This window comes from Panicum hallii, chromosome 2, assembly GCF_002211085.1.
Source record: "Panicum hallii strain FIL2 chromosome 2, PHallii_v3.1, whole genome shotgun sequence".
NCBI lineage: Eukaryota > Viridiplantae > Streptophyta > Magnoliopsida > Poales > Poaceae > Panicum > Panicum hallii.
The window spans coordinates 42,299,423-42,355,905 of record NC_038043.1 but is presented as its reverse complement, the minus strand read 5'-3'; the positions used below and the strand labels follow the sequence as shown (position 1 = coordinate 42,355,905).

The 56,483-nt window shown below is 47.0% G+C and overlaps 6 protein-coding genes and 2 pseudogenes across 6 annotated transcripts; 5 read left to right on the top strand and 3 right to left on the bottom strand.

Moving 5' to 3' along the window:
* Window positions 1-375: 375 nt before the first annotated feature.
* LOC112879384 lies at window positions 376-1,133 on the bottom strand. Its single transcript, XM_025943626.1, has one exon. It carries the CDS (start codon window positions 1,021-1,023, stop codon window positions 727-729), a length of 297 nt encoding a protein of 98 aa, XP_025799411.1. The 5' UTR covers window positions 1,024-1,133; the 3' UTR covers window positions 376-726.
* Window positions 1,134-5,210: 4,077 nt separating this feature from the next.
* LOC112879696 (probable inactive receptor kinase RLK902) lies at window positions 5,211-7,788 on the top strand. The gene has a single exon (XM_025944064.1). It carries the CDS (start codon window positions 5,551-5,553, stop codon window positions 7,522-7,524), a length of 1,974 nt encoding a protein of 657 aa, XP_025799849.1. The 5' UTR covers window positions 5,211-5,550; the 3' UTR covers window positions 7,525-7,788.
* A 2,485-nt stretch (window positions 7,789-10,273) lies between these two features.
* LOC112882943 (probable cinnamyl alcohol dehydrogenase 8A) lies at window positions 10,274-12,579 on the top strand. Its single transcript, XM_025948143.1, has 4 exons — window positions 10,274-10,652; window positions 11,132-11,245; window positions 11,376-11,895; window positions 11,995-12,579. Exons 1-4 carry the CDS (start codon window positions 10,405-10,407, stop codon window positions 12,352-12,354), a joined length of 1,242 nt encoding a protein of 413 aa, XP_025803928.1. The 5' UTR covers window positions 10,274-10,404; the 3' UTR covers window positions 12,355-12,579.
* A 2,124-nt stretch (window positions 12,580-14,703) lies between these two features.
* On the bottom strand, window positions 14,704-17,629 carry LOC112882012 (thiosulfate sulfurtransferase 16, chloroplastic-like). The gene is made up of 5 exons (XM_025946961.1): window positions 17,250-17,629; window positions 16,569-16,642; window positions 16,378-16,448; window positions 16,123-16,176; window positions 14,704-15,048 (listed from the first exon to the last, which is right to left on the bottom strand). Exons 1-5 carry the CDS (start codon window positions 17,405-17,407, stop codon window positions 14,953-14,955), a joined length of 453 nt encoding a protein of 150 aa, XP_025802746.1. The 5' UTR covers window positions 17,408-17,629; the 3' UTR covers window positions 14,704-14,952.
* A 1,425-nt stretch (window positions 17,630-19,054) lies between these two features.
* On the bottom strand, window positions 19,055-20,558 carry LOC112882179 (probable cinnamyl alcohol dehydrogenase 8D). Its single transcript, XM_025947165.1, has 4 exons — window positions 20,414-20,558; window positions 20,140-20,253; window positions 19,550-20,063; window positions 19,055-19,451 (listed from the first exon to the last, which is right to left on the bottom strand). Exons 1-4 carry the CDS (start codon window positions 20,494-20,496, stop codon window positions 19,092-19,094), a joined length of 1,071 nt encoding a protein of 356 aa, XP_025802950.1. The 5' UTR covers window positions 20,497-20,558; the 3' UTR covers window positions 19,055-19,091.
* Window positions 20,559-21,887: 1,329 nt separating this feature from the next.
* On the top strand, window positions 21,888-23,432 carry LOC112881075 (annotated as a pseudogene).
* A 4,230-nt stretch (window positions 23,433-27,662) lies between these two features.
* LOC112881555 (probable cinnamyl alcohol dehydrogenase 8D) lies at window positions 27,663-29,273 on the top strand. The gene is made up of 4 exons (XM_025946298.1): window positions 27,663-27,816; window positions 27,912-28,025; window positions 28,115-28,631; window positions 28,742-29,273. Exons 1-4 carry the CDS (start codon window positions 27,737-27,739, stop codon window positions 29,102-29,104), a joined length of 1,074 nt encoding a protein of 357 aa, XP_025802083.1. The 5' UTR covers window positions 27,663-27,736; the 3' UTR covers window positions 29,105-29,273.
* A 4,590-nt stretch (window positions 29,274-33,863) lies between these two features.
* LOC112881556 lies at window positions 33,864-35,162 on the top strand (annotated as a pseudogene).
* Window positions 35,163-56,483: the final 21,321 nt, after the last annotated feature.

The following is a 56,483-nucleotide window of genomic DNA, read 5'->3' as shown; positions in this document are numbered from 1 at the left end:
CGCGACGTGGAGGCTCGAGCGGACGGACCCGTCTCCCCGCCGCCGCGTCAGCGGGACTCCAGGTGGAAAAACCGGTTGAATTATTGCATTGCGTTGCAGCCGGCTCCGCCACGCCGGCGACCAAGGTAACGGCCAGGCCCGGCCACGTGCACCGGTAACCCAATCCAATTGGCTTGCGAACATGACCAGCGCGCACCAGTTGCTTGTCAGCTCTGCAACCTCATTCCGTGGCGGCTCCCTCTCTCTGCAACTGTTGGACACGGCCTGGTTGAGTGGCACAACCGGCGTTCCGCGCGGTGAATTGCGATTTGAGCTCTGAGGATTGAAGATTATTTCATGTGCAAAGAACTACTCTGTGACGATGGGCGGAGAACATGGCGGAACATGGTGAGCAGGTAGAACGAAATCGAAGAACACAACACCAGGACATGGTAGAACTCTCTCATATATACAAGAACAGAGGAGGAGACAGAACAGAGCATGCTAGTACTAACACATGGTCACGCGGCGACGCTGCCATCACCCTACCGTCGTCTCTACTAAGCTCCGATCCCATGAACTCGCGCAAGAAGAACATGGACAGGCACGATGACCGACCGACTGAATGACCGGTAACGACTCTCCCCTACGTATCTACAACAGGCTGCTGCTGTAACTGCGAGCGCTCGTGAACACGGGGAGGCAGCAAAGAACTCCTGCTCCTGCTACGGCCAATCGGCCAATCCATCAGTCCCCCACGGGGATGCCGCCGTTCCCGGCGCGGCGGAGCGGCGAGAGCGAGCGGGAGGCCCGCCACGCCACCGGGTCGCAGAAGGCGCCGGCGGGCCTGGTCTCCAGCAGCCGCAGCTTGAGGAGGCGCTCCCGGACCTCCTCGTCCTCCCGCTTGATCCGCCGCACCTGGCTGTGCACCAGCAGCACCGCCGCCTCCGCCGCCTGCTGCTCCTGGCCCTTCGTCGCCGCTCCACCTCCGCCGGCGCCTTGCTCCCTCCCCGCCTCCATCGGAACGAACGGCGACCTCGCCATGAATGAGCACACACGCAACGCAAGCGAGCAAGCGACGCCGAGGTCTCTGCTTGCTTGCTTGATGGATTGAACTGGTCGCAGGCTGCAGATCGATGACCCGACCTCCCGGTGACCCGGCATATATATAGCGGCGGAACGGCGGAGCAGAGGGGCTGCGAGGCTTGGGTTTGGCTTCTGAATCACTCGATTTTTTTCGGCACGAAAGCGACGCCCCGCGGGGAGGAAACGTGGGGTGGCTTCCCGGCAGTCGTCGAAGCCGTTGCGAAAGGCACGCCACGCCACGCCGCCTCCGGGGCACGGGATTGGTTGCGCCAGATTTTTCCGGTCCTCTTCTTCTCCAGAACCCCATGGCTGCTCGGTACGGCCGGTCGTTTCCGTTGATCTTTGACGAACGCGTCCTATTGCAAGCCCTGGAAATTCGCTTCAGAAACCAGATAACGAGGAGGAGCAATTGAAGACCCTGCGCTAGATGGATTTTTTTTACAGAAACAAATAAAAGCTGAACTCATGCACAGTCAGTGGAGATTTACGTTCTAGATAACGATCAGCCACGATCATGATCAACAAAGGTGAAGAGGTGCCTGCAAGATAAGTCTCCCGTTTCCCTGTCACAAGCATCTCCGGTTGCTGCTGCCTCCACCTAATTTTTTTCTCTATCCAATGGAGCTCCAGTTCCCAGCGCGTACCGTCCGAAACAGCCAAGGTAACCGATCGGAGCAGGCAACGACCTGAACCGGCGCCTCCCAAAACCCTCTCCTCCGGACGCCGGCCGAAATGTTCGTTTAAACGCCGCGTTTTTCTGGGGGCGGTGGCCGTCAGCTGACGGCGGTTAGGCGCCAGACGGTTGGGCTAGCTAGCTAACCGCGTTTTCTACTTTTACATCGCAGGTAGTTTTCACCGTTGATCCGACGTCTTTCCTACTCGAGGGATAAGCTCCGCACGTACGTGTCGACACTCGAGAGGGTTCTGGTTCGGCTTCTACGTAGGTCGAAAGGTGAAATTAAACAAGCAACTTGGGTTAAAATAAGACCTGTGATCTTTGTTGACTTGCCTGCCCGTGATGTTGAGATGAAATGAAACTACCTGTCCAAGCAAGCGTTAAGTAGGTGTGACTTGTTCCGGCGGTAACTTTTTTGTGCGAGGTCGGCATCCAGCCAAGTAGCCAACCAACCACAACCAACCGGTGGTAACAACAGATCGGAGCTAAGCTTTCATAGTGCAAAACGAACTAGGATTGTGTTCAAAGAGCTAGGAAAAAGAAAAGGAAATGCAGTAAAATGTTTTGACGACGCAACAAGGGTGTGGAAAAGAAAAGGGATCCAAAGTTGCGAAAAGGTCAAAAGAAATTTATTTGGATAAGGACGCTGGGCGGTTCCATGTCACTGGTGCAAGTTGGGAGCTGCATAGTAATTGCTGCAATAAGCAACCACTGTGCTTTGATTGTACGACGCTCTCTTTTCAGAAGCTACTTTTTTTCAATGCAAGCCGCGTCGTCTCCATTTTTTGGTTGACTTGTAGCTCTCACGGTCTCATGTCAAAAACAGACGACGTACAGGGCCGCTCTACGGGACAGGTTCCGGTGCTTCTTCCACATACATGAATCGCGCTACTCGGTTTGCGTACCAATCCGGTAAATCCCCTTTCACACACAAATACAGGTGCTTTTACATTTGTTTTAACTTTGTGATTTGGACCGGGACACACATTTTGAAACATAAATTGCTTAATGTTTTATAACTTGCTCCCTCCATCCTATAATATAAGGCAGCCAAACATTCAAAAAATGTCTTGAAATATAAATCATTTTAGACACATTTGTACAATTTTTCATCTAATTCCACTAGGAGTCGGTAGCATTAGTTTGGCTATCAAGGGGATAAGTTGAGCTGGGCAACGTAAGTCCCATCTTATAACTCAAGAGTGCATATATTTTTTTTGTCAATCCCCTTGATCTGTCCAAGAATCTCTAATATCTTATATTCCAAGATAGAGGGAGTAAGCTACTCTTTTCTTCCAGTGGTATGTGATGTGTCCGTTCATAGTGAAACACCTACATGACGACTTCATCAATCTCAAGACTTATCGGTCCAGTCTTTCAAAGATGCTCATAAAAGTAGGTTGTACACACGTCCGTTCATAAAATTGAGTCTGTGTATGTGTATATAAGCAACAATGGCAGTGTTATGTTTCGCTAAAAATAAAGTAAGAGAGAATATGTGTCATTTAATCAAGGTTTTGGCATTCATTTATAAAAACACATAGGTGCATAGTGATCTAAGGATGATTTTACTAATTCGGAGAAGAGTAGAAAGTATAACATTTTTTTATAAAATAGAAAACTTAAACCCTAGCAGAGCATATTTCTCAGTTTCTCTATGCCTAATTGTTCTCTCACCCCTCACCCCTTGCAATTCCTTATCTCCTGTCAGATTCGATCTCCTCGTTTTCATCATGTCTATATTTTCAAAGTGTCTTTGTTTTTCATCCTGGTAACAATTTTGTTGAACTTTGGTGTGGCCATGGGTTCAGGGGTTTGGACTGCAGCCAGCCTCTTTGTGATCCCTAAGCACAGAGAAAACATTGAGGAGGAGAGCTGGAGGTGGTGGAGGCTCGTGAACAAGTAGGGGCGGAGCTAGAGTAAACACGAGGGAGGTCTGTGGGCTGGCGTTGTTGGACTGTGGGTGCATTTCATTGGGCTCAGGAGGTGCATATAGGATGAAAAATCGATAGCCATAACTGAAATTTGTTTTGGGCCTAGGTGCGGCTGCACCCACATGGGTCAACGTGGCTCCACTCCTGTGAACAAGGTGACGAGGTGATAGATAGGGTTGTGCATCTAGTTATTGGGTGGCGAATTGGCGAAGTATGGCGAGTTAAGAGTTGAAACTAGGTGAGATTGAACTCATTGGAATGCCAACAGTATTCGATTGGTCGAAGGTTGAGAGTTAATTACGGGAGCATAATATAGAGGTTTAAAACTGTTTGCTTAACCATCAGCAAAAAAAGTGTGAATGTCAGCAGATAGGCTTAGTCATCAGGATCAGCTGGTCTCGATAAAATTCCGTTAATCCTATAGAAACTACCACTATTTGTATGGGCTGATTTCACACGCCTGATTTGATTTGGGCCGCTTAACTTGCTCGGCCCAGTTGGTGTACCCACCTTTTGGGCTTTGACGTCTCTCCCTCTCGACTCGTTTCCAAGTCATTAATTGTCAGTTCGTTACTGACCCGTTGACCGTTTGCAGCACGACACAGCCAAGGCTGCTACGGCCTTTGGGTTCGGATACGCGGTACATGCTCTGAAGAAAGAAACAGGCCTCCTAGGCCGCGCTGTCGATGGGAGACCGGTTCAAAGGCCGGGGGAACGAACGAGTGGCCGGACGCGAGCCTTCCTCTCCTCTTCTCGCCAGGCGCCAGGCGGCCGGTCGTGGGGCCAGTCCGGCGGCGTAGCGGCGCTGCGCACGTAATAAGGGCCAAAGATCACAGAGCGACACGCGTACGCCTCCCTCACCGCCCAGCTATGCCTCGCCGCCGCCGCCGGGCGCCGGCCGTTCGACCCCCACCACGCCAGCAGCGATCAGCCACACAGGCCACTCCGACGCGTCTCTCTGTGGTAGCTCCAGCCCGCGCGCCGCCGCAGTCAACTCTCGTACGCGACGAGCCCGTGCGCGTGGCGCGGGACCCATGAACCCCGACCGAGGAGGCGTGCGTACGTACGGCACGACGGGCGACCGGCCGGCGCCGCTCGTCGCCGGGCAGGCACGTTCCCGTTCCCCCCTCCAGCGAGCCGCCGGCGATCCGGCCGCGGCCCGAACGAAACGCTCTGGTGGCTACGTAGCATTGCCCGTGTGCTCGTGTCGCACGCCACGACCCGAGCACGCCCCGTCCCGTCCCATGTGGATGACGCGATGCGAGCGCCGTGCCGCTGACTCTCCCCCGGCACGTCCGCACACGTCCGGCCGTGGAAACGTAGCCGCAGTATCATGCACGCACTTGGAAATTTTAATCCGCCAACGAGTGGGGAGACGCTGACCCATCGGTACTCCACGAGGAAAAAACCTCGCCGACCTCTTTGTGCCGCGGACGCCATCGGACGTCCAGGGATCCTTCAGAGGTGTCCAAATGGAAAGCGCCCCCGGCCGCGGCCGTGCTTCCTAAGCCAACCCCCGATGAGCTGCAATCATCTACAGAACAGGATCCATCCATCGGCGTCTCAATTGTAAATTCGCGATCAATTTTAAACGCGGATCGTCTCCTTCCTGCAACGGCCCCGGCCGCTACCTTCCACCGGCCACGTCCCTGTCACCACTCACCGCCGTCGCGGCCAGTTCCTGTGGAGCTATATCATCAGCTCCGTGCCCACTGCCTCCTCTCCGCGCAACTGATTCTCCCTGTCGAGGTGCGCTCCGCGCAGACGTAGCGGCCGCTGTACCGTAGCTCCGCCCTCTCGCGCCGCGATCGCCGTCCACCCGATCCTCGCCTAGCTGCACTCGCGTCGTCGGCTCGTCGGCCGCCGGTGCCGGCAATGCGGCGGCTGCCGGGCGCCCGCGCCGGGGGCGGGGTCTCCCTCGCCCGCCTCGCCGTCGCGCTGTGCTGCGCCGCGCTCACGCTCGCGCTCGCGCCCCGCGCGGCGCAGGCGGACCTCGCGGCGGACCGGGCGGCGCTGCTCGCGTTCCGGGCCGCGGTGGGGCCGCGGCTCCCGTGGGACGCATCCGCGGCGTCCCCGTGCGGGTGGCGCGGCGTCGGGTGCGACCGCGCGGGCGCGCGCGTCGTCGCGCTGCAGCTCCCCGGGGCCAGCCTCGCCGGCGCGGTGCCGCTCGGGACGCTCGGGAACCTGACGGCGCTGCGGACGCTGTCGCTCCGCCTCAACGCGCTGTCCGGCGGGATCCCCGCCGACATCGGGGGCTGCGCGGAGCTCAGGTACCTCTACCTCCATGGCAACCGGCTCGAGGGTGCGATACCGGAGGGGTTCTTCGGGCTAAGCTTGCTGCAGCGGCTCGACCTCTCCAACAACCAGATATCCGGCGGGGTCTCGCCGGAGTTCAACAAGCTAGCTCGGCTTGCTACTCTGTACTTGGGCAACAACAGACTGAACGGCACACTACCGGCGGACCTTGAACTCAAGAATCTTCAGCTGTTCAACGTGTCGGGCAACCTCAATCTCACCGGCCCCGTGCCCGCGTCGCTCGTAAGTAGGCCCGCGAGCGCCTTCAGCGATACGGGGCTCTGTGGCGGCCCTCTAAGCCCGTGCCCAACCCCGCCGCCGCCGTCTCCATCATCGCCCTCGCCGCCGCCTCCGGCCCCTTCTAACGGTAGCGAGAGCGGAAAGCTCTCCACTGGTGCGATCGCCGGCATTGCTACGGGTGCCGCCGTGGCGTTCTTGGTTTTGATCGGCGTGATCTTCTTCCTCTGCTTCCGGTGCCAGAGGACAAAGGCTGACAGGTCCGCAGGCATGGCGGCCGACGCCGACGTGGACGGCTCTCCGATATCGGTCACCGTGGTGAGCATGGACAAGAGCGCCACGAAGCGGTCCTCGCATGCCCCGGCCGGCAACGCCAAGAAGCTCGTGTTCCTGGGAGCCGCGCCGGACACGCCGTACGACCTGGAGTCGCTGCTGCACTCGTCGGCCGAGGTGATCGGGAAGGGCTGGCTGGGTACGACGTACCGAGCGACGCTCGAGGGCGGCGCCGCCACCGTGGCCGTGAAGCGGCTCAGGTCGGCGCCCATCCCCGAGCGCGAGTTCCGCGACAGGGTGACCGCGCTCGGCGCGCTCCGGCACGAGAACCTGGTGCCGCTCCGCGCCTACTTCTACAGCCGGGAGGAGAAGCTCCTCGTCTACGACTTCGTCGGCGCCGGCAGCCTCTGCTCCCTCCTCCACGGCAGCCGCGACGGCGCGAGCCCCGCGCGGCTCGACTTCACCTCCCGGGCTCGGATCGCGCTGGCGGCCGCGCGCGGCGTCGTGTTCGTCCACGGCGCCGGCGCCCGCTCGTGCCACGGCAACATCAAGTCGTCCAACGTCCTCGTGACCGACGCGCGCGACGGCGCCTACGTGACCGACCACGGCCTCGTCCAGCTCGTCGGCGCGCACGTGCCGCTCAAGCGCTCCACCGGGTACCGCGCCCCGGAGGTGAGCGACCCGCACAGGGCGTCGCAGGAGGCGGACGTGTACAGCTTCGGCGTGCTGCTCCTGGAGCTGCTGACGGGGAAGCCGCCGGTGAACTCGGTGCCCGGGAGCAGCGACGGCGTGGACCTGCCGCTGTGGGTGCGCACGGTGGTGCAGGAGGAGTGGACGGCCGAGGTGTTCGACGCCAGTATCGCCGTCGAGGAGCGCGTCGAGGAGGAGATGATGCGGCTGCTGCAGCTCGCCACGGAGTGCGCCGAGGACCGGGCCGACCGGCGGCCTCCGATGGTCGAGGTGGCGGCGAGGATCGAGCACATCGTCGATAGCGCGCTCCGGAAGGCGGACACGGACGACGATTTCCATAGCATTTCTCCCTGACCTGTTGGCGCGGTTGTTTTCGGATCTTGGATGCACATTGTGCAGCGATGATGTTAGTCGATCTTCAGCATGTTCATAGCATTTGTTTCATTGTATTCCTTGGGTTCAGTCAGCAGTGTTTCGCTGTGAAGGCATGCTACAATTGTTCTTCGTGGTAGCACTGGCACACTATGTTCGCACCGACTAGCCTTGTTTAAAACATGTGGAATTCTTGCATTCCATATAGATCAGAACCTGTATTCTTGGGTTCATTTGGATTTTTCAGCATGGGCGGACCTACGTTGGTGTGACTGTGTAAGGGCACATGCCCCCCTCAAGTTTTTGATACTATAGGGTAGTAATTAGCAAATTTTCACCAGGTGTTAGCTTCTAAAATTTCTTATCGTAGAAGTCCGTGTCCCAACATTAAGGAGTCGGCTGCAAAATCGTGAGGCTGGAAACAGTTTCTGTCGAGGACAATTTTGACACGGTCAGGCAGGGCAGTCAGCCATCTCAAGCTGTTGTTCATCAGTGCAGGCGCCCGAACATCTTGAAGGCTTCAAACCTGTTGACCTGGCTAAGAAGATGTCGCTGTCCCGGGAACCGGAAAGCTGGTCGAACAAGGACGGCCGGGCGAGGAGACAACGGTCACAGCTTGCCGCCGATCGTTTCGATTCTGTTGTTTGGCTGCATTGTGCATGTCGTTACGTCCATCAGATGAGGAGAATGGAATGTGGAGAACAGCTTCTGCATAGCGATCTCAAATCTGAACCTCGAACGTCTGAATAAGCAAAACACTCTGAACTCCGAAAAGTTTCTGATTGACGTGGTCAAGAGAGCGACGCGGTACAGCTATTTTTTCTTGTGAGAACTCATATACGGAATTTAAGATGGTGCTGTACTGCAGTAACGCTGGACCTTCAGTACAAAATGTGCCCCATGGTCTTGTTTTAAGAACGCGTTCGATGGGATTCCATTCATCAATCAGAAGGTGGAAAAATGTGAATTTTCCCGTTCATTTTAAGACCTTCTGTATTAGCGCATTTTTTTTCTGTCGAAAATGTACTAATATCTACAGCATAATATTCTATGAATACTAATGCATCTTCTTAAGAACGCTTTAAATGAAAAATGTGGAAATTATACAAGTATCCACAACACCAAATAATTTTTTGTTAATGAAAATATTTTGTTAGTGCATTCATTTGGTATTATAGATATTAATATATTTTTCTATGAATCTAGTTAAAGTTAAAGGAAGTTTGATTTAGTGTAAGACTAAAAGGACCTACATTTGGAACGAAGGAAATTTGTTTTTTTCTTTGCACGATTAGAATTGGTCAGTTATCCTCTCTTTTATTCTTTGCATCTGGTTATGCTTCTATTTTTTTTAAATTTTAGATCAAAAGATTATTTGAAACCACAACTTTTATTTCTTAAATAGATACATTGTGCAACAAACTTATGCGCTACTTAAAATAGGTTGTCTTGATTGCGAATGGTAATAAAGGTGGGTATTAGCGAAAAGCATAAGTTGTATTGGCTTTTTTGTAATAGCTATAAATATGTATAGTTGTATTTTGAGTTATTTTTTTAGTAATGATACTTGTAGTGGAGGGCACCTTGTAAAAAGATACACCAGTGTTTTATGTTTTTTTTCTATTATAGTTATAGGTAATTTATAAATAGGTATAAAGGAGTTTTCAGTTAGTTTTTACAACAGCAGCAGTGGGTGAATTTACTAGTTTTTACCATGGCAGTAGTCGGCAGTTTTATTTCTTTTCTCTAATTAATGTAGTACTAGTAATTTCTAAGCTTTTGAGATCGAACCAAAAGGCTCCCCCCACCAAAAAAAACTAGCACAATAGGTAGACAAATGAGCCGTGCATAAGAGTTTCGAGGTAAATGGCTCAAGATGCAAAACTAATGTGGACAAAAAAAAGTTCAATGACAGCTTAAAGAAAAGGAGAACGAAGTGGGCCTCCATATTTTGTATGTGCTTGCAAGGCCCAACTGAACTGGCCATGTCAATCAACCCATCAATACTTTGGGCCAAATGCAAAATCACAAAAGCGCAAAGCGGTGGGGAGATTTGCTTGGGAACTCATTCTTGGAACTTCATTCATTTGAGTGCAAAGGTTGGTGCTTTCGCCCCTATCGTTTGTATACACTAGTATTTCGATTACTTCAAGTTGAATCCACTCTCTTGAAATTTTATATGCTATTTTCCATTTGCCTTCCCAGATGCTGCTCTATCCGGGAGCAAAACCACCGCTCCACTTGACATGAAGCTTGGAGCTGATGTACTGGGCTGGGTCTGCCCTTAGATACCCAGCGCTGTCCTGTCAGAACCTGAAGAAGACATACCAATACCCATGCCGCCTCTGGATCAAGGCTTGGTTGTCCGGCACCCAGAACCATGGCGAGGCCTGACAGAGACCCTGAAGCTAGAGGGGACCCCGACCCTCCCTAGCTCGGACCCAATATCAGATGCAGCTTTCAGTGCAGGATAGCCACACAGCAGCAGAAATATCAAGGCGTAAATCACAGCACGAGCACAACAGGATCACTGTGCCCACAGTTGCTTTTGCTCTGTTGTCAAGGTCTGGACTGTGGACCCCTCGCTCCTCTTTGATACTACTTCCCTCTTAGCTTTTCACCCTCTTTTTTGTTTCTTTGCAAGCATTTACCCATTTTCTTACCAGCAAAGCCCTACGACGGAAGTTACTTCCTACTTAAAAGAAAGAAGTTATTACCTTGTTGTGCACCAACAATGAATCACCTTATAACAAGCTCTCTCCAGATTATACTCCTAATCCTCTTCTGCTCGATCTTCTCTCTCGGACGTTGGTTCTCCTCAAGCCCACGCGCGCGCGGAACAGGACCCCGGGTGGAGCGGTTATGTCCCATCCTTTTCACGCCATCATCCACAGTCCATTTCTTCCCGTGCCCTTCCGCCCCGGGGCAGCCGCTGCTCCCTCGCTCGGAGTTAATGTAGCGTGGCCCTCGAGAGCTCTGCGTCTGCCGAGGGCGAGGGCGTCCGCGGACAAGCGAGAGCAAGCGATGGAGGAGCAAGGCGGCGCGGCGGCGCTGGGCTGGGCGGCGAGGGACGCCACCGGTGTCCTCTCACCCTACAACTTCTCCAGAAGGTAGGCGCATACTCTCGTCACTGTCGTTACACTGTTGATCACTCTGCTTTGCTTGCTCATGTATGCTTCTGAAGTTCTGATCTGCCGAGTTCTTGAAACATCTATCAGTTGCAGAGATGGCTAAATCTAGCTTCTTTTGAGACAGATATGATCTGAACTTCTGAAGCTACTTTAGTTGTCATAGTGTCATGCACTAGTTTAGCACGCTGTTTCAGATTTCTAAATCATAGTCCTTGGTAAAAGGCTTACCTAAGATTGTACAATATTTTGTTGAAGCCTGAAAAAGAGAGTAACATTCAATACGCGCCTAGAGTTGGGTAGACTGTTGCTTTCAGCTAGCTGCCCCCTTGTCGATTTTACTGAACTTGGTATTGGGCCTATCGGCTCGAGAACTAATTGGATGAGGAAAATGTTCGGAGTGCTTCCTTGACAGAGTTAGTACCAGTTTATGGAATCCTTGTTGCTGATCCCAATTTCAGGGTTCCGAGAGACGACGATGTCACGATCAAGGTGCTCTACTGCGGGATCTGCCACACCGACCTGCACGTCATCAAGAACTACTGGGGCAACGCCATGTACCCCGTCGTCCCCGGGTAATCCAGTTCGCCGCCGGCCGGATGTCGCGAACGGCGCGCTGCAAATTTAATTTGAGCCAAGAACAGTAACTCGTAACTGATTCAAGCAGTGGCCTTTGATTTCCCCGTTGGTGGTCGGCGCGCGCAGGCACGAGATCGTCGGCGTGGTGGCCGGCGTCGGCGGCGGCGTCACGAGGTTCAAGCCCGGCGACACGGTGGGCGTGGGCTACTTCGTCGGGTCCTGCCGCTCCTGCGACAGCTGCGGGAAGGGGCACGAGAACTACTGCGCCGGGGTCGTGCTCACCTCCAACGGCGTCGACCGCGCGCACGGCGGCGCGGCCACGAAGGGGGGCTTCTCCGACGTCATCGTCGTGAGCGAGCACTACGTGCTCCGCGTCCCGGACGGCCTGTCGCTGGACCGCACCGCGCCGCTGCTCTGTGCCGGCGTGACCGTGTACAGCCCCATGATGCGCCACGGCCTGAACGAGCCCGGCAAGCACCTGGGCGTCGTGGGGCTCGGCGGCCTCGGCCACGTCGCCGTCAAGTTCGGCAAGGCGTTCGGGATGAAGGTCACCGTCATCAGCACGTCCCCGAGCAAGCGCCAGGAGGCCGTCGAGCACCTCGGCGCGGACGAGTTCGTGGTCAGCCGCGACCCCGAGCAGATGAAGGTGCGCCGCGCCGTCACCATCTGGTCCTTCTCGACACGGTCGCCGCCGATCGGAATCTCTCTGTAGCTCACGAGGGGACCTCCTGATATATACGAGCAGGCGGCGACGGGCACCATGGACGGCATCATCGACACGGTGTCGGCGTGGCACCCTATCGCGCCGCTGCTGGCGCTGCTGAAGCCGCTGGGGCAGATGGTGCTCGTGGGCGTGCCGAACAAGCCGCTGGAGCTGCCGGTGTACGCCATCGTGCCCGGCGGGAAGGGCGTGGCCGGGAACACCGTCGGCAGCGTCGGGGACTGCCAGGCGATGCTCGAGTTCGCGGGGAAGCACGGCATCGGCGCCGAGGTGGAGGTGATCAAGATGGACTATGTCAACACGGCGATGGAGCGGCTCGAGAAGAACGACGTCCGCTACCGCTTCGTCGTCGATGTCGCCGGCAGCCTCGGCTCTGCTGCCTAGGCAAAGCTGCAGAAGGTTGAATACTCGAATCAGAGGCCCCAACCAATGACTATATATTGCCGCTTGTTGATAAGTTCAGGCGCTAATGGTGGATTTGTGGCTCTGATTGTTTGGTGCGTACAAATAAGAGAGATATGGTGCGCTTAAGTACATGTAAACTGAGCACTATAAGTTACTCTGATTTGATGTTTTTCTTAACACAATACTAAAGTCTTTATCTAGCTATACCAGTTTTGCACGTGATACGAACACGTGGTTTTCAGAAAAATAATATCCAACATTTCCATTTGTTTTACAGATAATAAGACTTAGGCCTCCTCCTTCACTATGGTGAAGAGCGCAAATGGAATTTTCGAGGATTTAATTCTTAAAGAAAATATTCTCATGAGGCCTTTGAACGAGGGGATATTTAAGCTTTGTTATAGAAATGATAGCAAAAAACAGATTAAAACAAAGGTGATGTAAAGATGACCAGAACACATAATTTTTCTGAATGCCAGGAAGATTTGCAATGCCCACATGTCAAGAAGCACAGCTCATTCTGGTAAGCTCTCAAAAATGACCGAAGAACATTGATGCAACGAATGCTGCAATACGACAGCGAAAAATAGAATAAAAACCAATGGACAGATCGAATTCTACATCAGTCCAGGCTACATCCAGGACGACACGGTGACTTCCATCTCTATGAAAAAAATAGGGTTGTAAATAGTACAGATATTTCTCGACCGATCAACCAAAAGAATTTGGATAGTGATTCAGGTACTATTTTCGATACGAGTTCGGATAGTTCATTCGGATAACTGATTCGGATATGAGAAGGATAATATCAGTCGAATATCGGATATCTGGTTGGATAATCCGGATAGTCAAGTCGGATACTTAGATTACAATAATTATATTATGCCAAATATATATATTAATAAAAATATGATTTAATCTCTAAATATTTATAACTAATTTATTTAAAATCAGAAAAATATAAAATTAGCACCAGAAAATTTCTAAAAGTATAATCTATCTACTGAATACTCTTTTGGAGTTGGATCTTATTTATCCTAGTCTAGCTCGAGAACTAAACTCGAACTCTAGCAATAATTAGACTTGTTGCATTTTAATAAAAACTCAATATCGTATAATAATTCAAACTCTATCAATAATTTGATCGCTAAATATGTAATAATTTAGAATGTCAATTGTGTAATTGAGTGCCTAAAATAGTATGTCATCCATATTTAATTTGGTTAATCAAGCATGATTTAGTGTGAATATAGCCTCATGGAACAGACGAATCGAATCGATTTAAGTGCTTGTCAAGTATCATCAATGTAATAAGTTATAATGTTGTTAATTGAGTGTCTCCAATCTAAGTTATGTAGCAAGTTAGAATGTCATGTAATCGAAGCTCTCTCATCTATGTAATAAGTTAGAAATGTCATGTAACTATTTGTTAATTTGCTTCGTTAAGCATAATCTAGCTAAAATTTGGATTTGCAGGGTGTTCGAATGTTACAACACGTGTGATATGAATAAATGTTGCCTTTACTCGATATCCGAAAAAATATCCGTGTCCGACATTATGCGCATCCGGTTCGCTCCGTATTCGATACGCATCTATTCATATTCGTAACCGAAGCAATCCACATTCGCATTTGTATCCGAGTCTATCCGTGTTCGAATCCAAATCTGATAAAAATGTGAAAAAAATATAATATCGATGCTGCAGTTTCACCACAAGACAAACTATCAAGAATTTCCCCATCAACTCAATTCTCCATTGTTGTGATAATTGCCGTCGCTGCTGCCATGCGCCACGAGGACGAGGGGAGGGGCACCATGGAGCAGGGGAGGCAGAGACGAGAGGAGAGACAGGGGAGCCCATGTCGAGAGGATTGAGAAGTGGAGGATAAACAAGTACTCCGAACAGAGGCACGTGCCGGAGTTTGAGGTCCACCTTGGTGGTATAAGACCTAAAACTGCATTATTTGTGAGACAATTTTAAATGCAAGAATCGCACTCTTTTACAGTCAATTACCATAATTACATAGTGGTCATCCGCAAAAAATTGTTCAACCGCAGTTTTGCCTTATTTTTTCTTGCACATTTCATCATTGTAATATATGATCAAAAGTGTACTAATTAAATTTTATCTGTCAAGTGTGCTCCAAACTTTCATCCTTCTCATTACACGATGTATTCAACAATATGACTCTGTGGACATAATGACATATAGTTGTAATCTCCAAGAAGCAACGTTCTATCACCAATTTTTATAGGATTTTTTTGGGGTGAAAGTACAGATAATATTATGAGAGTAGAATAATTTGTACTGTACAGTAAATATGGACATGTAGCAAAGCTTCAGGTCTAGCTATCACGCTGTAACCACTTTCATTCATTCGCACCTTGTTTATAAAGGAGCATGTTCTTTTTACATCCTTTATGGCATCTGTTAAGAAGGTTTCTTCACGATTTAAATGTTCACAGAAGTTTATATATGTTTTGTTCAATTAAACCTACCGTTAACTTATCCACCATACAATAGTAACAATACACATCAAGCAAAAGAACAACTGGACTACTGGAGAATAGCAGCAGCTATAGTTCGTCTTGTGCTTGAGGTTTCTTCACAGCAAGGTCATTTTCCACCCATGCGTCGTAACCACCTTCCATGTTATTCACATTTTCAAATCCCTGTTTTCATAAGCATTCACATGTTTCAGACGAGTCATAACAAATGATTCAGATGTTTTCTTGAGATTTAAGACAGCATTAAGAAAATCCCCTAAGTAGCGTGAGGCAAGAATAAAGGTAACAGCGAGAACTAAATTTGTTTGCACTCTAACATTATGTGATGTTGGACATATGCTACAGAAGACGACTATACCATATAAATAAAATTTTCATAACATTTTCTGTTTTACAAAGTAAAATTACTTATTGTATTAGAACTATAGATGTGATAAAAATAGTGCGAACAGAGGGTTCAGGCTATGAATTTAGCAAATTATTTTCCCAAATAAGGAGCAACTGCTGATTTGAGTGAAGGGAGAAAACCATATTTCCATCACAAATGACAAAAGATAAGTGATAAGATTGCTACCCCAATCTTCGCTTCACTTCTCAATGAAATCCAATTGAGTAGTAGTAAATTCTTTTATGGGCCATCTCCTGGCATGGCCACAAGAAAACAACAAAGGGCGTATAGCACTCAGAGATGAAATCTCCCATGCAAGGTGGGGCCTGGAGAAGGTTTTTAAACATAATATCTTTTTTTTCAGTATCTTAATTACTCCGTAGAGTTTCAGGACTTGCAACAAACTGCAATAGATCGGGTTCAGCAGAGCTTTTCTCTACCTTTCCTTGTGTTTTATGGTTGTGTTAAGCCATTAGGACTGACCGACTGAGCCTGTGTTTTACAATCTTTCAATTTTGGTTGTAATATATCCCATTTCAGAACAAGGAAACCATCAAACGACATCCTGCTATGCATGGTAGAATTTCATTGTATTGAATATCCATGTAGCTGAAGGCGAAGACCTAAGAAAATTATTTTTACCACTACTGCATAATCAAAATTGTTCATGCAAGAAAATAGGATCATTTTATTCTTGCAACTTTATGTTTTTTTTGCTATTAAGGCCTTAGATTCCATACCATAAACCGGATTGGATGAACAATATGCAATCGTGCAGGCTTATGCTGCATATTTATGCAATGACAACTGAAGCCTCAAGGGAAAGTAAGGGGAAAGGGAAGAGATCTTACAGCTGCCATAAGATCAAAACACGCTAGTTCAGACCTTACTCCGCTTTTGCAGCCCTTCGAAGGAAAAAAAAGTGGATCAACACAATAACAATCAAGAGAAAGATCAATATGAGCATAAAACACACACAAGCCTTCTTCTTTATTAATATAATTGGCAGCTCTCTTGCTTGGTTCGTTTCAAAAAAAAAAAACACACAAGCCGTGGCCTATAAATACAATTGATCTGAAGAGAAAAGGATAGATCATCAGTAATACCACAACTATGTTGTCCTGCTTGTCGAAATGTGCCGCAACCTGCTCAATGAACTGGGGGTTCTTCTCCCTTCCTGGTGGAATCCATACAAGGTCACATTCAGTACAGTAGACAAACTGAACATCTCACAGCTTAGGCAAGAAATTCCTGACACGTAGTACTGCCGTTATAGGAAGCTGTTTAGGAGACTTGCCTTGTGAGGTGAAGAAAACGTAGGGTACGTTAAGGGAATCCTTCACATGCCCGTCCCTGAATTCCTCCTCTGTTCTGTTAATTTGTGTTTAGATTAATCAATACCGCAGGCTATATCCTAGAAACATCCATGTGCGGTGTAAGAATAAAATGACGAAACCAGTGCCGGAAAGGTTTTTGTTTATTGTTTTGAAAGAATTGAAATTTCTTTTCGTGACACGAGCACCACTGAAAGGGCTGGTAATAACCCGTCTTCATCTTCAGAAAAGAGTACAGTAGCTCACTGGCTAAAAAACGGCTACTAAAACTATCGATTGGAGAACTATTTCCAGCACAACTGAGTTGAGAAATTGATTCTAATGCAAGCTGAATTTGAGATAGTGGTCAACAGTAGGAAAGGGTAGCTGATCAGAGAGTGGCAGGACTGACATCGTAGCCAAGGTCTGAAGGTCATGTAACAACCAGACGAAGGTAGGATGACAGAGGTTGCATCCAAAGCAAACTCAATCTTTTGTTTTAATCGGGTGCCTGATGACCAATAAATAGTTTCTGCCAGGCACTAGATCCCGTGATTCGGAATCAGCACGACAAGAGGCAAGCTAGTAACTAACGCGTGAATGCACAGGGAAAGCACACACAAAAATTAAGCCTGAACAAGGGGAGAGGAAGAACAAACAGTCACCTGACGTCCAGGTAGCGGTGGCCGCCCGAGCGGAGGAGGTCGCCGGCCGCCGCCACGCCCACGGCCGCCACCGCCGCGGTCGCCGGCTTCTCCGATCCGCGCGCCGCGGCCAGCAGCGCGGACAGAGCGCAGATCGTGAGCGCGATGGCCGCCCTCATCCTGGAAGGCTGGAACGGGAAGAACAAACAGGCGAGAGGAAGAAACAGGGGCGCTTAGTTGCGACGAGCAGAGTGCAGAGGACTGATTGATTCAGTGGTCACTGGTAACAATCGGGTAGGATGTGCCGCGCGAACTTATCTCCAATGTATAAGTAGAGTGTAAACAGGGTGCGCGACCGTATGGCCGGTAGAATCAGCGCACACGGTCATGCTGGGTTCTGAGGGCGCCGGTCGCAGTCCAATACCGGCGGCCAGGAACCCAGCAGGCGTCGTCGTCGCTCCGTGGTTTTCGTTTCGACACCCCGAGGCCAGGCCCACTATCCTGTGGGTTGGTCGGGTCGGGCTCTGGCTCTGCACGCTGCGCCCGCGCCGTTCCGAAACCACCAGGGTGGTGGTGTCACTGCCGCAGGTGCGTTACTATATAAAACACTACTAGCATTCACGCACACGTAGCAGTATAACCCACGAACAAGCAACCCGGGATTGAGTACCTTTAAGACGGACGAGACTCCTTTATTGGAGTCCAGTGATGCGTCCGTCTGAATGCAACTAGTGATCAGAGCCCTTCCGTGAAGAAACTGGTTCCGTCGAGACATGTCATGTATCCCTACGCTACGTTAATTGTCGTGTCATGATTAAGCATGTGATACATGTACTCTTCCTCCATTTAAAATTATAGTTCGTTTCAGTATTTTCAGATGTATAAATTTTATTATGCATTTAGATATACACTATATCTAAATATATAGCAAAATCTATATCTAGAAGAGCTATAATCTGGAACTGAGAGAGTATCATAGATCCAGCCAGGTGGCTAACAAGCTATTTCGACTTGGTATGGCTCACTTGATAACGAGGTGGCTCAGCTTGGCTCATTGAGGCTAATGAGCTCGGCCAATTGAATTTGGCCTGGTTTGTTGGAAAAGCTCGAGCCATCCCATTTGACTCGTTGGCTAAATATTGTTTAATATTAATGTCCATAGAAAAGATGATATTAATAAATCCATAATAATTTAAGCAAGCTAATAAATTTAAAATAATAGCTCATGATGGTACAAAACTTTATTTTACATAGTCTTATTTTTTTTACAACAAAGAATGAGTACATGGTTTACCACTCGCTTAACCTTTAAGGGATAATGATAGTTGGGGCAGTAGTACCATAATATATAGTTCTCGGAGGAGAGTGATGGCTAAATGGTAATGGTGCATCTATCTAGTTATAAAATGATCCAAATTTTGCTTATCCGTAAGTTATATTTTGAAACTAATGGATCTACATTAAACCATGCACATCAGCTGTAAAAATTTCATTTAACCGTGAACATTGTTCTCATAAAGTTAGAGATTTCACCAATCTCAATGTCTACGAACCTAGTCTTTATTTGGATGGGCTCAGGGTGCGTGTTTTGTACACTGGAATGAGTGTGCGTGCATGTATACTGGATCGTCTGTATGAAAACTATATTTTGTAAAAAAAAAGAAAACGATGTGAAATGTGATTAACGCATAAACGTAGGTAGGATAAGCGGCTTTCATGCATAAAACTTTCTTTGGCAGTTTTGCAATACATCGTAGTACATCACTGCAATGCCCTGCACTAATTATTCAGGTGTCGATGGCCGACATCACATCCTAGTGGTATAGAAGAGCGTTGTGCGCGAGCAGGCAATTATACTGGCTTCTAAGCAGCGGCGCCCAGGCTGCCGGCGACGTCGACGACGAAGCGATACCTCACGTCGTTCCTCTCGAGCCGCTCGATCGCCGTGTTGACGTAGTCCATCCTGACGACCTCGACGTCCGCGGTGATCCCGTGCTCCCCGGCGAAGTCCAGCATCGCCTGGCAGTCGCCGATGCTGCCCACGCCGTTCCCGGCCACGCGCTTCCCGCTCGGGCAGACGGCGAAGGCCGGCAGCTCCAGCGGCTTGCTGGGCACTCCCACGAGCACCATCTGCCCCATCGGCTTCAGAAGCTCGAGCAGCGCTGCCAGCGGGTGCCACGCCGACACCGTGTCGATGATGCCGTCCATGGTGCCCGCCGCGGCCTGCGTACAAATAACATCGACACATCGTGTCACTGTGTCAGTCATCCGCCATGGCAGCAATTGATGGTCGCAGGATCGATCTGAGCTCGAGTTGTTACCTTCATCTGCTCGGTATCGCGGCTGACCAGGAACTCGTCGGCGCCAAGGCGCTCGGTCGCCTCCTCACGCTTGCCCGGGGACGAGCTGATCACCGTGACCGTCATGCCGAACGCCTTGCCGAACTTGACCGCCATGTGGCCGAGGCCCCCGAGGCCGACGACGCCCAGGCGCTTGCCCGGCGCGTTGAGGCCGTACTCCACCATGGGGCTGTACACCGTGACGCCGGCGCAGAGCAGCGGCGCGGCCGCGTCCAGGGGCAGACTCCGCGGCACCCTGACGACGTAGTCCTGGTCGACGACCACGACGTCGGAGAAGCCCCCCTGGGTGGTTGCGCCGTCGCTGTCGACGCCGTTGGAGGCGAGCACCACATCGGGGCAGTAGTTCTCGTGCCCCGCGCCGCAGCTCTCGCAGGAGCGGCAGGAGTCGACGAAGTAGCCCACGCCTACGGTGTCGCCGGCCTCGAACTTGGTGACGCCAGCGCCGACGTCCGTGACGACGCCGACGACCTCGTGCCTGCGTCGCGTACACCGTTAAACAGATGACGACCGAAACTGTGATTGGGTTGTGTGCCTGGTGAAGTTCTAATTACCCGGGGACGACGGGGTACATGGCGTTGCCCCACTCGTTCTTGATGATGTGGAGGTCAGTGTGGCAAATCCCACAGAAGAGCACCTTGATCGTCACGTCGCCGTCTCTCTGCACCCTGAAATAATTAACACCATCGCCGTCGTGTCACTATCAAACAGACCACGAGTTCATGAAGCAAACATGGAAGGTTTCCGGCCGTATCACCATTACAGTGGTCAGTACAGAACACAGAAGACAGAACAGAGCAAGTCCGTCATGGCAAGAGTGAGAGAGACCTTCTTGAGAAGCTGTACGGGGAGAGGTGGCCGGAGGCGTCCCTCGCAGCCCACCCGAGCGCCGCCTTACCGCCTTGCTCCATGGGAACTCCTCGATCGGTTGTGCCGCTTCTTCAACCTCACTTGCTGTCACAGTGTCACTACGGCTTCGTTCTTCAGGAATCAGGGTGATGATTCGCCAGTGGTAAGCAGTGATCGAATCTGAATAAATAGACAGTGCAGTGCCAATGCTCAGGCAGGCCCACGCCCACCTCAATGGTTTCTTTAACAATGCTACTCTTTTAACAATGCTTTCCCTCTCCTCTTGGCGCGCGGGCGGCAAAAATAAAAGGAGGCAGTTGGATCATCCACCCCGTGCCGCCATGTCGCGGCGTCCTTGCAGAACGGAGTTGGGAACGGGAGCAGAGAACCCGACCGGCCACGTGAGCAGGCACAGTGAGGAGATCACGATTCAATCGTTTGCTGATCACGGTCAGGATCATCCATACATCATATAGGTTAGTTGGAGTATTGGATTATACAATGCCAGATACCACGAACACCTTCTTTCGGCACCGACAGGGTTCCATTTTGGCCTGAATCAAGGACTCAGCTCTGAGTCCCCGAGACTCTTGACTGTTTAACGGGGCTATCTTTTACGGGCGACTGTACGGAGCCCTCCGTAGGTCGATTTCCGACGAGAACTACTGTCCGTGTCTAGTTTCAAGTACCCTTTTTTTCTATTTTGATAAAAAACTATATACACAAAAATTACATACAATATTTATATACATAAAGTTTGATCAAATCGTAAAGATAAAAATTGTAGAAAGAAAAAAATTATATAAAAGCTTAGAAACAAAAAAGTAAAAAAATTAGGAAAAATTTTGAAACAAACTTCCGATGAAACTTAAAAAAAAGTCTGGAACAATATTTCAGGAGAAAAAATTTGGAAAACAAAATTTAAGAATAAATTTGGGATAAAAAATTTCAGGTAATTTAGTAATTGTAAGTTATATCCCCATGCCATCAAATACATCCCAAACATGGGAAAAGGATAGCAAAATCATATCCTTGTGCCATACCCACTCCTGTATATTTCATCAGATATCCCTAACCCAAAATCATTTGATTGACACAGTAGCGATCCCCAACAAACATAAGGCATGACGCATGAGCTGTTAAATTATTTTGAGAATCTAGGATTACCTGGTTGATTAGCAGATTTAGTTGTATATGATTACACATTGCAAGTTCCAGTCAACTGAACCGAATGGAGTGCTACCGTTCCCTGTCCCTGTAGTCTTTTTTTCTTAGGCGCTCATTTTGTCTGTCCTAAATCCCTCTATATAAACCCCCTCCCTCACGCACGCTTGCTTGCATTGGACTTGCCCTAATCTCTCGTCACTCGATCGATCACATTCGACGTCTGATCGATCACCATTGTTTCTATCTTGTACGCCTCCTCCAGACCTGCACAAACTGAGACAAAAAGATGACTGTTCCCACTGCATCTCTCCCATTGCCCCCCGGCCCCGTCGGGCTCCCTCTCGTCGGGAGCGCCCTCCACTTCATCGGGCCGTTCGGCCGCAGCCCGCACGCGGTGCTCACCCGCCTCGCCGGGACCTACGGCTCCGTCATGTCCTTCCGCCCGGGCATGGCCGGAGACTTCGTCGCCGTGTCGTCCCCGGCCGCGGCGCGGGAGGCCCTCCTCGAGAACGACGCGGCGCTGGCGGCGCGGTTCGTGCCCGACGTCGCGCGCGCCCTGGCGCACAGCTCCGAGTCCCTCTTCTTTCTCCCGAGCTCCAGCGCCCTGTGGCGGCAGCACCGCGCCGCGGTCGGCGCCCACCTCTCCGCCGGCCGGGGCCTCGACGGGGCGGCCCGGCGCGTCAGGGACCGCCACGCCCGCGGCCTCGCCGCGAGCGTCAGGGCGCGCTCCGGCGCGCCGGTGGAGGTCGGGGAGGCGGTGCTCGGCACCGTGCTGAACGTCGTGTCCGGCATCCTCTTCTCCGAGGACGTGGTGGGCATGCGCGTGCGGGGCGGCCAGCCGTTCGAGGACCTCGTGGCGGCGGTGCTTGCGGACTGGACCAGGCCCAACGTCTCCGACGCGTTCCCTTTCCTCGCGCCACTGGACCTTCTCGGCGCGCGCCGCCGCGTCTCTGGAGGTCTGACCAGACTGTACGAGTTCCTAGACGACGAGTTCATTGAACGCCGGTTAGCCGGCGGCGAGAACCACAGCCGTGGCGACTTGTTGGACGTAGTCCTCGCGCGTCACGCCAACTCAGAGCTCACGCGTTCAGAGATGACCAAGTTCTTCACAGTACGCTATACCTACTTCTCTATATATACACATTGCTGCCTTTCTGTTTTTTAACAAGATCACAGTAATTTACGTTTGCATTTTATTATATATGTAAACAGGATATCTTTCTTGCGACGAGCAACACAAGCAGGATCACCGTGGAATGGGCTATGGCGCTTCTGCTCAAGCACCAGGGCAAGATGGAGAAGGTGCAAGCCGAGCTCGCGGCGAGCCTGGGGTCCAAGGACTTCATCGAGGAGCGCGACCTGGACAAGCTCCCCTACCTCCATGCCGTGGTGAAGGAGACCCTGCGGCTGCAGCCGCCGGCGCCGCTGCTACCTACCCCGGATGGTGATCGCGGACGGCGTGTCACTAGGCGGATTCTCCGTGCCGACGGGCACGTGCGTCCTCGTCAACCTCTGGGCCATCGGGAGGGACCCGGCGGTGTGGCCTCGGCCTGAAGAGTTCGTGCCTGAAAGGTTCCTCGGCAACGAAGCGGCGGACTTCCGGGGCATGGACTTCGCCTACAAGCCATTTGGGGCGGGGCGAAGGATGTGCCCCGGGTTGGACTTCGCCACAAGGTTGGTGCCACTGCTGTTGGCCTCGATCCTGCACAGGGTCGAGTGGAGGCTGCCCGGAGGGATGGCGCCCGAGGACTTGGAGCTCAAAGATCGTTACAGCATGGTGCTGGAGCTCGCCGAGCCCCTCCGTGCCGTACCGGTGATGTCCACGCCATGACGTGGTGCTTGGCCCCTCATACTCACTACTGGAAAATAGGCACATAGTAGGATTGAAAATTGGCATAGGTTCTGGTTCTTTAACCGGTACGAGAGAATCGATACTGAAAGTCTCGACTTTACGCACCGGGTAAAATACCCGGTGCCTAAGGCACTCTTAGGTACCGGTTGGAACCTCAGCGGCCGCCACGCTGATTGAATAACCGGTACGAGAGAATCGATACTGAAATTCAGGCATGGCATTAGTGATCTGATTGAATCGGTTGTATTATGAAGAGTAAAATGCGCAGCCGGTCTTCGAACTTGGCTAGATCCCCAAACTTTCAAAATGCATATTCAAATTCTCAAACTTGCTAATTATATTATGTGAAGTCCAAATCATAATTTTAAGTTATAAAGTGTAAGTATTCCTGTTGATGTGGAGCTTACATGTGGGTCCAAATTTTATTTCAAATTTTTGCACTCAACTCTTATATTTTCGAAATCTTCTCCAAAATTCTATTTTAAAACTTTATGGCCGAATATTTTTTCAATGTTTCCTCCAAAATTTATCTTTTATTTTCTTACTTTTTGTACAATTTTTGTCATATGAGTTTCAATTTCCTACAAATTTTTATGTAGATCTTTTGTAGTTGAACATATTTGTACAAGTAAATTTGTTATGATTTTTTTGCATGTATACATTTTGATATTTTTTATTTGAACAAATTATTTAACTTTTGATTAAGCTTAAGCAACTGTAATTTGGACCTCACCGAGATACGATTAGCAAGTTTAAAAATATGAATGTGCATTTTAATAGTTTAGGGATCTGAATAACACCTCGAGTTAAGTTTAAGGACCGGCTATATATTTTACTCTATTATAAAGGTTGAGATGGGATGGCAACCAACCTACACGTTTAGTCACATTCTACTTTTCTTGTATGAATTGCTGATATACGGATGCTGTATTCATGTCAAGCGATTTAATTTTCATGCTGTATGTCTAGAGTCTATCTATATATGACTACCATCTACTCTCTTATTTGTACTTTATTCGTATGAAGGGTTGCTCTCTGTTCTCTTACTTTCAATATCTATATATGGGTTAGTTGTCATAGTTAAGTACCCTTTTTCCCGCTGAATAGATGGTGCGAAGAAGAAAGCAACCAACTCTATTAGCTTTAATGTTCTTGAGGATAGCGCATGTGTGCATATACGGTTAATAGTCTCTTTTCAGTAATCTAATCCTACAAGATATTTTTTTGGAGCTTTAGATGATGAGCGCTATTCAGTTTGGTGACCTGCCTACATTTCTCATTTTCAATGCCCTAACGACGATGCTCAGCAATTGAGATGACAATGATGTGGCAAATGTGAAAGGAATCGGATTTCATATGGCAAATTTGGGTATTATAATTATTATAAAAAATAAGAAACTATTAAAATGACTAAGAAAAGTAGATTGTAATGAATACAATAGTTTGCATTTTACCTTTCAAATTGGCATATGATCATCATAAAATGTATGCACATGCACTCATATATAAATTTTCTTGTAATTTAAAGATCTTATTTACAACACATGTCATTCAGATTTGAACTAATTCCAATTAAAAGACCAAAACACGTTAAAAATATCAAAGTATATAATTACCTAAAATTTAATTATTTTTTACATAATAAAACAAATGGAATCAAGGCCATATTGAATTTATTGCTAAAAAGAGAAAAACACTATTATTTACCATGAATCTTGCTAGTGAGAAGAGCTGTGGCAATGAAAAGTGCCTTCAAAAGAACAACAAACAGGGAATCTTGATGAGAAACTTTTGGGTAACTTATAATAACATAGTTTCATCCCATAATTTTTTTACAATTTTCTAAGGAACTTTAAGTATTATTAAAAACTAGAAACTATTAAATGACTAAGAAATTTAGATTGCAAATGAAATTTATTCCTTTCAAATTTGCATGTGATATTGAAATGTATGCATGTACTTATATATAAATTTTCTTGTAATTGAAAAATCTTATTTACCACACATGTCATTCAAATTTGAAGTAATTCCAACAAAGGTTTGAAATACATTCAAATTTAAAAAACAATATAATTGCCTAAAAATGGTAAATAATTTTTTTACACAAGTAAACATATTATTCAAGATTATATTGAATTTACATGTTGAAAATATAAAGCTAACTATTAATCAACTGAATATTCCTAGTGAAAAGAGGATGGTGATGACGGGGGCTTTCAAATAAATACCAAATGGAGAAAATAGTTACCCCATTTTAGTTTTCTTGATGGAACCTTTTTTAGGTACCTCATAGCAATGTACCAAGTTTTATATTTTTCTAAGAAACTCAGGTATTATTAGTAACCAGAAACAGGCAAGGGACTATAAGAATGATCTATGAAAATAATTAAACAATGTTATTTCATCAATATTTCCTTGGAAATTATTCCAAAAGTTGTTTTATTAGCATAACAAAAGGAGAAATTACAAATGTTTGGACCAGCTCAACTTCGAACCTTCGAATTAGTCTTAGTAGCCATGTCTACCAATGGGCAATGGACATGTGTTCAGCGTAGTGCAGGATACAAATTATATATTAATCAAAGTAATGGACTGTGGCATGTTTTGACGGAGGAGGGAATGCGGCATGGGTACGAGTGGGCCAAACCAGGAAAATAAAGGAGAATCCCTATCTTCCTCTCAAAAAAAGGAATAAAGGAAGGGGCTCAGTTGGGCATGCTAGCTAGGCGGCCTGCAGGTTGGCCCAGAAGTGGAAGAAAAGAGTTGGGCCGATAGGTTTTCAGCCCATATTAAGGTAGGAGGCTAAGACAATGTTTCAGGATTTAAAACACTCTCTCTCAATGGAAGTTTCACACGGTTTCCAACGTGTTGTAAATGATGAGCACCAGTTATATCCAAATGAAAATGGTCCTATCTCTCTCATTATATATGGTTTGCCATGTCACCATATTTGCTGAGGTGTCACCTCATTTAATTGAAATAAAACTCACATTGCGAATGGTCTAAATAGTAATGAGCCCAGGGTTTTTTCCTGATTTGTTCATGTAATTACAGACAATAAAGATAATAATTAATTATGGTCACTTTTAATCATGTTGGTTTAACAATAATAACCATTGGAGTAGGCATGTGTTTAGTCAAAGCTGACAAACATTATTAGTAAGGCAGAATCTTTTTTGGGGTAGGTAACAGAGGTTGTATATTATATTGGAACATCTCCAGCAGTTTTCCAATAAACATGTTTCAATACCAATTTTATGGATTATTGGGAGAGATGCTTTTACAATTTTCTAATAAACTTATCCCAATACAACTAACATACTGGGAGAGTCAAAATTCTCCCTCTATTTGAGGGGAGTTGGGGTGAAATATTGGGACAACCCAATAATTATTGGGAAAATAAAGAGATTTTAGGGAACTGCTGGAATATATCTTCTTTCCAATATTGTCAGATTATTAGGGAAAGGGAGACTGCTGGAGATACTCTTATATTAGCAATAATGTAGAAGATGTGGCCTTGGCAACACAAAGTTCTAGCCCAACTGACGTGTAGCCATAGCTACCAAGTATCATGCTCGTTATTTTTTGGCGCAATGGCTAATTCAGCTCATCTCGGCAGGAACAACCTTTTATATATCCCTATGAGGTGTAACCATAAAGTATGATTTCATTTGCTTTTACACCGAAGAGCAACCAAGCACTGCACTCAAATGGATCACAACTTCACAAGTTCTTGTTTGATCTCTCTGCTATCGAGTACTTTCAAATTCCTAATTAAGTACTTAACTATTTCCTAGTTCGTCAGCCTTGAGATATTGGTTACTAGTTAAGGGAACATATATTGCCTTGAGTACTATATGTAGTATCAGTACTTGAGTAGGCAATAATCAGGTAAGTCAAACTTTGCTGCACAAACGTGGCAATTCAAATTGATTCCCATGACTTAGAAGCATTAGCCGCCGGCGGCTTTTGTTCAGGGGCCATGCGTGTGTGCGTGAACTTAAGAAACGAGCCAAGTGGGAGCGGTGAAAGTGAACGGTGAGCAATGGAGCTCCGAGACGGCTACCCACCATCTGACGTCGTCGCCATGTCCACGATTGCTATGTTTTGAAAAGTTTCCATGTCAACGTCCACGATTGCTGCGCGTGGCTTTCCTATTTAGGCCGAGCTCCGTGGTTACCAAAGGCGTACCACCCCCAGACTCCTGCAACCAGCTGCAACCCGAGAAGCCAACAAGTGCTCAGGTGAGGTTGAAGAAGCAGATCAAGGTCAAGGAGTTTTTAATGGCGGAAGGCAAGGCGGCGCACGGCTGGGCTGCCAGGGATGCCTCCGGCCACCTCTCCCCTTTCAACTTCTCAAGGAGGTATGTATTCCTCTTCACTGACTGCGACGACTGAACATACATGGAGGAGCCTGCCATTTTCGCATAATGAATGGGTGCGCCGACGATTGTTTCAGGGTTCCGAGAGACGGCGACGTCACGATCAAGGTGCTCTTCTGCGGGCTCTGCCACACGGACCTCCACGTCATCAAGAACGAATGGGGCAACGCCATGTACCCCCTCGTTCCCGGGTAATCGAGTTTCTCAGCAAGCATATGGCACGGACGACAGATTTCTTGTGCGTTTCTTCTGATATAATTATGGAATAAAACAATCGCAGGCATGAGATCGTCGGCGTCGTCACGGGCGTCGGCCCCGGCGTCACCAAGTTCAAGGCCGGCGACACGGTGGGCGTGGGCTACTTCGTCGACTCGTGCCGCTCCTGCGAGAGCTGCGGCAAGGGGTACGAGAGCTACTGCCCCCAGCTCGTGCAGACGTCCAACGGCGTGGACTTGCTCGACGGCGCCACCACCCAGGGCGGCTTCTCCGACGTCCTCGTCGTCAGCCAGCACTACGTGGTCCGGGTCCCGGAGAGCCTGCCCCCCGACGGGGCGGCGCCGCTGCTCTGCGCCGGCATCACGGTTTTCAGCCCCATGGTGCAGTACGGCCTCAACGCGCCGCGCAAGCACCTGGGCGTGGTCGGCCTCGGGGGCCTCGGCCACCTGGGCGTCAAGTTCGGCAAGGCGTTCGGGATGACAGTCACCGTCATCAGCACGTCGCCGAGCAAGCGCGAGGAGGCTCTCGACCGCCTTGGCGCCGACGCCTTCTTGGTCAGCAGCGACCCCGAGCAGATGAAGGTGTGGCGGCGACATGGCATCTCATTGTCACCCTCCACGGTCACCTACTGCGTGGTTGGTATATATATACGCCGCCGATTTGATAATAGCACTCGCTCGTTATCGCGCAGGCGGCAGCAAGCACGATGGACGGCATCATCGACACGGTGTCGGCGGAGCACCCTGTCGCGGCGCTGCTGGAGCTGCTGAAGCCGATGGGGCAGATGGTGGTCGTCGGCTTGCCAGCCAAGCCTCTTGAGGTGCCCGCCTTCAGCCTCGTCGGCGGAGGGAAGCGCGTGGCCGGGAGCGGCGGCGGCGGCATCGGGGAATGCCAGGCGATGCTGGACTTCGCGGCCGAGCATCGCATCGCCGCGGACGTCGAGGTCGTCGGGATGGACTACGTCAACACGGCGATCCAGCGCCTTGAGAGGAACGATGTGAGGTACCGCTTCGTCGTCGACGTCGCCGGCAGCAAGCTGGGCGGGGCTGCTTAATTAGGCGCCAGGATTCGTAGTTCTGCACTGCCAACATGTGAAGTTGCATTGTTTGCTCGATCGTGTCGCGTGTCTTTCGTGGGTGTACGCAGGTGAATAAACAAGGGCATAAATTTGGATTGTGTTTTCAATCAATGGATCGAACATCAGCTCGGAGGTTGAGCTATAAGACATTGCCATGGCCGACTGTGCATGGGATCCACTCCATGATGGTTAGGACTTAGGAGTCATTACTCATTAGTCAAGGCTCCAGGCTCCAAGGGCCCATTCCACCAACTCCTGCTGCCATGTAGAATTTCACGTGCTACCGGCAACTTAGGTGCTACTTTGTCACAACTTATAAAGTGCACCTCTAAAAGTGCTTCAAAAATTCAAACAAAAACATGAATGGATATAGAGAATGCAAAAATTGATGTTGAATAAAAACTGTGCACGGAGAAATAAAAAGAGAGAAATTGAGCAATAAATAGTAATAGGTTTCAGCTTTCATGTTTAACCGTAACCCGCTACTATTCATATATTAACCTTTTTGTTTTTTCTTCAAAAGTTTTTTTATTCCAAGTTCAAATTTTACATGCACAGAAATACTTGCGTACTTTCCGTTCGTACTTTTATTTCTTAGAATTTTTGTGCACCTACTAGGTGCTACAGTGATTGGTTGCGCAGTACTACATTCGTCCTAAAAGACTAGTCATTGTTAACCAATTTAGTATATGCATGTGCAGTCAATTAGCATCAAATATAGCTAATAAATAGGGTAAGCAAAGTCATTTAACCTCTTGTTAGTCTCTCCTAGAATTTGTAAAATAGTTTGTCTTTTTGGATGGAGGGAGTAACACTTAACCCGTGGTGTACAAAGGTTCCACGTGTTGAAAGGAACATTTCAATTTGTCGAGCTAAACCAAACACGGTAGCGGATCCAGGGATCCGGGGTCTCCAGCGGGCTCACTTCTCGTTGATCAGTCCAAAGCTGCGCTTGGAATAAGCGCTCGTCTGCATAAGGCGATAACTTCATTTGGGCCGCCTCAGCCCACAACCCTAACTGACATCTCGGTCGGGATGACCAAGGCCCATGTCCCCAACTGTGGGAACGATCAGAGGCCGGGTCCGTACCAAGGCTCCGACCGAGGACTCCGACCGGGCTCCACCTTGCACGTGCCCACCTCCCCGATCGGCAGGTTGGTCGGGAGGCCAGGCCTGGCGTACCAGCGGGCCCCAGGAGTAGGTGCGGAGGATAAGAATGAGTCTCGGGGTCAACTTATCGTACACGGCCAACCACTCCCTCCACGGAGGGTCACAGTTCCCTCTGCTGTGGCAACAGGCTACCACTATTCTACCTGCCCGTCCTCGCCAAGGGACGGGGCATAACATCATTATAATAGGGCCGGCACGGCCCCGTCACGATGGAGTGATCGGACATGGCGCCAGGGACGAGGTGTGATAGCCGTACCATACCCGTCGATATCCCCACGACTTCCGACCGACGGAGTATGACGCGCAAGGATAAGATAAGACGCTAGTCCCACGATGCAGGACTTGACGGTGGTCACCGAAAGACTCCGACTAACGGGATGGGCTGATTGACGAAGCTGACGACGTCTACTGGTGGGGTCGAGAGTTCTCTCTTTCTATCCTTATATCATTAATTCCCTTGTAAAGAAGGCCCCCTTGGACTATAAAAGGGAGGACCCTTCGTCTAGGACACAAGGGGCCATAGACTCTCAAATCTCACCACTTCCGCTCGAAAGACTGTAACTCCCAAACTCTCACGAGCACCAAGGCTCAACCAATACATCCAACCGACCCCCGACTAGACGTAGGGCATCATTGTCTGAATCAATATAAATCTTAAGTCATTATATGCTAGGCCACATCCGATCACGACGTGCGATACACATTTCGAGTTAGTTTAGCTGTCGGCCATTTCCAAAACCGACACACGGTGAACGTTGTATATATGAAACAAAGAACACAAATAAAAAAGAATAAATTGTATTCCAAGGAAAATTTGTAGCTCACAAAAACCAAAGGTTCAGCAATTTTACAAAACTCGGGGATCGACAATTTGTCTTCTTTTTTTTTGTTTATTGCAACAGTCAACCTAACAACTGTATACACGTCCGCAAAAATGTTATACTGATCCACTCACTAGCATCTAGTATCTTCAAGTATGAATTCACCATGGCTATCCATTCATCGATCGAAGAACAAGTATCATGCAGAAATAGACTCATGGCAACAGTCCCTCTTGTAATTGTAATCGTTTTCTTTTTCCTAATGTGAACCCTTTTTTTAATACATAATCAATAGGGGGCATACCCTTCCTGTTTCATAAAAAAACTAGTATCTAGTATAAAATTAGCACCAAAAATTTAATGGAGTAATAATCTATCATGCAAAGTAGTGCCCACAAGATCTACCACTGTCGTCAATGCAGGGAATGGTAATATAGGTATCTGTTGTCCCTCCTTAACTAATAATCTACACGGAGTGTTTAAATAGCCCATTCACGAGCCCAACTATTATTTCAGCCTACTAGAGTTTAAGCCCAACAACTATTTGGCCCATCCCCCTGGTGCCCGGCCCATTCACAAATCTCAGCCCATGGTTTTAGTAGTTTCAGTTGCGTAAGCATCTTTTTTCCTATTTAGCCTACCCTTCGGGGGGCGTTATTCCAGCTAACGCCGCGGTCGTCGCACAAGGAATATTAGGCTGGTTTTACGTTCATGTTTCCAAGAATACTATATCAACTTTGTAGAAGGATGAAACACCATCTCTCAATAGAGAGTTTTATCTCACTCTTTTATATGCCAACATACTATTTAAATGCTGCAAATAAATAACCAATAGGATTTACTCAATTGTGTGAAGATGAAACAAAATACTCTTAACAGAGGTTTCACACGGTTTCCAAGTTCTTGAAAATGGGTTAACATAGTTTCATCCTCATAAAACTCCATGAAATTTTTACTTCTTAAATGATGTGCCATGTCATCCAAATTGCTGATGTGGCAGGCTAATTAATGCCATGAAACACCCCATGAAACTTCCATTGGGATTAGCCTTATGGTTAACCCACCTACACACCTCTCGAGAAGACGTACAAAAGAGATTTGAAGTAAGCAAATTTTTAATTTTTAACTGAAATGTCCAAATCAATTCGGATTGCACCATTGAATTACTTATGATGAAATCTTCAAAATAAGATCCCAGTTAACTATATTTAAATAATTTTTGAGGTGGAATAATTTTTTTGAAGGGGAAAAATTTATTGTGAAGCTGGAATCATCTTAAATTTTGTTCAAATATAGACAAGCATAGTCTTATTTTGAAGATCTCATCATTAGAAACACGATGATGCAAATAAAATTTAATTTGGATAGTTGATTCGAACCTACGAATTTTTTTCACTTAAACCTTTCTTTACACGGAATCCCATGCACCATACAAGATTACAAGCAATTGGTTGAACGAATCCGATCCTAGGCCGGAGGCAATGAAAGAAAAAGGAAAATGAAATTCGAAGAGGGAGAGAAGCCTCGTATTAGGGGTCTTTCAGGCCTCTTTCTTTACTCCGGGCGATCATGGACCCTTTCCATTCGTGTCTGTTTGATGAACTTCGTATAATTAACTTCCAGAGAAAGTGGTTACGACTTGGAGTAATTTCATAGTATATTAGTTTGGGTTGTTGGAGTAGTTGCTAAGCGCCTGCGTCACGTGGCTCTGCAGAAGCATACGCGTCACCTCACATGTTACCATGCCACGATCGGCAGAAATTTGAAGCTCAGCAATTGCTTTGGCTCATTCTTTTAGTTGACACTTTTCAAACTTTGATCTTGACCGAGATTAATGAATCTTCGACAAACCCCGTATGTATTTTCTATTTTACAGTATGTAATTCATATCGGACAAAATGGTCCGTAGAGTTGTTTACTATATGCGTGTAACGTATATATCCCTTATGTCTTGAAATATTAACATCTACAGAGAAGAATATTAACATCTACCACAAGATGAATCTAACTGTGCTTGTTTTATATTGCAAATATTAGTTTCTGTTGTGGTGTTGTCTATAAACTTGATCAAATTTAGAATAATTTGACTTAGGACAAATCAAAATCCCTTATATTCATATCAGATCACATTTTCTACGTGATCAAGAAGTTATCAAAATCTTGATTTGTCGGTGAAGAATGAATGGGGCAACTCCATGGTTCAGTTATAAAATGTGCAATTTATAGTTGTAATTATTATCTCCTGTAAAAAAGATATTAGACGTATCACAGAGGAATTCACAAAGGTAGGCTATGCATGCATATATATGTGCTACTTGTTTCTTATTTGTTTTAGTGAAACCATGGTGATGATGTGTACATTTGAGGAGCTTTTGGCCAAGGGTAAAATGTCTAGCTATACCATTCGCCATACCTTAATTTTTTTTTCTGTCCTTGCCACTGTTTATAGGAACACGCATCTAATCATCTTTTTAAGAAACTGGGGCGATGGCTCATCCATGGGAGTAAACTACTACTAAACTGTGAAGAAACGGGACGTCCTGTACGTCCTGCGTGAGCGCTGAAGGGGATACGTACGTGTGGTCTGACGTCGCCATGTTCATGGTGGTTTCGGGCTCCGAATTTCCCTATTTAATCGGAGCTCCGAAGTTACCAACGGCGTACTAGCAACCCCCAAGCCTCATTCTTCCTGAAGTAGAAGCAGAGCAAGGTCGAAGAAGCAGATCAGACTGGAAGGAGTTTCCATGGAGCAAGGCGGCAAGACGGCGGCGCGCGGGTGGGCTGCGAGGGATGCCTCCGGCCTCCTCTCCCCCTACACCTTCTCAAGAAGGTCTCTCTCACGCTCCTGCATCTCTTGCCATGGCTAACTTTTGCTCTGTTCTGTACGAGGACATTGCGTGTCATGTTTCCTGCCTGAATTCGCGCGCTGTTTTGGTGACGATCTCAGGGTTCAGGGCGACGGCGACGTGACGATCAAGGTGCTCTTCTGCGGCATCTGCCACACCGATCTCCACGTCATCAAGAACGAGTGGGAAACGCCATGTACCCCGTCGTCCCTGGGTAATCAATAATGATCATGTTCACCAAGCAACCAAGCACTGATTTCTTCAGCATCTCGGTCGATCTCCGTCGTCCCTGGGTAATGATCATGTACACGGTGCCCCCGGATCGTGCTCGCCTCCAACGGCGTGGACCACGACGGCGCGACCGCCAAGGGGGGCTTCTCCGACGTCGTCGTCGTCAGCCAGGACTACGTCGTCCGGGTCCCCGAGAGCCTGCCTCCGGACGGCGCCGCGCCGCTGCTCTGCGCCGGCGTCACGGTGTATAAGCACCTCGGCGTCGTCGGCCTCGGGGGCCTCGGCCACATGGCCGTCAAGTTTGCCAAGGCGTTCGGGATGACGGTCACCGTCATCAGCTCGTCGCCGGGCAAGCGCGAGGAGGGGCTCGACCGCCTCGGCGCCGACGCGTTCCTGGTCAGCCATGACGCCGCTCAAATGAAGGTAAAAACCAAAGATCACGTACGTCTTGAGGCCCCCATGGCCATGAGACACTTGGCAATTGGCTTGTGGTAGCAGTGTAACTGATACAATGGCATCTCGGATGCAGGCGGCGGCGGGCTCCATGGACGGCATCATCGACACGGTGTCGGCGGGGCACCAGATCGTGCCGCTGCTGGAACTGCTGAAGCCGATGGGGCAGATGGTGGTCGTCGGCGCGCCGAGATGGCCGCTGGAGCTGCCGGCGCACGCCATCATCGCGGGCGGGAAGCGCGTCGCCGGGAACGGCGTGGGGAGCATCGCGGACTGCCAGTCGATGCTGGACTTCGCGGGGGAGCACGGCATCGCCGCTGACATCGAGCTCGTGGGGATGGACTACGTAAACACGGCGATCGAGCGGCTCGAGAGGAACGACGTGAGGTATCGCTTCGTCGTCGACGTCGCCGGCAGCCACCTGGACGCGACTGCTTAGGCGCCAGAGGAGCCCAGGATTCGTGGTTCGCGTCATGTAGCGTCAAGCAAGTGAATAAATTGGAGCAGAACACCTGGGCATGTTCTGCATCTCTGCTAGCAAATGGTTATATATGTTTATGTTTGATAAAGGGCAATTATTACTAAAATAAACAAATAACTAGGTTGTTTCTTCAGCCTTCAACTTCTGATTTTTCTTTTAGAGTGCAATATACGCCGGAATGTGGGTTTGGGAAGGCCCTTTGCTCTTCTCTATTCCGGCAATGTTTCTATAGTTCAGTGTTAGCACTTGATGGTTAGGGTTCAGGGTGGTGGTTTATTACTAGAGAACCAAAATGCAAAATTTAGCAAAAGAAACAAGTTTGAAACTAAATATGTTAACCAACCTTAAAAAAAGGAGTCTCCATGAGCATTTTAATGAAAAGTGGCTGCAGCAATGGTGAAAGAAATGGTGGGCGTTAGGGTAGAGAAGGAGGGAAGGGGTTTTGTACGGTTTGATTTTCACCGCCGTTCAACAGCAGGTGGGGATTGGAACAGATGGTGGTATATATTTCCACAGCAGGTTCAAACATCCACAACGCGCTTCACCGCCGATTTGGTTCAAACTGGTACTGATGTGTATAAAAAATTTTGTTTATTATAGTAGTGTGAGTTAGGAGGAAGATGATCTGTGAAGGGAAACTAACGCCGAACGTTGGATTGAGATTCAATGCCAAAACAAAATCGAGTTTCATAAGTTGGGCCTAAAGTCTATAGTGGGTTTTAGATGCACCCTTAAAAGGTTACTACTTTGCGGATGAAACATCATTTATTTCCGAACACCAACTTTGTGATGCTTTGGAATGATAAAGTTGCAGAGAAAAAGCGGGAACCCTGGCAATGTTTCTGAAATTTATTTGGCTCTGATATTAACCATGAAGGTCGGTTTAGGGCAAAATGCTAGCTTAATAGGTGAAGGATGCCATTGTCTTATAAATTATACTTCTTCAACATCAATTTCTTATGTATTGGTAATCCAACACCAGCCATTTCACAGACAAGTAAAAAAAAATCAAACTGCAAACAAATCAAAAGTGCATGATGGTTGTTATTATTCTCAAACAACAGAAACACAAACTCTCTGTTAGCTCTTGTACGTCTGCACATGAGCATACCAGCAAACTAACCTACACAAAAGTCCCCGAGAAACAGAAACTAACAGCTTATTCAGCAGCTTATCCTATATACATGTGTGAGCATCGATCAGCAGTGATGCAACTTATTAAAATTAAAGATGATCAAGTCCAACATTTACCATCATGTTCATGTAGAGGGGTCGTCGTACGCATGTACGTGCAGAGTTACGGCGATTTAGGAGGAGGAGGAGGGCAGGGACGAGTGCTGGGATTTCCGGGGCCCCAAGTACAGCCAGAAGGCCCGACCGATGATTTCTCGCCGACGGATACCGGCGGCTTATGCCCACCGTCGTCAGGTCCCAGGTGCCGTGCCGCTGCTGCTGTGGCTTCGGCATGAAGTGACGCTGCGACAAGCAGCAGCAGCAGCAGCATGGCTGACGCCGCCACCGTTCCAACTCCCTTCGCCGTATGTTCGGTATACGCGTGAGTGCGTGACTTAGAAGAATGCGACGACTCGATCGTAGCAGCAGCCGATCCGAGATCTATGTGTTGCCTGCAGCTAGCTAGCTTTGTGAATTATGTGTTGCCTGAAGCTAGCTGCTTCGCGAACGAGCCCAAGATGCAGGTGGAGTTAGGGTTATGCGGTGTGCAAAAGCTGAAGGCCGTGATGGTTATTTATAGATGATATTTACATTCCCTCTTCTTCTTCATTCCTTGGAAGAATACATTACATTATCATCGTACGTGTGTGTAGCTGTTCTTTCCACGAACATATGTGAACGTGAGAACGTCCCTCATGGAACAAGAAAATGTCCCTATAACCGAAACGGAATACTGTTCATCAGAGAACTAAGGATAGTTAGCAGAAACGGGTCACGCAAGAAGACCCAAAGGCAATCAAGGGCCAGTCTAGCCAATAGCCAACGTAGCATGCATGCAGGACATTTTAGGGCGTTGCTGCTTGACGCCACTTGCGTGGAAGAACGTCGGTCATATTATTCCTGCATCAATTCAGTGGAAGTTTCACTGAATACTGTGATGAAATAGGTCTTAGCTAGTTTATCTAGGTCACCGCACTAGTTTATATTTATACATGCTGCAGCAACCTCAACAAATTCCAAACACCCCTTTGCTGTGGATTTTACTTGTACATAAACATGCAATGCATCATTCATAAACATATACATCACGTGGTCCATGAGCTGCAAATCATATGGACTGCAAAGCTAGGGCAAGGGTTATGACGTTCGGTCAGAAATGGCTGAATTTTAGTGAAATTCAACTATTGAGGACCGAAATAAAATCAAGCCGTCCCAAAAATTCAGCCAAAGTTGAATATTTATATCATGGCTAAGGTCCGTATAAACCTACGTACTCCTCTAGGTATTAAAAATATGAATAAACTGTAACTATGTCTCCTTTGTAACAGTGTGTTATCGCTGCCTTAAGCTTCCTCCTTAGCTCCTCATCCTATCTTTCCCATTCTCCTCACCATGTTCTCCTGTAGTGATCGATGGCTAAATTCCCATCAAATTGTTGCCAACGCAGTCGTGTTTTCAATCCCAAGCCCCCCCCCTAATTATTAGCACCTCGATTCCACAAAACAAATTAAGCAACTAGGCTCAATAGAGTACAAATTACCATTCTAATAGCTTCTAGGTAGCCTATATATATGGCATGCGGATTAGTCATATGGAGAATTTTGAAAAGCGGAAGCGAAGATAGAAAGGAGGAATGAAGCCCTCGAACGTAGACGGAAGAGGCTCGGTGCCTGAGGGGACCAAATGGGCGAGACGATGTAGAGCGGTCTTGCAGGCGCGAAAGCTTGTGGCAGCATTACGGTGTACTTAGACAGCATAATATTTTTTTCGTCCTAAATTATTAGTTATTTTAACTTTTCTAGATACATAGATTTTATTATGCACCTAGATATAATATATATCTAGATACATAATAAAAACTGTGCATTAAAAAGTCAAAATGACTAATAATTAGAGACTGAGAAGTAGTTTACTAACAAAGAATATTATTTTGAACAGGAAGGTTGAAATTTGAAAACTAATCATCGGTACAGTATATACACTATACAACGATCGATCTGCCATCTATGCACGAAAACAACATGAATTACTCGTAGCAACCAACGAATGGTCTTCCTAAACTTTTATTTGTACACGCCCACGCCCACAGGTCCCGCCAGCTGCGTGCTACGGCGCGCGCTTGGCCGGGGCCCCGGGGATGTGGCAGCTGTTGCCTTGGTTGTGTGGGTCACTGCTGCAGCCATTCGCCTGCGGTCCGGACAGCTGCTCGCCGACGAGCAGCGCGTCATCTCCAGCCCTGAGACGGCGCACCGCCGCAACAACGGCGTTGGCGCCCGCATGAGAGGCGGCGCAGACCAGCAGCAGCGCCACCAGAAGCACCGTCGTCGCTGCTCCGGCCTCCACGCCGCCTTTGCCTCCTCTCTTCATCGTATGTCCCCAGTGATCTGCTGGTGGTGGTGCTCTGTGTGTAGTAGTATCCTTAGTTGCTCGTGAGGTCTGCTCGAGCCCGGCCGGAGAGAGTTGTCGGGATATATCGTCTACGATGAGCGCATGGAGAGAGCTAGATGGTGGCCATGGTGTGATGCTTGTCTAGTCTACCTATAGGGTTCGCGAGCATGCATGTATCTGATGGAATTCACAAATCAGTCGAGCAGGCTTGCATTGGTGTCGCCGTCGCGGACGCGGAGAACGTTTTTGACGGATTATTCGGGGACCGGTGAAACCTTTTTGCGTTCCAACTCAAGCGTGGACTCTAACCAGCGGTCCAGCACCAAACGGTTGTGACCTCGATTACAGCCTTACACTCCTCTGACGTACTGTCGCATGCATCTCTCATTGTATACGTGAAGCTGGTATATATGCTTAACCCATTTGACGGCCAATCTCTTGGAACTTCGAAACCCATCGGCACACTTGTTGCCGTAGCAGTCCAAGTCATCATGGATGACGGGTAAAAGAGGGTACAAACTTGTACATACTACTAGCTAACTAATACAAGCTACTTCCTCTCCATCACAACAAGAAGGGTGCAATTGTAGTAGTTATTTCGGACAAATTTCAAATTGTCAAACCATCTTGGTATCCTTGTTTAACCGAATCCATTTAACTGAATCGGGCCTTCGATAACCATGAAAACCTAGGTGTGCGTAATTAGAATTGGGTACTCTTCAAATTAATTAAACTGATCCGTGCATGATATATAGCTAAAGCATGCAGGACTTCAGGTACTGACCCCGGGAGTCCGTCGTGTGACCATGACTGCAGAATATTACTGAGCTAGAAATGACACAGCTTCACTGAGCGTTGACTCGCGAAATGCATGACAACATATGCATGATGTCATGTTCTTCGTTCATGGACCGTCTTTGTGACGATATCTCCATAGACAGACAGTAAACGGTACTCAACGTCAAAGTAGGTTGCAACTTGCAAAAAGAATGTGTACTATAGAGTTCGAAATGCACATTGGTCGTCTTCTCCACGTTTCACTGCATCCAGTCAGAACTTTAGATGTAACAAATGAAACATGCAGTTAATCTGCATATGTAAAAATAACTTCTAGGCACGTCAACCATGGATATTTTGCAAAGATTTAGAGAGGTCTTTCAAAATCACATGTTCAAATGGCGTTTGTATTTGCAAAAAAAAAATGTATGGTTAGTCAAACGGGCGACGTATCAATCGAGAGCATTAAGGAAACGGCAGAACATGTGCATACATCACGTCATCACATCTACATCATCTGAGTCGCATCAACTACATTGAAGAAAAGGAACTTTTCCACGCAGACAAATTGAGGGTGTGTTCGTTTTCTGGGACCTAAAGTTTAGGGGGGTCACATCAAAGAGAATCTTGTCATTTAGAAGTATTAAATAAAATCTAATTACAAAACTAATTGCAGAACCCCAGGGCTAATTCGCGAGACGAATCTAATGAGGTATATTAGTCCATGATTAGCGGATGATTACTGTAGCATCACTGTGATAAATTATGGATTAATTAGGCTCATTAAATTTGTCTCGCGAATTAGCACCCATCTGTGCAAAAAGTTTTATAATTAGACTTTATTTAATACTTCTAAATAATAAGATTCCCTTTGATGTGATGGGTCTAAAATTTAGAGGGTAGAAAACAAACACACCCTGAGTACCGCTAGAAAGCAGCAGCATAAGACGAGCCGTGTGTCAACCTCAATCTGCATCACTTCTGCGGCCATCACGCCATGGCAACAGCTTATTACACCCGTGGAAGATTCAGTAGCTGACTGGACAGACGACACGTCAGCATTATGGACTTGTTCAAAACAGCTAGACTTGTTCACTAGCAAACGCGCGCAAACGGCAACGCTGTGAGTAGTACCTAGTATACAGATAGCCCCCGTATATGATATGGTTGTTTTGTGCTGAAACCATATCATATACACAGAGAAACCATAACAACCTCGGCCACCGCCCCGTTCATGCAGCAGCTTTGCAAAAGAGAAAGGTGATAGAAACTTTAGGATCTCCTAGGCACGGATCAGTGGGTTCTTGCATTAATTTGGGAGTAAAAAACATGCCTTTGATTTACACAGAGAGAGAGAGGGGAAGAGAGGGGGAGCAACCGTCGGCCATGGTGGAGCTGGATCCAGCCATCACTACTACAGATCTCCTCATTTGTCTTTTACATTTATCCCGAATGGATTTGGATCCGGGAATAATAAATATATTAGTTTCGGGTCCAACTGTTAGGGGCAACAGGGGAAGGGGAGGGGACTTTAGTGCCCCGATTAGAAGCACCAACCGGGACTTAAAAGGTCCCTCTTTAATCCCGACTAGAGGTACCAATAGGGACTAATGGTTCCGCGCACCATTTGTCCCGGTTGGAGCCTCCAACCGGGACTAAAATCAGCATATTAGTCCCGGATGGAGGCCAGCATCGGAATCAAAACCTGAGCTGTGTTTTTTTCTTTTCAGCGCACGCACCGGGACATCCACTTATCTCTCTCATCTCTCATCTCTCGATCTCTCCTATCCTCTCCTCTCTCTATCTCCCTTATCCTCTTCCATCTCCTCTTTCTCTTCCTCTCTTTTCTTCCTTAGCGTCTGGTGAAGCCACCAGGAGCAGTGGAGCATGGAGGGACCCGTAGCGCACGGCAGCGTCCGCGGCTGGTGGCAGCGGCGCGGGGCAGCGGGGAGCGGCTGGCGGCATCAGCGGCGCAGGCCCGGTCACGTCTGGAGGCGGCGCTGCGAGGCCACTGTGAGCGGTGCCCGCAGCGCATGGCGCGCACAGCTCCCGCAGCTGGTGGCATCGGCGGTGCGGGGCCCGAGCAAGCCGCGGCGAGTGGCACCAGCAGCGGCGCGAGCCACGTCCGGTGGCGGCGCGGGGCATGGGCGCGCGGGGCCGCGACAAGCGGCGCTTGCAGTGCACGGCGCGCACAGCACCCACAGCTGGCATCATCGGCGGCGCGGGCGCAGTGCGCGGCCGGCGGCGAGCATGGTGGCGGCGAAAGCTGGGCGTGAAGCTTTTTTTTCAGTGTTTGGTCCTAGTTTTAGCCACTCACCGGGACTAAAGGTTTTTCTAGTCCCGGTTGGTATAACCAGGACTAAAGGTCGGGACCTTTAGTCTCGGGCTGGCAGTCCCGGTTGAGAAATCGGGACTATTGTGGGTTCCCAACTAGGACTATTGAGCTATTCTGTAGTAGTGCATGGCGAAGGTGATGGTGTTGTGGATGACGGTAAGGCGGCGCAGGGGCGGTGGCCGAGGTTGTGGTCGCAGAGGGTGGCGTCGTTGAGGCCGACGAAGTGCACCGAGGCAGCGGCGAGGTCAGTGAAGTGGACGCAGAGGCAGTGGCAGCACAGTCCAGGGTGGGTAGTAGGGTTTGTAGGTGGGTAGCACAATATCTTCCCGCCGCTTTAGCGCTCCCTAGATCGGTAGGGTTTGTAGGTGGGTGAGTGGAGCACAACGAACTTTGGCGTGCGTGCCCCCGCGGCCTCCACCTCCTTTATATGGCGCTGCGCCCGATCAAGGCGTGATCAAGGACTACGACTCGGTCATTGGACCGAATTGGACGAGATCAGTCCTAACAAAAGGTACCTACGAAACCCCTCTCTGTCTCAACTATATGCTACCAGCAATCTTTTTTCACAAATGTCTCAACTATACGAAACCCCTCCCTGTCTCAACTATACTGCAATCTTTTTATTTTTCATATTATAACTGCTACAACTGCAGTATATATAGGAAAAGGAAGAGAAAAATCCATCTTGCTACCACTAAAAAGGAAAGAGATTTCTACAATAGTAGTAAACATTTCTCAGGTATTTTTCACAAATGAGCGAGGAAGATATTGTTTGTTCATATTTTTTAAAAGTGACCATGGGTTTTGTAGTCTACTTTGAAGAGTTCTTAAGGGGTAAAACAATAGGCAACCAATATTCCCAACAACAAAAGAAATTGGAACATTTAGTGAATACTCTTGGGGAAACGTCTTAATAATTAGATAAAAAACTTAGCTATTTGAAAAAAATTCTAAAAGGTGTCATCTGTCTTCCATTCGTTATAAGCAATCAAAACATGTTGAAAATCTAATACTGGATGTGTTTGTAGTTGTCCCAAAGTACTCAAATCCTCTTTATATTTGGTTTTGATATGTGACGCTTGTGGGTGGGGCTAGAGCTTGGCGTGGTTATGGAGCTTCAAGACACACTGGACCGGAACAACATGAGATAATCTCGTGTTAACCATGTGGTGAGGAGGATCACTAGGTTCTGCATATATATGCCAGAGGTAAACTCATGGCACTCCAGAGAAAAAGAAGAAGAATAAACACCTAAGAATCCATATATTGAACGAAGAGCTGGTGCTTTATTTCATTCTCTAAAATCTTACAATTACACTGATCAGATAGGATCACAACGTTCCTCCTAATAATAAGTACAAGTATCGACCTTCTTTCTTTTGAAACGGAACCGGCAGAAGAGCTGCCCGTTGTATTAATAAGAAGAGTGAAAGCCAAAAGACTTCAGCAATGTACAATAGTTAGCACAAAGCAAGAAAAGCGCGGAGCACTTAAAGCACGCATGTGGACTCACACTCTACCAATAAGGTGTGCTAGATACTTCGCGCTGGCCACAGTCCACAATAATGCCTCATGTCTGATTTTTACGGTCACCGCGAGAGAGGGTGCTTCTATACGATTGAAAATGCGAGCGTTGCGCTCCAGCCACACTTTCTAGCGTACAAGGATGAATGGGGATTTCAAACCTTTGCGTGGAAAATCTTGTGTCCCAGCCAATGCCGACCACCACTCATGGACTAAGACTATTTATATCCAGTTTGTTGGATGCAGCGACGATTCCGTCAGACAAGTAGAAATATCAGCCAAATACGCATGGTAAACCTACGCTCGGAGAATATGCCCAAATATCGACCTTCTGTGTACCAGTCATCAGTGTGTGCGATACACATGAACACTTACATTATTTATATACGTAACAACCAATAAAAATGATCATCTGCCCATAGCTAGCTAGATTATCTACTGATCGACCGATCATTATTCCACACGTGAGTTTGATCTAGTCAAACGGCACAGCACGCAGTTCACAAGGCACGGTGAATTCATGGAGCTCTCGCCAGCGGAGGCGGGCACTTGTTGCCCATAGCAGGAGCATGCGGGTCGTGGGTGCATCCGCTAGGCACTGACGACGCCTTGCTGACAGAAATCAGCCGACGCGGCGGCGCCCCCGCGTGCGCTGCGGCCGCTTGCTCGCCGGGCGGGGGGACATGGCACGTGCCGCCCGGGTTTGTCGGGTCATTGGTGCAAGGGTTAGGGTCAGGCCCTGACAGCGGCTCGGCGAGACGGCGCGCCGCCGCGACGGCGGCGTCGGCGCGCATCGACGCCGCGGCAAGCACCAGCAGCGCCACCATCAGAACCGTCGTCGCTGCTGCTCCCTTCATCGCCGTCGTCTTCAGTGCGACCGCTCTGTATCTTGCTAGCTGGCTGCGTTGCTCGTGACCAGCTCGTGAGCAACAAAGGAGCGTATGGTGAGTGGATGATGAAGAGCGATGCAGGTGCCGTGCCTATTTATAGGCAGGCAGCTGAAGCCTCAAGGTTTGCAAGCATTCATGGCATTCGCGAGTCAGTCGAGCAAGTGTAGGCCTCTTTGCTCGCGTCGTTGTGGGCGAACGTTTTTGACGGATTCGACATGTGAAACTTTTGTAAGCAATTGCGTTCATTCCAGTTCAAACGTGCGGTCTGTCGATCCATTCCGTCCTTGATCACGTATGAAAACCTGAAGCAAATGGACCGTAAGATCTGTGACCTCTCTAGTAACTCTCAGGACTGGTACTGGTCTGCATAACGCATTTGACGCGTTGCCACATTAGCCGTAGCAATCCTAGTCATGGATGACCCCGGTTTATATAAGACCACGGACTTGCGATGCTTATTAGACACGGCAGAACATTCAAAGATCTGTCGAAAACTGGAAATTTCAGTGGTCAGCCACTCTGCCTTGAAGCTTCCCAGCGATGACGACATCGCATGCCAAAACTGTATGGATTGACTTCGAGATTTTTGACTCGTGCTGAACTGCTGTTCTGGCGGTCAACTGGCCTTCTGACGTGGCATTCTGTTCTACCCCATGATTCCCTCTTCACACAGATATATATGAATTTGTTAGATATTTCCTGTAAGATGAGATCCACGTTTGTGTGGCCGGCGGTGAGTTGTAGGTTCGTGAATCTCTATCCTATTAATAACCTTGGTTGCGCCGTAAGTTGTGGGTGCATGACTCTAACTCACCAAGGTTAAAAACCTGTTGCACATTTTAAAAGTGTGATCGTCTGATATACCTGCGGCATGTGCCGTATTCTCACTGAAGTCGTCTACAAACTCTCAAAATTCCACACGCAGGCCATAGAACTCAAAAATTGTAGCAGAACCAGTTCTTACCCCGGCTATGGGACTTTCTAATCACAGCGCGCGTGCCAGGAAGGCCGCTCGCGCGTGATCTTAGACGCAGGCAAGTTTCCTTTTTGGGAAACTTTTCTCATCCGCAACTTTCTAATTTTGAAAATTTATAGCTTATGCACATAAATTTTACATATAATTTTTTCAAACAAGGGGATAGCACAACTTTTGTGATACACAAAATTCTTATGCATATCTTTTTTTAGAAAATATTTTTTAGCATGACTTTTCAAGACATACAACTTTACATGTATAACTTCTTTTAGAAAATTTATCAGAAGATTTTTTTAGCATGACTTCCATGATAATATAATCTGGAAAGCACATCTCGCACAACTTTTACGCATAAGTTCACTATCCAACATTCTGAGAAATATTTGTTAGCATAATTTCAATAAAATATTTATCAAACAAAAACTTCTTAGGAGACAACATAATAGAAGGTAAAAATACTGAAAAGGGGGAAAAAGATAACACTTGGTTTAACAGAACTTAAAGGAACTCCTTAGAAAGGAAAAGAAAAAAAGAATGTAACTAATACATGTGCCCATCACGTGCATGTGCACTAATAAAATAAATCGTATTAGCTCATAATAGACTTCTGTATTTCTAAGACCCTCACGCACAGACTCAAGCTAGCCTCAGTCTCAGCAGAGCGCGGACAGCTTGTCTCGCTGTCTCGTCACGTGTCAGGAAGGTTGCTAACGTGTGCCGGTGGAATTGAATTTTCACGCTCTGCGATGGAAAAAAAAAGGAAGGAGCGCTCCGCACCGGTCGGATCGATTGCTGGAAAGAAAACTAGCGCGCGAGCGTGGGAATGGAATCGCGCCCCGGCCATCGGAGTTTGGAAATCGTCCTACAGCCTACTCGTCTTCCTACTATATGGTGCTCACGTGGATCAACCATTGCGCGAGATGCATATGATGCACCGGTGGGCACACAAATACGACGGACCCTGATCAATCCCCATCCTCATTTACCCTAAACCCACCGAAGCAATGGGGTATCGAGGGCGACTAGAGTGCTCAATGCTAGGCATGACATAGAAATAAGTTTGAAAGAAATCAGTGCTCGTAGTCTAAGAGTGGGAGGAAATGAATTAGGCAAACTAAAAATTTTAGCATATGGCTGAAACTAAATTGCACAAAATATAATATAGAACATGCTATCTAGATGTGCAACTACGGCTCATTTAGTGTAAAACTCTCATCCCAAACAAGTTTTGCAACCTATAGCCAATGCTAACAAGATACTACACTAAGAAATTACGGGCACACAAATTGCAACTATGAAATATGGAAATGTAAAGGAGCTAAGAAGGAATGAGAGGAAACAAACTCTCGATACGAGGATTTAACCCGTGGTATCGGTAGGCTAGTCACCCCTAGTCCACGTTGTTGAAGTACTCATAAAGAGTATTGCTTTCCGGTCACCAAATCTCTTCCGGTACTTTTCTTGACTTGCCACAGAGGCTCGGCCACTAAGACTTACGTCAAGTCCTCCGGTCATCTTGATGCCCCACACCAAGCTGTAGGGTTGAAGACTTGCTGATGAGTCTCAAATGCTCCAAGGGACCGACACACCGAGATTACAGCTAAGGTTCACTTAAGAACCAACACAAGATATCTACACCTTACTTTCTCACACTAACTAGAGCTAGCCTAGCACTATCACTCATAAAACTTGTGCTAAAGCCCAAGGATTTCATTAATGAGCTCTTGGATGGCTTGAAGAATTTCTTCAGAGTATGGGTGCTTCACACAAACTCCAGCCACCTCAAGTGACCCGGGGTGAGGCGCTTATATAGGCTAGAGGGCAGCTCATAGCCGTTGCATGCTTTTACCCAGAAAGGTATAAAGCATCGGTTAACCCGGTAACTGGTGTCGGTTTAACCGGTCACACTGTGCCTGCCTACTTGTAGTTGAACTCCAACTGCCTGTTTCTGCTGACGTCATTGCACCAAACGCCTTGCACCAACGAGTGTCGGTTTAACCGGTGTTGAAGACTTCCCTCAAATGCTTCTGTATCTTGAAATGCTCTCAGGGTAATCGCACCATGCCTCTGCATATAGCACGGTGCTGAAGGCACTTTTGCCTAAAAACTTCTGGAGCTTCTGTGCATATCGCCAGACCAACCGAGAATTGCATCGATCCCTACTGCCCATAGCGTCGGTTTAACCGGTGCTACTGGCTTTCTCTGCACTTGGTCGTAGTTGCATTTTTCCATGTGCTGCTAAGTTCAAATATGATATCGTCGGTTTAACTGACACATGTATTCATGCTGAACCTTAGACAATTCGTCGCTGCGGTCAATTGGTTTTGGAAAGGAACCGAATACATCTCATATGTACGTCAGGATCAAGTTCACACATATATGATAGGCGATACAAGCGCATATCCGAAACAATATCATAACGAGAGAGTATTAGAATACTTTATTACATGACCGAAAGTCTTAATCTTAAATAAATAAATAAACTTTTGTTACTAGCAACGGAACTTCAACTTGACATCAACTTTACAAGCAGATTACTGGGAGATATACGTAAAATCTTCAGAGAATTCCGGACAGTTATCTTGTTCTGAGTAGCATTGGTTTTAATAAAGCAAGCGTAAGTACACTTATAGTTGGTACTTAGCAAGTAGAGTAAATTATATCACATGCAAGGCCAATTTTAAGGAAAAGCTGACGAGATTTGATTGCGATAAGCACTTTTAGTTGGCCAAGTTTTATTTAGCAAGCATTATCTAAGTGTAAGTGTATACCAACCCTTAAATAAGTAAAAGAGATAAGTAACAATAACATAAATAAAGAATATCGATTTAGATCATCTTCTAGTTCAATTATCATGTGAGGGTCCAAGCCGCTCGTAACCGTGAGCACGGCTGATATGTCAGTTTTCACTCTGCAGAGGTTGTATACTTTACCCACAACTCATATTTCTCTTGATGCTCGGATTTGCAAGGCCCTTAAACATTTCCGAGGTGAGTGGTAGGAATTCACTACGAGACCTTTATAAAGATTCCTTAAATTATGACAATCCGCTAAGATTTCAAGTCAAAACGGTCATAACTCCCTAATAAGAAAGTGTCTTAGCCAAGAATCACATATCATGAAGCCTCAAGAGGACCGAGCTATACCCCGACGATGCAACCCCTCTTGCTCTTTCGGTAAGATTATCATAAACTAAAGTTTCTAATTAATTAGTCAAGACCATAGCCACGTAGTATTGTGGTTGCACTATTTTTCTGGGTGATTCTTCATATTCCAATTAATGCAATGATTTTAGAGTTATCACCATAAAGGTATTCCAGAACATGAAGTAAAACAAGTATAGTATAGTTTCCAAGTTAACCAACCATAGTTTAAGTGGATGAGCAACTAGCATAGCTACAACATAAAGTAAACAACACAGGTTTAATCAAGAAAGTTCAAAAGAAAACTAGGCATATTCTTAGTTTGGGATCATCATATTATAGACACATGTATGCATATAAAGTAACGATGTGTATTAAGATTATTAGGACCAAAATATAATCAAGAACCACTTGCCTTTCTCAAAGCACTGCTGCTGCTCAGGGCGTCTTCAAAGTCTTGCTCTTGTGGATCTTCGAACTGCACACCGTCTATCGCACCACACAAGTTCATACAATCAAGTAAATGCAACAAATAAGAAACATTATACCAAATAATGTAAACAAAGCAAAACAATGTTATAAACTACTGTACCCGTCGCAAGGATCGCGTGAGCGTAAGAATCAATGAAAACGGAATTAAAACGAAGAAGTTAAGGCTAAAACATTGTTCCAAGGGCTTATTTGTAAAATATTTGAAAATAAAAGGGCTCTGCACGAAGAATCCTATGGCTAAAGCATAAATAAACCTTAAATCTAGGTTTAGATTGAAAAACAAAGAGGCTAGGGACGGTAGTTTATATTTTAGAAAAGTTCAAGGGGTTAAAATAGAAGAAAAATGATCTATTTGTAAATACTTTTAAACCACGCTGGAGTGCGGGTTGATTTTGTAATAACGGAGAGGCTCTTTTGCAAAATTGGCTAGGGTTGACCGGTATGATTTGGATTGACCCGACCTAGATCGGATCTAGGCGGTCCGATCTCGATCGCACAGCTGCGAGAGGCTGGGGCGGCTCGGTGGCGGTGCTAGCGCGGTGGGGCGGCAACGCACGGCGGCGGGCTCACCGGAGAATCGTGTAAATGCGATTCTGGCCACGATTTTTGCTCGGGTTTAGCCCGAGAGAAAGAGAGCGGGGTGGGGAACGCGTTTAGGGGCTCTAGATGGGGCGCCGAGGGTCGTAGGATGCGGACGACGGCGAGGCGTGGCACGGTGGCGACGGCGAGCGATTGCGCGTGTGGGGAGGCGAGCTAGAGAGGGAGAGAAGGCCGGCGGCGATGCTTACCACCGCGCGAAGCTCCTGCGGCGCTTGCTCGACGGCGGAAGGCGACGGAGCAGCGGCGCGTTGTGTGGCACCGAGAGCTCGAGGGGCGGTGGCACTAGGGCGCTATGGTTTGCGAGGCAAGGGGTGGCGGCTGCGGCTTTGATGGGGTCAAGGGGCACAGGGCAGCGTCTTAAATAGGGATGGCTTCGGGGCCTCAACGTGCGGGCTCAAGGCGCACGGGGAGGCGGGCCACGGCCGGACTCGGGCGCAAGTCCGAGCCTGGCTCGAGCTTGAGGATGGGCCTGACAAGCGGGTCCCGCCTGGCAGCGAGAGAGGAAGGGGAGAAGAGAGGGGGAGGCGGCTGGGCCGCGCGGAAGGAAACTGGGCGGGGCAGGCCAGCTTGGGCTGGGCCGTGCGGGGGAAAAGAAGGGAGAGGGAGAAAGAGAGAGAAATGGGCCGGGCCAAAGGGAGAGAGGAAGAAGGAAAAAGGTTTTAAAAAATAAAGGAGCAAGTACAATTTATTTGAATTTAAATTTTAGAAATTTAAATCTAACTAAACTTAAATAATAAAACAATGCAGGCGGCATGGATGCTCAAAGCCTATGTAACTTCATATTTCTTTTTGGGCCAAATAATTTGATTGATTCAGGATAAATATTCTAAAGTCAAAAGAATTTGAAATAAAAACCTTACAAGTTCTAGCAAAATTTATTTAGGGTTTCTAATTTAAATTTAGAATGTTACATAAACCCAAGTTAGGGTCCGGTGTTTCCCATCTATCGCGCCTTTGATTTTACAGTTTCCACTCGCTTCTCGTTGCTGCGGACGCCGAGAACGTTTTTGACGGAATGAATTGATGAAATTGGTCCTGCAATCTTATCTGCGTGTTCAAATTCGATCAAGATGGACTGAATCATTGCGTGTATATGCATAAAACTTGAGGCACATGGTGTAAACATCTGTGACCTACACTTATGAGCGTAAGATGAACCTGGTAATGCCTAACGTATTTGACGGCCCATTCATTGGAAACAATTAACAGCTCATTGCATATATGGCAAGGCAATCAGTACTCTCAATCACCAGCGGGGTACAGATTTGCACTACGGGTTGGATCCGCAGAACATTCGAGGCCTGCTATAGAGAATTTTTTTCTGCAGCTGAACTCAATGTTGATTTGAGTTGGAACAGGACACTACTACACAAAACATTTTATGACACAGCTTAACACCGCCGGTTTTGTATGGAACAGGCGGTGACTGTTCATAGTGTAACTGTCGAGCAATATAATCGCTAGTAAGTCTGCCTTGAAGATTGGCAAGCATATGTATCCTATGATACTGCAAATCCAAAAACTCCCAGCGGGCAGACTTTGAGCGTTTCTTACTAGTGCTGATCTGTGATCTGTACTTTGCATCTGTTAGGCGTTCAAGGCAAGCTGTCCATTCACTTGACATTCTGTTCAGACAGGAATAACAACATTAATTCATTATATCGTAATAAACCGATGGCAATAAGTAGCAGCAAGGAAGGCAGAAAGTTCCACTCCAAACGTTGGGCCAATTAGAGGCAAATTAATTGTATGCGTAACCCGCTTGGCAAGCAAGCTAGTTCATGGACATACCGGTGCAAGAAAAATCTTGCTGACTCTTGACCAGCAAGCAATATATAGCTAGCTGCAGAATATTCTTGATTATCTTTCTGGGAATTCTATCTGCGGAAACAGCGGAACAATGACTGCATGAGGTTGGCGAGACGAATATATATATGGTCTGGTTGAAACACATTCGCTGCTAAGCCAGCTTGACTGAACATGGACTGATGACTTCTTCAGTTTACAATTTTGGGTTGAAAGTTGAAACGACTCACGCCTACCGGAGAGGTTAACGTACCTTGACAAAGAGTAAAAAAGATAACGCTACTACGAAAAGGATTTTAGGAGCAGGTAAAAATGTAATTTTAAGAGCGGGTGCAATATCTATCTTTTTAGTTCTCACAGCTAAAAATGCTGTTTTCAGAGGCGCGTAAGGCACCCGCCTCTGAAAATAGATTTACAGGGGCGCGTCACCTCCTACCGCCCCTGAAAATCGGGGCGGGCGACAGGGTGACCCGTCCATGGAAATGTATTTCCAGTCCGCTAAAAAATCAGCCTAGGTTCCTCCACTTGCGTCGATCGGGCCCGGAATAAAGGTACGTACAGCAGTAGCGTTTGCCCAGCAGTACCGGCTCTGTTGTGTTTTTTTTTTTTTGGGAGGACCATCATGTTTGTTCATGTTTTATAGGATAGATTCTTTTGGCCAAACCTTGTTAATAGACACCGCCTCCACGTGCATGCTAATTTTTTAATAATTGGTATTAGTATTCACAAAAACTTTGATGAATAGGCGAACTGAGCTTAACTCAGCCGGGAAATCGATACCACGACCGGTTGTGCGCCCACATCTTATCTCCCGCCGTCAAGACCGCTTTATTATTCGTGCAAAAGCTGCCTCGCTCGGTGCAGTCGTTGACCGAGGCTTCCGCACGCCCCGCGCCTCGTGCGCGCGCCCTCAGGCAGTTTCGGTGGTGGGTCCCACTTGCAGGTCATCAGGCCGCCACTCCCCTCGCGCTTTCTTGCAGGTTATGGGTCTGTCGCGCATCTCTGCACATTGACCCCACTACTGGCAGGTAGATTATGTGCCGTCACTTTTCTTTCTTGTTCTTTTACATTATTAGCTATTTTTTTACCGCTTATTGATTTTGAAACTGTCATTGTGTAAATGTACTTATTGATTTTGCAACTGTCCTTTACATTTCCTCGGATGGAGCTAGCTTGTTGATATAAATTTGACCACGCCCAAAAAACATTATACAAAAACTTAGGACAAAGACAGTAGTCAGGCTTGTTGACGTTGTTTTAGAAGCAACTATTCATAATTATGCTTAGTGCTACCTCAACAAGCTAGTTGACACTACAAATGTCTAGTGTTCGAGAGGTTCACAGAACAAGAATTATTTTTTTTGAAGGGAATGCGCAAGAAAATATCACGACTTCTATTCCAGTGCTTCAAACTGTTCGCCACTCTAGAGCTTAACACCGAAAGCTCACAAGGTCACATGATCGTACAAGCTAAGATACAGAATCTACACTTCGGTGCAGGTTATATCGACACTTTTAGTGAGACACTGACACCTTATGTTCATCAAGGCCACAAGTAATGCTCCTTTTTCCTTTCTTCTTCCTTCCATTGTTAGATCCTTCCGTCATCAGCTTCTGTTTGATTATATCAAGATAGGACTCTGCATCAGTTCATCCTTGCTGTACCACAGGAAAAAAGCTTGAACAGAAATCCTACCTAAGAACTGCAGAAATTTTAAATTTTAAACAAACAATTGCAAAATGTTCAGCATGATCAAAATTATGTCCAATGTCAGTCATACGCTTCTATAGGGATATGCATAACAATCAAAGCTATTCCATCCGTTCCAAAATGGTCGTTTTAGTATTTCTAGGTTCATAACAAAAGCTATGTAGCATGACATATGTTATATCTAAGTGCATAGCAAATATTATGAATTCAGAAAATCTAAAACGATCTATATTTTAGAACGGAGGGAATATGTCCAATATAGCATAACCGATGTAAAATTGCTTGACTATTATTTCTCATACTTTATGCATATTCATAACAATCAAATCCTTTATTATTTATTATTTCTCTTCTCTATAATTTTCTAGTTTCTCATCATAAAAACTAAACCTCAGAATAATATGTATATATGTGCAGGTCTGCAACATGTTATAGGTATCAATATCACTATATTGAGAGAGAAAATCTTACCAGGGTTTTAGTTTATAGAATAATTCATGAAGACAACTATTCTGTCCTAAAAAAATGCAACTCTCGCTTCCCGAGGAGTCAAACAATTTTAAAAGTTTGACCAAATTTATACAAAATAGTATTAATATTTATATTACAAAATAAGTATTATTAGATTAATTATGTAATATATTTTCATATTAAATTTATTTGAAGATATAAATGTTAGTAATTTTGACTATAAATTTGGTCAAATTTAAAAATATTTAACTCCTCAGAAAGTGAGAGTTGCGTTCTTTTAGAGAGGAGGGAGTAGATAGATTATTGTATCAAGTGGCTTTCCATGTCACAGCATACTCAGAACTTGATATCATAGCAATTGGGTGTATTAGCTACGTACAGAGAATATTGGTACATGAATGTGAGGTTGACGAAGATGGGAGAAGGACGGTGGCACCGAGGAGGGTGGTGGCGCGGGTGGAGGATGGCTGGTGGCGAGAAGAAGCGCGGTGGCGCGGGAGGACGATGGCCGCGCGGCGCGGAAGAGGGTAGTGGTGTGCGTGGAGGGTATATTAGCTACAGAGGAGAATGGTGAGGTTGACAATAACCCAGGTCATGCCTGAGGATCTGCCTAAATTCCTGCCTGGCGGCGAAGCGGGAGATATTGGGGGGCGAAGGTACAGCAGGCTTGTTAGTTGACTTGCACGTATCGCAAAGCGTTGGTGATTGCAGGATAAATATTGGCGCAGCACACGGTTGTGGGAAAACCGCCTTGGTACTCAGCTAGTCAGTTTCTTTCTTGTGGTCAAACTTGTCCAGCTAGGTTCGAGTTCTCAATCCGATATGGATGCTCGTATTTTTCTAAATTTATTTCAGAATTTTAACCGGCGTTATTTCCACCATTTAATGGCCAATTTTCTTGGGCCCTGACAATCTAACAAGACATGTTATGGACATGAGTTCAGACTTTGAAGTACAGGATGCAATATGGATTAACTAGAACTAGAGCCCTAGAAAACGCAGGTCCTATATCTACCACATGCATGTTGAATTCATTTGCATACAACTTCCCAGCTATGGCATTGCAGGCAGAAAACTGGAGGATTGGTTTTGAGCCCTCACCTTTTTAGTTAGTTCCTTTCTCTTTTTAAAGTTGTTTATCTATACGTTTTTGTTTTAGAGTGAATATGGGTTTTTGTACACATGTTTCATGAATTTAATAAACACTTCTTCGCATGTGTGGGGTTTTGAGCTAAAACTATTTTAGTTTGTAACACGTAGTCATCCACATGCCATGCATTTCTTCCATGCATGCATATTATGCAGTAATAATTAACTTGTTGATTCAATTAACAGGTCGTCAGCTCAGGTTTTTTGCCCGTAATAGTAAATCACGGTTAATTTCCACCGTACCAGTACCATAGTCCATAGATGATCCTGCTGCTTGACCTAATTAATCACAAGGTTCTTCTCACGTACGTTAGCTTGAACTTGAAATGACCTGTTGCTTGACCTAATAATAACAAATTAATCTCCGCTCTAACAAGTAACAATTAACCATGGTGATCACTACCCACAGCATATAGTGATCGAACGAACCCAATTAACAGCTAGCCGTGGTTGCTCTTAAAAGTTCAGAAACGAATGCAGGGGGTAACCAGCAGATTACAGTTATATCTTCACATTCCTACTAGTACGTGGTAGCTATCTAACAGTATGCAGTGTAGTGCAGCTAGCCTAACCAAGATAAAACATTTAATTTGTTTTCTTCGATGTCGACCTGGGACAAATTTTAGCTAAGCTAATAAGCACGCACTAAACGCAGCTAGCTAGCTATGGCGATGCATGAGCAAGACAAACCTTAGGAGGATTGTTCGGGTTGTTTGTGCAGGCAGAATGCACTGCAGATGCCTTGCTGACGGACACCATGGGGCGCGGCGGTGGCAGCAGCTGCGACTGATGCCCAGCGGCGCCGGCATTATCAGATGTTAACAGACCGCGCGCCGCCGCCGCCACCGCTGCAGCAGCCTCCGCTCCCTTCGTCATCTTGACCATTGTGCTTTGACGCTTCGTCGTCGTCTTCCTGTTGCCGCAAGCGACGACGTACGGCTACCTAGCTCGTGCGGCTTTCGTTGCTTGGATTTTTACTTCGCCTTCAATTCGCAAGGATGAAAATTGAAACGAGGTATGGTGTTGGGTGTGCACTGCTTCGTGGTGCCGGGGCCCGGCCGCCTGGTGATCACTGTAAAAAAGAATTTTTAGGGGTAAAATTATATTTTTAAGAGCGGGTGCGGTACATCTTAGTTCTCGCAGCTAAAAGTACGATTTTTAGAGACAGATAACACGTCCGCATCTGAAAGTAATTTCTAGGAGTGGGTCATGCCATGACCCCGCTCTTAGAAATTGGTTTCTAGAAAATAAAAAATAAAAAATTGAAAAGAGCAAAATAAAAATGAAAAATTACTGTAGCCAACCAACCACAAGCCTAGTTACAGTTTTTTTTAACAAAATATGCACACTTCCATCGCTTAGGGTTCAAACCGTATATCTCAAGCCTCGCGCGTACCTTTCTCTTCTCTTCACCAGACTACACAATCACTTGTGACTCTATGAGTATACTATTCTTTTATATTAACTCTGAAATTGATTTGCAAGGGCGAGTGACGCCATCACCCGCCCCTAAAAATATTTTTCAATTTTATTCTGGAAATTCATTTAAATCTTTCCATATAGCAAAACAAATTAAAAAAATGAAACTTCTACATTATGGTTATTGTGAACTATAGATAAAAAAATATGCCAAGTATATTTCAATGTATATAAAGATTAAAATTGTTGAAACCTCAAAGTATGACTTGAGTTGTATGAGATACTATATAGTTAACTATAGTCATAGTCATACGTAGGTTCATAATATTTTTTCAGGCCATTAGATGAACTTAAATGAAAAATTTATAAACTATAAAGTTTTAAAGTTTTAGATCTTGTCATTCTCTACAATTTTGATATAAAGTTTGATTTCATCCAAGATCATATAAAAAAGTTATGAATTTTTTTTATGTAGAACTATTTTTAGAGGCGGGTCATA

What these genes read in the sequence shown, in the direction of transcription:
- LOC112882012 (XM_025946961.1), bottom strand. Translation starts at nt 17,407, where the DNA reads ATGAGGGCGGCCATCGCGCTCACGATCTGCGCTCTGTCCGCGCTGCTG. An exon ending in AGCAGGACAACATAGTTGTG is followed by an intron (nt 16,177 to 16,377) that starts GTATTACTGATG and finishes TTTCCTTCGAAG; the next exon opens with GGCTGCAAAAGCGGAGTAAG. An exon ending in GTTTTGATCTTATGGCAGCT is followed by an intron (nt 15,049 to 16,122) that starts GTAAGATCTCTT and finishes TTATGAAAACAG; the next exon opens with GGATTTGAAAATGTGAATAA.
- LOC112882943 (XM_025948143.1), top strand. Translation starts at nt 10,405, where the DNA reads ATGTCCCATCCTTTTCACGCCATCATCCACAGTCCATTTCTTCCCGTG. An exon ending in ATGTACCCCGTCGTCCCCGG is followed by an intron (nt 11,246 to 11,375) that starts GTAATCCAGTTC and finishes CGGCGCGCGCAG; the next exon opens with GCACGAGATCGTCGGCGTGG. An exon ending in GCGACCCCGAGCAGATGAAG is followed by an intron (nt 11,896 to 11,994) that starts GTGCGCCGCGCC and finishes ATATACGAGCAG; the next exon opens with GCGGCGACGGGCACCATGGA.
- LOC112879696 (XM_025944064.1), top strand. Translation starts at nt 5,551, where the DNA reads ATGCGGCGGCTGCCGGGCGCCCGCGCCGGGGGCGGGGTCTCCCTCGCC.
- LOC112882179 (XM_025947165.1), bottom strand. Translation starts at nt 20,496, where the DNA reads ATGGAGCAAGGCGGTAAGGCGGCGCTCGGGTGGGCTGCGAGGGACGCC. An exon ending in CCGTACAGCTTCTCAAGAAG is followed by an intron (nt 20,254 to 20,413) that starts GTCTCTCTCACT and finishes TAATTATTTCAG; the next exon opens with GGTGCAGAGAGACGGCGACG. An exon ending in GCGATACCGAGCAGATGAAG is followed by an intron (nt 19,452 to 19,549) that starts GTAACAACTCGA and finishes ATTTGTACGCAG; the next exon opens with GCCGCGGCGGGCACCATGGA.
- LOC112881555 (XM_025946298.1), top strand. Translation starts at nt 27,737, where the DNA reads ATGGCGGAAGGCAAGGCGGCGCACGGCTGGGCTGCCAGGGATGCCTCC. An exon ending in CCTTTCAACTTCTCAAGGAG is followed by an intron (nt 27,817 to 27,911) that starts GTATGTATTCCT and finishes CGATTGTTTCAG; the next exon opens with GGTTCCGAGAGACGGCGACG. An exon ending in GCGACCCCGAGCAGATGAAG is followed by an intron (nt 28,632 to 28,741) that starts GTGTGGCGGCGA and finishes GTTATCGCGCAG; the next exon opens with GCGGCAGCAAGCACGATGGA.
- LOC112879384 (XM_025943626.1), bottom strand. Translation starts at nt 1,023, where the DNA reads ATGGCGAGGTCGCCGTTCGTTCCGATGGAGGCGGGGAGGGAGCAAGGC.